This window comes from Brassica napus, chromosome C1, assembly GCF_020379485.1.
Source record: "Brassica napus cultivar Da-Ae chromosome C1, Da-Ae, whole genome shotgun sequence".
Taxonomy (NCBI): Eukaryota; Viridiplantae; Streptophyta; class Magnoliopsida; order Brassicales; family Brassicaceae; genus Brassica; species Brassica napus.
Window position 1 is genome coordinate 24,310,349 of NC_063444.1, and position 72,089 is coordinate 24,382,437.

Here is a 72,089-nt window from a genome sequence, read left to right on the forward strand (position 1 = left end):
TGAAGCAAATTTAATATATGACTCAATACTAGGACCTAAAGAAAGCAATAGGCTAAACAATGCTTGATTTATTCAGAAAATAAAATTAAAGAAAGACTCAAAACTTGCAAGACAAATCGAATTATAATAAATATGAAATGTGCTTACCTAACTTACGTCTTTGGATTGATTTGAAGGAAGTAGCCGTTGGAAGAGAGACAAGCTAAAGCATGGAGTGTTGTCGTTTGAGGCTTGACTCTTTAGCCTTGATGCACACCGTTTCACTTAAAGGGGAGAGATAGTAAATAAGGAAACCATCTCTTTATGTGGAATGATCGACCATAGGACAGCATCATCTCTAGGACCGTCTTGTATAACATACGGTATGTCTTCTTTAGCTTCTGATGCGGATATGGAGAGCTTGTCTAGGCGGTTGCTGAGATCATCTAGGTTGGAGTTGAGGCTGGCCTTGATAAACATTCTTTCAACAGCTTCACAGAAACCAGCAGCCATTCTCTTTGTTCCTGATCTTGTTCTCGGTGCTTGTCTAAGGACAGGAATGTTGATATCTGGTTCTATGGCCTCATCAGCACCTGCGAGGTTTTCACATATCTCCAATGAGAGCAAGAAGCTAGACATAACATAAGTCGGGAGAGCTAACAAAATAGATTTGACTAGCACTTACTTCCCTCCTTTTGATAGCCATCGACCCGTCCATCTGTTCACTATATTCATTAGTTTGTCTTTTAGGAATGCAAATAACTTGCATTTGGAGCCGCTGATATCTTCTGGAATTCCTAAATATGTCTCCATTCCTCCTTCGTTCTGAATCCCAAGTGTATCTTTAATTTGTTGTCTAACATCTCCACCAACCCTCTTACCAAAGAGTAAATTTCTCAAAATTAATACATTGGCCGGATGCTTGTCCATATTTTCTGACTACTTTAATCACTTTTTCACGTTCACGGGGCTCCGCCTTACGGAAAAGTTAATACATTGAGTTTAAATTTAAGATATGAGGTTGTAGTATGAAAAGACTAGAGTTTTATTTGTTTAGAGTTTAGGATTTAAAAACATGTTTAAGGCTTAATAGTCTGCATCACCTCTGCAACCGCTTCAACTGGTCAAATATTCATGTGAATAAGATGAGGAACTTATGACTCCTCAAAGGGCTGTGTGATATGCCCAAATTACCCGTAGAGAAATTCTCTCAAATAAGAGATTGACTGCAGTACTTTCGGATTGTCTACATAAGACTCGATAATTCACATAATAGACCTTAGATTCAGATTAATATAGATTAAAAAAAAAAACAGTAAATCAAGTAGTAAATTAAAGCAGTATAAATAATAGGAGTTGTAAAACAGATGGAAGAAGGGTGCTAGACTTGGGGTTTCATTCAGATTATCAGAACTATAGTCAATAGAAAATCAAAGGAGTTCCAAGAAGACTCTGAAAGAGTTCTTCTCTTCTATCCAACCCTAAAACTAAGAATAAAATAAAATATAGAAAACGTAACCATCAACATGACTTAGAATATATATATATATATATGGTTTTGAGTCGGGCATGGGTCTTCTTGTAAATAAGGAAAACTAGGGAGAAAATTTACAATTCTTGAAACTTCATTAAAATATGTCGTTTTGCTGATTTGTAGGAGTCTCGAACGCCACCAATGTTGTGTCAGTCGACACTAGTTGGTTCTCGACAGCTTCCTCTTGCGAGTCACATGAATAACTCTTCAGTAAAATGATCATAACTTTTGGTCAAGGATCCTGATTGACCTCAGCTCAGTGGCATTGGATATCTCACTAAAATGTCTATCTTGTGTCAGAATATGTGTTTAATGGCACCGTGGTAAGATATCCATTCATAGCTAAACTTTTGACGCATCTGCACAGCTCAGCATCCCAAATAGCTCTAGAATCTCCAAAGTTCTCCAAACCTGAAAGGACTCTAAAACAGACTACAAACACATATAATAGATTCTAAAACTGACTTATAACATGAACTAAAAGTGGTAAAAACCATGGTATATCATTGTGCCTCAAAACACTTAGGAGCCCAGATCTTATGTGTTTGCAACTGCTTGCGAAAAGATCCACCCTGATTATGATACTGAATCGGATCCAAAGGAACTCATTGAATAAGAAGGGTATGATCGTGCTGAAGAACAGGATCAGACAACTAATCAAGGACTGGAATAAAAAGTCTCTGAGAAGACTGTCGAGCAGATCCGATCAGACAGAGGAAAAGTGTTTGATCTCTCTGATGATGAACAGTCCGGTGAGAACACTGAATCCGGAAAGGCTGACTCTGATGAGGTTGAGGAGATAGAGCTCGAGAATGTAGAGCTTCTGGTCAACATAAAAAAGACGACCAAATGGAAGAAGAGGAAAACCAAACCTACTCTTCACAGGAATAACCCTAAGAAGAAGAAATCAGCAAGAAAGGTGATGACTCCATCAAGAGCATATACTCAGACTTCTGCTTCATCGGTTCTGGCAGAAGGATCGGTAGCAAAGTCTTCTCGTAAATCTGAAAACGCCAATCTCATGGTAGAACAAAGGTTTTCTATACTCATCTCGAGAGATCATTGATGAGCGTCTGGTAGATCTAGAGATAGAAGATACATGGGGGTATCTTGCCGTGGTCAAGAAGGGGCTTCTTGAGAAAACAGTGACAGGTCTTGTGGACTTCATTCTGGTGCTCATTAAGGAGTTCTGTGCAGGAATTCCAAACGAGATTTCTAATGCCTCCAAGGAAAAAGTGGAAGTGCTGGTTTGTCAATTCGCATTTGAATTTTCTCCATTGTGATCAACGCTTATCTAAAGCTTGATCCCTTGACTGAAGAAGAAATAGAGGCTTATGAAACGTTTGATGCACTCTCCAGCGATGAGCTTGCTGACTTTCTGACATGTGTATAAATAATAAAATTTGATTTAGGCATGGATGTTTGTAATCAAACTCAAAATCTAAATTAGGATCCGAATAAGAAAACTTGAATCTGATGCAAACCGTTTAAAAGAAAACTGAATGAAATCTAAGGGTTCATTACTTTCAATATTGGAAATTACATAATCTGAAGCGAATTCTAAATAATATCAACCAAATCTAAAGTTAACTAAACTTATTAACTCATTTTATTTAATTTTGGATAATTTAGATATCTTTGAGTATTTTTGGAGAGTATAGTAATTTTCATAACATGTTTTGGTAAATTCAGATACTTCCAATTACTTCCAGATACTTTATTTCGAATACTTTAGGTAGTTTGGATAATTTTATGGTATTTTCGAGTAATTTAAATATTTTTTGTTAATTTTAATAATTTCTGATTTTTTGTGTGATAGTTTTCTAATTCCAGAATGTGTTCTAGAAAATGTACCCATAAGAATAAGTGATTGCTTGATACCCACAGACTTTGTGGTACTGAAGTATGGGCAGGAACATAAAAACCCACTTATTCGAGGAAGACAATTTTTGGCCACAGATGGTGTCATTATTGATGTGAAGAGAGGATGCATCGGTTTGAATGTCGGTGATTTGGTGATGAATTTGACATGGACAAACTGGTCAAGAGAACCATGATCGACGGTCAAAAATTCTTTGTGGATCACTGCACCGAGTTTGTTGAGGAGATTTTCCAAGAGATGTATTCTACGGATCCTTTGGAGAGTGCTTTGACTGAATTTGAACCAGAAGCATGTATCCGGATGACAGGATTGCTTAGTACGTCAATATAATAGATGCAAGCAAGAAAGGGATGCATTTGGTCGCTAATGAAGAACTCGAAACGACAAAAAGGAATCTATTAGTACCCATCTGGTGTCACTAGACACCACCAATAGTTTGGAAAAAGCACCTAAGGTTGAGCTCGAAACAACTATCCGTAGGGTTGAAGTATGTGTTTCTCTGTGAGAACTCTTAACCTGTTGTTGTTAATGCTAACTTGAATAAAACAGAACTCACTTTACAACAAAATAAGCTGCACAAGTATCGCAAAGCTCTTTTCTATTCTCTTGATGACATTTCAGGTATGTCTCCGCATTTTTGCATGCATAGGATCCCCCTGGAGGATGAGTCGAAGTCCTCGATCGAGCAATAGAGGAGGCTGAACTCAAACTTGAAAGAAGTTGTCAAGAGGGAGATCATGAAGGTCTTGGAAGCTGGGATCATATATCCGATTTTAAACAGTAATTGGGTCATGTGATTCCTAAGAAAGGAGGAGTCACAGTGGTGAAGAATGAGAAGATCGAGTTGATTCCTACAAGGACAATGATAGGGTATAAGATGTGCATTGATTACATGAAGATGAATGATGCAACCAGGAAAAATCATTTTCCTTTACTTTTCATTGATCAGATATTAGAGAGGCTAGTGAATCCAAATTCTGAAGAAATTAAACTAAGGCCATCCTAAAATTTAGAAACATCTGAATGAAAATTATGAACATGGTACCCAAATTTTGAAAATTTGACACAGACCTGAACGCCCAGGTTCTGGGTTCCTGCCTCCGGCTTCCAGGTATATTTGTATATTAAAAAAAAAATCGAAGAGTTTTATAACGAGTCGTTTTTATTTGAATGGTCATGTAAACAAGTTGTATTTGAGTAGTATTTTTCCTCTCCACTACAGATGTTATTAGTACTCACAAATTCGGGATTGACTTGGTTCTGATACATATATTTCGGTCCTCGACCTGTTTTCGTGTTTTCTAAAGTTTTCGCTAAAATTTGTATAAACTACATTGAAATTCTAAAATAACATTTTCTGTAATAAAAATGTTAAAATAACATTTTTATGAAAAAAAGTAAAATAAATGTTTTTCGCTAGAGTTACTATATTATAATCTCTTATATATTAAAACAGAAGCATTTTTAATAAATGTGTTCACACACTAATTGACACGTGGCAGCCAGAATGCTGATGTGGCAACCTCACAATCTTTTAAAAAATAATGTGGTCACACACTAATTTTCTTAACTCCAGCACATACAATTTAACGTGTTTACACACTAATTTTTTTAATCAGCTCATTTTTAGTTCATGTAATCTTTGTATTTGTTAATTGAAGTTATCTTCGTGCAACTACTGAATAATATCATTGTTGAAAGAAACAAATTTCAAAATCATTAAGAATCGCATCAACTAAAATGTTGGAATGAGAATGTTTTTAGAAATTGAAAGTTCCGTACCTTGTTGAACTAGGCCATGGTTGAGGTTTCAGGAAGGCAAAAATTAATTGTGATTGGTTAGGAATTAAGGAAACTAAGGTGAAAAATACCACACACAAAGTCGGATCTTTAGTTTAGCCAAATATATCTTTTCATTATAGAGTTTTCATATCAGACCAAGAATTAGAAATATAATCAAATTTCTAGAAAAAATCAGAAATCAGAAAAAGCTTTAAAAGGAAGAAAATTCGCAAAATCGATTGAAAACAGAATTCATGTGCTGGGTGAAGAGATCATATTATTTTCCGATCCAAATTAAAATATATTGAAAATACCTAAATCACAAACATATATATACTTAAATATATTATTATTTTTAATTTTATATCTATTAGATATTCTAAAAATTATCAAAGTAGTCAATAGTAAATATATAAAAATGACAAAAACAAATTTAAAATACTTAAAATATCTATTTTTTCTCCATCCAAATATTTAAATTTCACTAATTCTTATGTAAATTTAAGTATTTAGTCTTATATTATTCAAGTTTTTATATTTTATATTATTATTATTTTGGATTTTGCGAACTTAAGTATATTTAGATTTTTGTTTAAAAATTTACATAATTAAAATGGGTACATGAACTCGAACCCGAACTGAACTCACAATGATTCTAACCAAATCAATACTAAATTCAAACCAAAATTTGTAAATATCTGAATCAAATTAAATTTCTAACTCTAAAAATCCGAAATCCCAATAGATAAATTGAATCCGATCAGATATTTGAATGTCCATCCATAGTAAAAGCTTTACGACAAATCCTTAATATAATGTAAAATAAATAATCTAATCAATTATTTTACTCTGCACACGGCGTGGATGATTACCTGGTCCATGTAAACGCGAGTGTGGAAGCTATTTACGTTCCGGTTATGCGTTCAATGGTGAAGAGTCATGATGGTGGAAAATAAAATAAATAAAAACACAACTTTTGATGATCATGACTCGAAATCGTGGGTATTGCATATTATTTTATCATTCTAATGTTAAATCTTTTTTAGTTTGTGATTAAATTGGTCGAAGTTCGAGTTACAGTAGAAACTGTACAAATTAATATTCAATAAATTAAAAAACACAGTACATTAATAAAACAAATTAGGTCTCAGATTGGGATGGTTCAAAATATAACATAAATCAATAAGATAATAAAATAATATTTTATAGAGAATCTAATGTAAATATATGGTCCCATTAAAATCATAAATTAATAATATATATTTATATATATATACATTTTATATAAGTACAAACAAACTATTGAATTATATTTTATATTCATAATAGAATCATATTTATATTTTCTTAATATTTCAATATATTTTGTTGATATTTAGTAAAATCATATCTAAAACCACATTTAAATTATATGAAACATATTTCAAAAATTCTGATTTCAAAAATTTAATTAATGTACATATGGTCAAACCAAATATTTTTTAATTTTATAAAAATTATATTTTAAAATAGAAAAATCTAAAAGGAAGCTTTTTGTAAATTAATAAATTAAAAAATACGATAGTAACAACATTATTAATTTATTGAATTTTTAGTGTACAACAATAATGGCTACGCACAAAAAATAAAAATAAATCATGGATGAATTTTACCATTTTATCTTGTGTAGTAAAAGTGAATTAAAATGTCATTATGTATGCATTACAGAAGCCTTAAATCTGCTATTTCTTCACTATAAAATGCAGTTAAAGACTATGTAGGATGTCAATAATTATTACACACTGGTGCAACCACAAAGTATACAATCTTCAAACAAAATTTTTTATTTAATAAATATATTATATAAATAAAACTAAACCAAATCTGTCATTAGTTTTCTTTTAATTTCTGAAGAACTGATTTACTGCTAGGTATTACCCGATCGTATGGATAGGCATTTCTTAACAAGAGTTCCAATATATATAATCATTATACAAAGTTCCTACCAAAAAAAAAAAAAAATCATTATACAAAGTTAAAGAAACATGAATCTTACGATTAGCAATATATCGGGGATCCAAATATTTTCGTAAACCCGAAATTAGTGGACAAGGAAAAAAATATTGGTACATTTCTCAACTTGTTGACTTCATGCTGGTCTAATTAGAAGCAACCACATGTCATTAAATGTTAAAGGAAATTTGGTCTATTTTTGTTTTGATATGGGTAAGCTTCTGGTGCCGATTCTTCAGGAAATCAAGATATGGGTAGTAAAAATCTTGAATTAGAAAAATATTGATATTCGGATACAATATAGATGATGCAATGGCGTTAATAGGGAACAAGCAATGAGTGAAACGCACTACCCGTTCGTTCAGCGCACTAATCCTAGAATTGATCATATCATCGCAAAAGTGGTATTTAAAGTCTCTCTCTCTCTCTCTTTTTTTTCTTTCTTTTTTTCTTTTTTTCTTTTTTTCTTTTTTTGTCAATATGATTCAGTATAAATAGTACCGAGTTTCATATACATGGTCCTATGTATACTCTAGTTTGGGCTATAATTTCATTTATTGCATTTGCAAGTGGTAAACAATTAAGCAGAGTGGCTGAATGTTGTTCTAGTGGAGTTGTAGGTATACAAAATGATATATGATTAGTGGAACATCACTTCTTTAATCAAACTATGTGGAAACATTCTCTTCATGCTAGGTTGTACTATAGTTCGGGGTTTGGGACGTTAGAAGGATATATAACTAGTCCTATACAACAAGGTAGACAATCTTCCTTTCACAAAGAAGATGAACGCAAATGAACGCAAAGTTACAGTTGTTACGTTGATCAAGACAACTTGTGCAAATTTAACAATAAGAGAACACATAGCAAACATTTAACTTTGGCTGATTGAGAAAAAAATGAACTTTGGCTGATTGAGATAATCTTTTAGCGAATCATGTATGACATTATATAATTTTGAGTAGGATAGGCGAACCTTCTTTTTTGGTAACTTTAATTTAATCTACTACTATACTTTTTCTAGTATTTGTTTTCTTGTCTAAGCTACTTTAAAACAAAAATCTTTGCGGGGTTGAAAAAAAAAACATAGAGGTATGATTATAACCCCCAAAAGCAATGCAACTGCAAACCATTCACACTACATGCAATTGATTGTTTTCTTTTGTTTTATTTTTTTAAAATTAAAAGCACACCGTCTAAATAAAAGACAAGATAAGAAACCTTTCGAACTTTTCACCGAAAAGCATAAGTAATAAACAGCACACTTAATTGACTTTTTTTACTCCGTAATCAACTAAATATTACTTTTTAATCAGTACAAAAAGTGAAAAAATATCCACTCATAGATTGCGGTTTTATAATTAATTATATACGTATATAATCAGCGGTAGTATAAACTTCTGTTTATGACAATTCATAGCATTTATTAGGAAATTGTTCTGCTTTTACGTTTAGTAATGAGTAAGGGTGTTCGATCCGGATATCGGTTCGGTTTCGGTTCGGTTTTTTCGGTTTTTCGGTATTTCAGTTAGTAAAATATAATTACCTTTCTAAATCCATATTTACTTCGATTCGGTTCGGTTTATATACCGTCGGTTTTCAGTTTATTCGGTTTTATACCAAAAAATATAATTCTTTATTTTGAGATCATATTATATGAATTGTAGAGTCTTGTTGTCAACACATTCATTTATTAAAAAATATTATAAGTTTAAATAAAAGAACAAATATAAAAAATGTTTCTATCATCTAATAAAATAATCAAATCTATAATTAAAATCAAAGCTCCAAATTTTGATAATAAAAATAAAACAGAAGCACGATGCACAAAAAATAAGTTATTATATTCTTTTATATTTAACGTTCATCAAAGTCATGTTTCTTCTATTAAACACGAAACTCTATTCGTTTATAGATAAAAAAAAATTGTGAAGAATTTCCATTAATTGTTATCATCAAATTTATAATCTTTATTTCAATTTAGTCAATGTTAAATTAAAGCAAAAAGATCAAAAGAATACTAAGAAAATAAGAATCATATTTGCGATGAATTGTTATTTAATTATAGTTCAAGTGATTTACAAATCAGAACTATTTTATTACTGTTAAAAATATGGTAATAGTTATTAGCAAAAAAATTAACATATGATTTTCATACGTTGTTATAAAATATATACATATTTACATGTTTCTATTTTTTGATCGGTTTTATTCGGTTTATTCGGTTTTATCGGTTATATATCGAACCATATCCAAATCCTACGGTTTTTTTAAAATCATATCCATTTGGTTTGTATGGTATATACCAAATCCAAACCATATTATCTATTTCGGTTTGGTTCGGTTCGGTACGGTTCGGTTTTGCCATATTGAACAGCCCTAGTAATGACTCAAGTATCAATAAGTCACTAGACTTTGATCCGGGTGCTCATGCAGATATATTTTTTAAAAATACGTTGTTATTTGTTTTTCATGTCTTTATTATATATCTTATGTCGTCGTATAATTATTCGTATTCTCTACATACCACCATATAAAAAATCATATAATTAATAATATTTTATACGTACCATCATATAAATAATTTTTTTTGTCAGCCATATAAATAATCATATATATTATATTTTTAAAATTTAATTTGAAATATAAAAATCATAATTCAAATTGGTGTTTTAAATTGAGCTTTCTATTGTATTTTTCTTATATATATTGAATTTGTTTTACAATGGTTATTGGAAAATATTTTAGCAAAAATCAACTTTTGAACAAATGTATACTTTTGAATCAATTTTTTATATAAATAAATTTTAAATTATTATTTTTATTTGAAATATGTATATAAAGTTTAAATTTTATTTTATGATTATTTTAGATAAAATATGTTTTTAGTTAATTAGATTAGGTCATTTTTGTATAGTTTAGAGAGTTTCTATAATATAATAGACTTCCAATTTTTGTAATAACATAAGCCTATTATTTTTTTCTTAATATATTACTGTGTCCAAACAACATTATACTTTTTTATAATGTTATCCATGTTTCCAAACAATACGAAAAAGTATTTCAATGTTAATGATATAAATGTGTTTAAGAATAGATATATACTTACTAAGAAGTCTTATATTATTAGCATTTCGTGATTGATCATAAACAGAAGTGTTTTAGATAGTTTATTTTCTATATTTTTTGAGTAATTCTTGGTTCAGCCTCGTAAAGTGAATCTATAGGTTCACCCCATAGATACTAGAGAAATTGCCAAAAATACTATTTTCAAAGTATCACTTTTCATATTTACACTAACTATTTTTACCATCATCTTTAATGAATGGTAAAAGACATTTATAACCTTTTGATTACTTTTAACAAAAAAAAAAACATATAGTTAACTAATCTAAACTTAAAACATCAACCCTAAACCACGAAACATCAATTATAAACCCTAAACCACGAAACATCAACTCTAAACCATAAACCCTAAAACATCAACTCTAAACTCTAAACGTAAACGCTAAACCTTAAATCTAAACTTAAAACATCAACTTTAAACCCTAAACCATCAACTCTAAACCCTAAACCATGAAATATCAACTCTAAACTCTAAACTCCGAAACATCAACTCTAAACGCTAAACACTAAACCTTCAAATCAAAACCCTAAAACATCAACTCTAAACCCTAAACCTTATATTTTTCTAAAATTCAAACCCTAAACCCTAAAACTCTAAACCTTCAAATCTAAACCCTAAAACATCAACTCTAAACCCTAAACGTAAACCCTAAACCCTAAATCTTCAAATCTAAACCCTAAAACATCAACTTTAGGGTTTTAGGGTTTAGAGTTGAAGGTTTAGGGCTTAGGGTTTAGAGTTGATGTTTTAGGGTTTATGGTTAAATTTTTTTAGGGTTTAGAATTTAATTTTTAGGGTTTAGTGTCGATAGTTTAAGGTTTAATGTTGATGGTTTAGGGTTTAGAGTTGAAGTTTAGGGTTTAGGGTTTAGAGTTGATGTTTTAGGGTTTAGAGCTGATGTTTCCGGGTTTAGGGTTTAGAGTTGATGTTTCAGGGTTTAGAGTTTATTTCAAAAAAATTAGGGTTTAGGATTGATGGTTTAGGGTTTAGGATTCGTATTTCCAAAAAAATAGGGTTTAGGATTGATGGTTTAGGGTTTAGGGTTTGAATTTTGAAATAGTATAATTCAGAAAAAAATTAAAAAAATTAAAAAAATTATTTTTTATTTTTTTATATTTTTATTTATTTAAATATTTATTTATTATATATATAAAGAAGAGTCTTTTGCCACTTAGTGAAGAATGTATTTTTGAAAATGTTACTTTAGTGGTGGTAAAAATGAAAAATGGTAGCATGAAAGTGGTAAACATGTAATTTCCCCTAGTTAATAACCAATAAAAAACTGTCGAGTGTCATATTTTATTTATCATAAAAATAAAAAGTAAAAACAATATTAATTGCTAACAAAAAAAATTGACATTATAAAATTTGGTAAACCTTAAATTTTATAACTCAAATTCTAAACACTAAACTTTAAATACTAGTGCTAATATTAAGCCTTATAGCTCCATATTCTAAACACTAAACCCTAAACCCTAAGATTAATACTATACTTAAGATTATCCCTAAACTCTAGGATTTAGATCTTAAACTCCAAATCCTAGGGTTTAAAGTTAACCCTACGATTTAAGGTTTAAAGTTTATGATTTAGTGTTTAGAGTTTGAACTATAGGATTTTGTGTTAATCTTAGAATTTAGTGTTTAGTGTTCAGAATGTAAATTCTAAGTTTTAGGGTTTAAAATCTTGCAATGTCAAAAAAATTTTTTTTGCGATTGATATTATTTTCTATTTTTTTTGTTTTCTTAAACAAAATATAAAATGTAGCAGATTTTAATAGGTTAATATAGAGGGGTTGAACCTATAGATTCACCAAGTAGGGTCAATTTAAGAATTACTATTTTTTTTAACAAAATTACACAAATCAATCGTCAGCTAAAAACTATTATTACCACATGTGGCCCAAAAAAATAAATTACCAACTAGTAATAATTGGATGAAAACCACTGTGACATGAGATCAAACACTCAATACCCATAGTCTCAGTCTACCTATAGTAAGCGGGATTAGTGTCCTAATTTCCGGAAGATAAAGTAGCATTAATATAACTTTTATATTAATTAATTTAAATGTCCATGAAACAATAGTATTCATTATTTGAATTCTTTACTCACTCCTCCGCACAATCTTTCATATTGTAAAGGGAGACAGAGACGCAGAGAGCATTTGCAGCCGACAGAAAGAACAATCTTGGTAGAAACACAAAAGCATATGTGCAGGTCTTTGCGATAACATTGGTTTGCTAAATTTTGTCTGATAAGAAACACCAAAACCAAAACCAAAAAGAAAGTTTGGATCTGTTTTGTAAAAGAAGAGATAAAATGGGTGTTGTTACTGTTCCCGAGTCAAAGCAAAGTGTTTCTGGCAAAAAAGCATTTCGCCCAAGTTCAAGCATCAGACACACTCCTCAATGGTACTAATCTCTTTTACTTTCTTTCTTTTAGACAAGAATGAGTTTAACGTTGTTGGCTTATGGGTCCTCAAAAAATTGTGTATGTGTTTCCAGGCCGGTCTCGGACGTTACGAGTGACTTGACCATAGAAGTCGGCTCTGCAAGCTTTTCACTTCATAAGGTAATGAAATTCGAACTAAACTAGTGAATGGGAAGACGAAAGGCAAACCATTGTCTCTGTTTTTGTTTTCAGTTTCCTCTCGTCTCTCGGAGTGGAAGAATCAGGAAGCTTCTTCTTGAATCAAAAGACACGAAGAACACTTACCACCTCAACCTACCCGGAGTTCCCGGCGGGTCAGAGGCCTTTGAGCTCGCAGCGAAATTCTGCTACGGCGTCGTTCTACAGTTCACGTCGGCAAACATCGCGTCCTTGCGATGCGTGGCTCATTACCTGGAAATGACGGAGGAGTTATCAGAGAAGAATCTGGAGGTGAGAACAGAGGCTTACCTGAAAGACTCGATCTTTAACGACATCTCCAACTCCATCACTGTTCTTCACTCCATCGAGAAGCTACTACCTGTAGCTGAAGAGATTAGTCTTGTCGGAAGGCTCGTGAACGCCATCGCTGTGAACGCTTGTAAAGAACAGCTCGTCTCTGGTTTGCTCAAGCTTGATCAGAAGTTTGAGAGGTTGGCCCCGGAGACGGAGAAACCTTCTGATTGGTGGGGAAGGTCTCTGCTCATCCTCAAGCTCGATTTCTTCCAGAGAGTTGTCTCCGCCATGAAGTCCAAAGGTCTGAATCATGAGATCATCAGCGATATACTGATGAGCTACGCTCGTAAGTCACTGCAGATCATCAGAGAACCGAGTCTCGTCAAAGGAAGTGTGGTTCTTGATTCGGATCCGCAGAAGAAACAAAGAATCGTCCTCGAAGTGATCGTTGGTCTCCTCCCGACACAAGCCAATAAGAACTCGATACCTGTCTCGTTCCTATCCATCTTGTTGAAGACAGCTATAGGATCCGGAACCTCTGTCTCCTGTCGATCGGATCTGGAGAGAAGGATAAGCCACCAGCTGGACCAAGCGATTCTCGAAGACATCTTGATTCCTGCGAACGTCGGCGGCGCCATGTACGACACTGACTCGGTGCAAAGAATCTTCTCCATGTTTCTGAATCTTGACGAGTGCGACTACGAAGATGACGACGATGGAGATGTGGTGGACGAGAGCGAGATGGCTATGTACGATTTCGAGGGGCCTGAGTCTCCGAAACAGAGCTCTATCTTCAAGGTCTCGAAGCTAATGGATAGTTATCTAGCTGAGGTGGCTCTCGACTCCAACCTCCCTCCTTTGAAGTTCATAGCTCTCGCTGAGCTTCTCCCGGACCATGCCCGCGTCGTCTGCGATAGTCTTTACCGAGCCATTGATATATTTCTTAAGGTAACTGAAAAGCTAAGAGTGCCTCCTTAAGGTGAGTTTTGGTTTGACTGTTTTTTTTTTGTTGGTTGAGTTAGGTTCATCCAAACATGAAAGATTCAGAGCGTTACCGTCTCTGCAAGACAATAAGCTGTCAGAAACTGTCTCAAGACGCAAGCAGCCATGCGGCACAGAACGAGAGACTTCCTATCCAGATAGCTGTTCAAGTCCTGTTCTACGAACAGACGCGGCTCAAGAGCACGATGACCAGTGGTGGTGGTGGTAGTAGTGCATGTGGTTCCAGTCAGAGCCAGTTCTTCTTGTTCCCGGGACAGTTTCCCAACCGTTCAGGAAGCGGGATGGCAAGCGGGGCGATTTCGCCCCGGGACAACTACGCATCGGTGAGAAGAGAGAACAGAGAGCTTAGGCTTGAGGTCGCGAGGATGAGGATGAGGCTGACTGATCTCGAGAAGGATCACGTTTCGATGAAGAGAGAATTCGTGAAGCCGAGCAGAAGAACTCGTTATGGACTGTTTAGGAAGCTCTCTAGAGGTCTGAACAAGTTGAACGCAATCATGTTGAAATTTAGAAGAAGCCAAAGTGTTGCCGGTAATGGTAAACATACCGAGGAGAAGACAAACTCGGAGAAACGCTTCATGTTTCAGAAGAGAAGGTGTCACTCTGTTTCTTGAATTTGTTGTTTCTGATGCTTTTGTTCTATTCCTAAAAGAAGAGAGAAGTGTGTGTGTGTGTGTGTGTGTGTGTGTGTAAATTTGTAATTTACATATAATATAGGGAGAGAGTTCATAATAGTTTTTGGACTTGTTGGGATAAAAATCTTCTGGATCATTTCTTTGAATGAAGTGAGTAGTAGTGACCGTAGGGATGGATCAAGGTTCATGACAAAAAGGAAAATATCACTAAACAGATTTTTCGTCTCTCTTGCTTTTTTTTTGGCACAAGGGAAAGAAAGTGTTGCATTTATCCAGAAAATAGAAGAGTGTTCTTGTATATTTCACAATTTAAATGAAACACTCAAATGGGTAAAATCCAAAAGGGTATATGGCACGTGGATGACTGCCTCATATTTGTTACATCTTGGAATCCTTCCCCAACTACTAGTTTACCAAAATTTCAGCAATCCCTACCTGTTCACTCTAAAGAACATACCAAATCAGTTATATTCTATTAAATGTATAGATTGGACTGCTTAAGGAAGATAGTATGAGAATATAGGATGCCAATTTGCTCTTTTTGATCAAAATGACTTATTTGAAGATTCATCTTCACAAATGAGCGGAAGTGGGAGACCAATCAAACCAACTAAAGAACTTCAAAACTGCTCTAAACTACAGTATGTCATCGTGGAAACCGGAGTCTACGAAGCCTAGGTGGACACGAAAAATTAATCTACATTTTATGAGATCCTCTCATACATCACTCTAGTCTCGTTATAACTTCGTTTATTGTTTAAAGTCTAGAAAACTTCTAGCTCCGATCACTCTCTACCATATCAACTAGTACGAGTTGGTGAGGTTCTCTGGTCCCTCACTCATCTCTTTTCTATCTTCAGCTTCTGCTCATTATGTAGCAAACTGTGTTTTTTCTTTGGAACATAACTGTAACATCCCCGTCCGTTTGTGGTTTATGGAAATGTTTAAAAGAATTGATTTGATTACCTATGTCACCAAAGTGCATTTATTATCTTTTCGTCACACATCCGTTTAGAACTCCATGGTTAAGCGTGCTTGAACTGGAGTAGTAGAATGATTGGTGACCTACCTGGCAGTCATTCGCAATATCATGTGAATGAGGCCAAAACAAATAGAAAAGTCATGTGGTGATTGCAGGGTCAGTAAACAAGCCTATCGAGCCTCTGAAAATTAATGCACCCCCCGTCGCATGGAATGGGGTCCATGAGCCGAGTGTGTGGGCGTGATAGGTCCATTAGCCATGAGCAGTCAAGGCGTTACAAGTGGTATCAGGGACGAACTCAGACGAGTGTGGGGACCGGTGGGAAGGTTCACACTAAAATGGGTAACGATCTTGGAGCGAACTAGGACGTTGTGTTCTTTGAAAGAGTGTATATTGTAACATTTCGGTTTGTGGTATATGGAAAGATAATTGATTTGACTACCTATGTCACCAAAGTGCACTTACCTTTTCGGTCACACATCCATTTAAAACTCCAGGGTTAAGTGTGCGTGAGCTTTAGTAGTAGAAGGATGAGTGACCTATCAAAAAGTCATTTGCGGTATCGTGTGAGTGACGCCAAAACACGGAGAAAAGTCATGCGGTGACTATAGGATCAGTAAACAATACTTTCGAGCCTCAGAAATATTAATGCACAAATGGGGCCCAGAGGCCGAGAGAGCTAGCATGGAAGGTCCATTAGCCGTGGGCGGTCGGGGCGTCACAACAACTTTGTCAACAAAGCTTAACTTTTGGGACTAAAAACGTAGAGAGGATTATACATCATATTTGATAAGCAAAATACAATACAATAGTAGAAGCAGATAAGTAAAATAGTTTAGTAGTGATTTTGAGATAAAGTTTGAATGCGTCGAGAGACAAAGTCAGACTGCTACTAGATTTAGACACATAAAGTAGGGATGTTGAAAAACAGTCCACACCTACAAAAAAAACTGAAGTAATCTCGATTGCCTCTTGCAGCCCTTTACAGACTGCTTCACAAGAAAATAAGTTGGTGTGTAAACTGAAACTAAATCTCGAGTATTGATCCGACACATCTTCTTATTTCAAAGAAAAAAAGTATGGTAATGGTAAACACTTCTTGATAGAGAATAATGATGAATGTGTAATCAAGTCAGGTGAACCCGCCGATAATTTCTTCATAAAAAATGAATATGACAATAAGCAAAAAAAATTAAAGACCCCGGTGAATCCACCAGAATTCTTAAATGGGCTAGCCAACCGTATCGAGCCCAAAATGGATTGGTATGAATCCATCTCCATGGATATGAGATTTGGTGGAAAAAAAACGGGCTGCTAGATATTATAAGTCTAATGGCCTGGGCCCAGTTACATGAGCAATGCGGCTCAGTCTTCATACGTTGTTCGGTGGGTCTAGACCGCCGGAAACGCTTTGGCGATGGTAACGAGCACATCCACGCAGAGAGCATGACCAGAAACTTGAACGACAAGGGGAGCAAAGGGTTTCAAAAGAATTCGGATCTAACAACAAAAAGATCTGAGATCTGGTGCCGGTTGACGAATCAGGAGAAAGCGGTAGGAATCTGGGTTCAAATCTCTTCAGAAACGGGGAGGAAATAATTTGGTTATGAAGAAGGAGATCCACTGGAAATTTAACGGCTTGGACACCTCCGGTTGAGTAGAGAGCCCAACGGAAACCAGAAGCAATTTCATGGGGCTCAAACCTGAGATGCAGATGTCATATGTGGCGACGGAGAACTTGGCGAGAAAGAAACGATTAACCAGAAGGAGAGGGTAAGAAAGATAACTTGTTGAAGGCGCTGTTTCATTTGTGTCCGCCGAATAGCACTTGAGTCTCCTTTAAAAGGGTGATTAACGTATAAAACAACTTTAAAATATATGAATACTACGGGCGGAAAGTTATAATAAAAGTGATTTTATAATAATTTATGAAGTAATTTAAAATTATGATAGATTAAAAAATATTATAAATGAAAAATAATGAAAGGTTTATGAGATCATTATAATTATTTTTTTTGTTTTGAATTATAATGACAGTAAATTTCACTATTCTCTGATAAATAAAATTATATTTTTAATATTTATTTTAATTCAAATGTTTTGTTTTATAATATTCTTAATTAAACTAACTTATTTAAAGTTTTTTTTTGCGAATATGACTCAAAACTTGAAGTCATTCCTAAAATAATTCATGCTTTTTCTTTTTTTTGTGATGTAATTGTATATTCCCTTTATATGTATGTTTTGTAAAATTTTGTTAAGAGAAGTATATAATATGTTTATGGGTTTTGAGAATTTTAGGATGTAGAAGGATTATTTGTGTTAAGATTAGTTATATTTGAGTTAAAATGTTTTAATGAGGGGGTTCATTGAATGATTTAATGTGATAGTCAATGAGGATGCATGAATCCAACCAACTTCCATAATGGTTCCAAAATTCAACCAAGGGTAGAGGAAGTGGAATCGAATAGCCAAATACGACGCTTTCCAACTGACTTTGATCGGAATTCAGCGTGGCCGGTGCAGCAAATCTTCATTGGCCGTAGGTTTGAACCGGTGTTGTTAAAACACAGCACATCTGTCTTTCGTTCGTCGACATTATTTTTGGAGGAAAAGCCGTATTATGTGGGATCCCCTCATGTGTTACCCTACAGCCCAGAAATCCAATTATGTTAAGCCCAAAAAATTGATCTGAAATATTTATTAACAAAAAGAGAAAAGTCCATTAATAATTGTGATTAAGCGAAACGGTGAGTATCATCCAATCCGGACACGTGTCGACCTGTCAGAAACTGACTTTATGACGTGGCACAACAGGAGAGAAGCGAACATATTTTTATATATATAGATAGATGCGAATAAAACAACTTTAAAATATATGAATATAAAGACAAGTATTTGAAAACATTTTCGGAAAAATGGAGTTGACATGAAAAGGATGTTGACCCACAAGAGTGTAGTACACGTGTTTCAGCTCAAAATCATTCCTCTGGAGTAAGGTTATGTACTAAAACTTAATTGCATCTGAATACGATTTTATTACCATGATAATAGCCTTTATGCTTATTCGGTCGATTTCAAACCCGATGCTCTTCTCTCTCTGAATTGCTAGCAATACATGGACAAAATCATTCTTATCTCCGCCACCATCTACATGATCTTTTACAACTCTCTCTAAGAATTCATCAAAATCATTTTTCGTCTTTTCTACTTCAGCATCCAAACCGCTGATCCAATCAAGCCATGCAAGCCATGGTACATAAGTTCCGATACTAAATGATCCCAATAGCTTCTCGAACCTCTCTATTAACTCCATAAAATCCGTGTCACCACCGTATTTCTTTCCAAAAGCAACTCTACATATTACATCGTTAGTTAAACTCGCCAATAGCTTGCTTAGATTAATCCGCGAAGAATTTGATTTCCTGATATTTTCCATCACTATTCTGATCTCTTCTTTTCGTACGTCTCGAAAGGACCGTACCATCTTGTTGCTTAGGAGATGAAGGACACACACACTCTTCATTTGTCTCCAATACTCTCCATAAGGAGCTAAGCCTACATCACGCCCGTCGTAGTGCAGCTTTCGGAATATTTTCGATCGTGGACGGCTCGCAAAAACGTGGTCGTGGGTCTTCAAAACATCTTGAGCCGCGTCCGCTGAAGAGACTTCAAGAACAGGGACACGGCCAAAGTGAAGGAGCATGCGAGGACCATAACGATGGCTGAGAGAGCATAGTGATCGGTGAGGGTAGCGGCCGAGCTGATGAAGGTTCCCGATAACCGGAAATGTCGGCGGTGACCTTGGTGTACTGATTTTCTTCCCTGTTGACTGTTTTTTCAAGAAGAGAATGGTAACACAAATTATTGACAGTAAAAGAAGTATCATCATCATCTTTTGCATCTCTTGATTATTCAGTCTTCAAGATTTTTTCTTGTGTTGTTGACACTTTGGAGAAAAATCTCTTTTCTCTCTTTTTTCTTGGCTTCCGTGTAAACCCTACCATTCAGTCACCCCCTGTACCGCCGCCGTCATGGCTGGAGACGCTCATCTCCCTTATCCAAATTCCCCCCCCCCCTCATTCCCTCATCTCCTCACCCTACCCCGTTTGTCTCAAAAACCCTTTCTTTCCTTCACTCTCCTTGGAATCTTCCCTCTGTTGCTTCTTCTTTCGGCCCTTCTGTGTTGGTAAACCAGCCTCAAGGTATTGTTGTTCCTACTTCTGCTCCATCAGAACAGTTATTGTCTGCTCCGCAAGTTGCTTCCCGACACGTTAGCTGCAGCTGGTCTTGCTACTAACTCTCCTTCATGTAATACTGAGGATGCTATTATACAGGATGTTTCTGCGCCTGTAACAAACCATACAGATCTTCATGCGTCTGCTATTCCATCAAATGATAATCCTTCTAGATCTGGTCCCTCAGGTCGTAAACTCCCCGCGAACTGGGCAAAGGAACTCCAGAAATCCACTGAAAAATCACTGCACAAAACTGCTAGTCCTAGCTTCACACCAGAAGGTATTCCTAGAATAAAAATTCCAGACTCTGTCTTCAAAAAAGGAGCTGACCTGCATCAAGATTTTGTGATTGGCGTTTTCCTTGGTAAAACTCCATCTTTTAGCCATATCCAGGGTGTGTTAAAACACATCTGGGGAAGAGGAATGAAGCTGGAAATCCACTTGAGACCAGAGTCAAGATCAATGTTAGTTAGAATTCCTAACTCAACAATTAGGAAAAAGATTGTTGACCAGGAATTCTGGCACATAGGCAACGTTCTGTTTTACGTCGCTCAGTGGTCTGCTACTGTCGCCTTGCATCCTCCTTCCTTCACCTCTATGCCACTATGGGCTCACTTTAGAGGAATTCCTTTTGACCTCTATACGCAGGAGGGTCTTGGAAGAGTTGGAGACCTGCTTGGTATCCCAATTGAAGTAGATGAGTTTACAAGAAGGATGGTAGATATAAGTGTTGCTCACATTAAATGCAGAATTGATTGCACCAAACCCTTACCTAGAGTTGGTGAAATTGAACGTGACAATGGCGAATTGGTTACCGTTACCATTGACTACCCATGGGTCCCACCCATTTGCTCCTGCTGTTCCGAAATTGGCCACCTTGAATCCCATTGCCCGGCTGGAAAATGGAGAACCAAGCAGCCTCCACCACCACCCTCAGACATGCCTCCACCTGTACCTCAGCCTGTTAATATTGCATCGAGTACTCCTTCCTCTGGTCATATTGAGCTGCAAAACTCTTCTGATGTTCTGGAATCAGTAAACAATGTCTCTGTCCCAACTCCTCTGGATCAAGCCTCGACTAATCTTGTTCCTGCTGATACAGTTCTTGGCGATCAAAATCAAAGTATATCTCTAACTAGTCTCAAATATGTAGCCCCAAATCCAAATCAGGAAGATGCTATCATGATTTTGGAGCCTGATGGAACCATCTCCACCCCTCCTGTTTCTCCCCATTTTACCTCTAATAACCTCCCAGTCTCCCCCTCTCCATCTCCTGAAGGGTTCTCCATCCCATTTGACTATTCTCCCTTTGATAACCAGCCTCCTCCACCCAGTAAAATTACTCACCTGCTTGCTTTCCCTGCTGTTCACCACCCCAGACCAGTAAAATTCTTTTCCTCTAAAAAATCAAACCTTCCCATAACCTCATCAGACTCTAAATTTCCTCTTTCCCTTAACCCTTTTGCCTGCCTAAGCCTTGAACCGCCTTCAGACTCCTCTTTTCCTCCCCCCTTATCTTCTTGTCCTCCCACTCTCCCCTCAGAGGGATCTCTCCAACCTGCAGGAGAGATTCCAACCCATTAATCATTTTTAATGATAGAAAACCTATTTTTTTGGAATGTTAGAGGTATCAATGAAACTGACAAGCATAGTAAATTTCGGAGGTGGATAGATAACCACCATATTAGTATAGGCGCCCTTTTAGAAACCCACCTTAAAGAACCCTCTTTGGCTCTGGTCTTGAACTCTCTTTGTCCCACTTGGGGCTCCTTTTCTAACCATCTCTCTGACCCTGATGGTCGTATCATTTTCATTTGGAAACCCTTTCTTAATGTCACTATTCTCCACCAATCCCGCCAATCAATGACCTGTCGAGTTGAGCCCCCAGCTGCTGAACCCTTCTATCTTACAGCCATCTATGCAGGAAATACCTCTGACGAGAGAACCGAACTGTGGATCGAACTCTTGAACATGCACAGCTCACTGTCTCTTAATTCTCTCCCTTGGCTTGTTGGAGGTGATTTCAACGAGATCACTCACCCAGCAGAGCACTCTGTTCCAGCTGTCTCATCCTTCACCTCTCACATGATTGAATTCAACTCTTGTCTAAGTCAGCTTGAAATCAGGGATTTACGTTACCATGGTCCCAGGTTCACTTGGTCAAATAAGAGACCTGAAGACCCAATAGCAAAAAAGCTGGACCGCGCCTTGATTAACGAGCAATGGCTTGATCTCTTTCCTCGCAGCCTTGCTAAATTCCTAGCCCCAGAAATCTCTGACCATACTCCCTGCTGCATTGACCTTGACTGTCCTCTTCCCCTAGCCGGCTCAAAACCCTTTAAATTTTTCAACTACCTAACCTCCCACCCTGATTTCCTAACCCTTGTGGCTGAGTCATGGACTTGCACTGAAGCTGAGATTCACTCTCTGGCCCTGTTGAGTGCCAAACAAAAAGAGCTTAAGAGAGAGCTAAAGAGATTAAACAGAGATAATTTTTCAGATATTCAAAAAAGAGTGAACGAAACTAACGGTTTGTTTAACAATGCGCAGGTTTTGTCGCTCCAACAGCCCACGCCATCAAATTTCGCAGCAGAAAAAGACCTTCTTGAAAAGCTGAACATGTTGAAAAGAGTGGAAGAAGAATATTACAAGCAGTTATCTCGAATAAACTGGCTCAAATGTGGGGATCTTAATACTAGCTACTTTCATAAAGTAGCAAAGGCTAGAAATGCTTACAACTCAATTACCATTCTTATTGGCTTGAATGGGTTTGAAGCATCATCTCCCGAAGACATTGGCAATCTCGCAGTATCCCACTTTCAGGAGACTCTAGGACCCACAACACACACAACATCTCCAGCTCTGATCTCGCAGGTGGCTGCTCTGGTGCGCACAGACCGGTTCTCTTGCTCCCCTGAGCAGGCAATCATTCTCTCCAGAATACCATCACCTGAGGACATTACAAAGACCATGTTTAGACTCAACCAGAACAAAAGTCCAGGTCCAGATGGATACACTTCAGGTTTTTATAAAGCAGCTTGGGGAATAATTGGTGAGGAAGTTGTTAGCGCAATAACCTCTTTTTTCTACTCATCAAATCTGCCTAAGGCAACCAACTCTACTATTCTTACCCTACTCCCTAAATTCCCTGGTGCTTCTATTATCAAAGACTACAGACCAATTTCTTGTTGTAACACGCTCTATAAGGTCATTTCTAAGCTCCTAGTTTCCAGACTTAAACCTCTCCTCCCTAATATCATTCTTCCCAATCAAACTGCATTCATTAAAGGGAGACTCCTCATCGAAAAATGCCTTCTTGCAGCAGAGATTGTCTCTGGTTATCACAGGCAAAATGGTCGGAAAAAACTTACCTTGAAGATTGATATTGCCAAGGCCTTTGACTCTGTCAGGTGGGACTTCCTAACTGCCTGTCTTGAAGCGCTAAACCTTCCTGCTGATTACATCACATGGCTAGCTTCTTGTTACTCAACTCCAACTTACTCAGTTGGCATCAATGGGAGGCTCCATGGCTACTTCAATGGCACAAGAGGACTCAGGCAGGGTGACCCCCTTTCACCATACCTGTTTGGCATAGTAATGAACACACTCTCTCAGAAACTGAATGAAGCTACACAGACGGGACGGTTCGGGTTTCACCCTAATTGTCAAGAATCAGGGCTCACACACCTCTGCTTTGCTGACGATATCCTTATTTTCACTGACGGCTCATCCTCGTCTGTCCAAGGAGTTCTCCAAGTTCTAGAAGAGTTCAAAGCCTTCTCAGGTCTGTCAATCAGCGTGGAGAAGTCCTGTTTTTTCCCTAGCGGGTTGACTGAATCAGAAACTTCCACCATAGTCTCTTCCTCTGGAATTCCGCTCGGCTCCCTCCCTGTCCGGTACCTAGGCCTACCTCTCAACTCAAAGAAGCTGTCTCTTGCTAACTCCGAGCCGCTCCTGCAGCAGATCAGAACAAAAATTAGTGCATGGACAACAAAATACTTGTCGTTTGCTGGCAGACAAGTGCTCATCTCAACAGTCATAGCAGGTATTACTAATTTTTGGTGTGGAGCTTTTGTGTTACCTAAAGAATGTATCAGCGCCATAGACAAAATGTGCAACGCTTTCCTCTGGAAAGGCACATTGGAGGGTAAGTATGTGGCTAGAGTGGCATGGGAAAAGGTTACTCAACCGAAACAGAGTGGGGGACTTGGGCTCAGAAACCTCGGGCTCTGGAACCAAACTTGTACCATCAAGCTTCTCTGGCTCCTGCTATTTAAAACAGAATCAATATGGGTTGCTTGGATACATCAAAATGTCATTAAAGATGATAGTATCTGGCAAATGAAGCCAAAGCAGCAGCATACCTGGATCTTCAAGCAAATCTTAGCTCAAAGGCAGACATCAATTCAATGGGTTCAAATAGATCTAGGGAATGGTGTTGATGTCAACTTCTGGTTTGATCCTTGGACAAAGTTTGGTCGACTAATCAAGTTCTTAGGGCCGATGGGACCTCGCCTTACTGGAATTCCTCTCACAACCGCAGTGGCAGAGCTCTGGAGGGATGGCGCTTGGGCTTTACGGTCTGCGCGATCTCATCAAATGGAGGAATTGCTTATATATCTCACAACAATCTCCTTATCTGATTCATCTAGCTTTCCACAATGGCTAATCAATGGCAAGATTCAAACTTCCTTCAAAAGCACCCTCATTTATCATTCGCTAGTGGAGTCACCAACAGTACCTTGGTACCCACTCATCTGGATCAAGAGAGGTATACCTAAACACAAATCACTAGCTTGGCTAATGCTTCTCAACAGGTGCCCTACTAGAGACCGCCTCCTATCTTGGGGTCTCAATACAGATCCGTTAAGCCTCCTCTGTAACCAAGACAATGAATCGAGAGATCACATCTACTTCAACTGCTCATACACCAGTGCTGTCTGGAACCATTTCTCCTCGCGGTTCGCCATCAACTCAGCAACGAACACGTGGGATGACATCACTAACTCTCTACAATCTCAATCCATCTCCAGTAAACACAAATATCTCTCGATCCTCACTTGGCAGGCGACGGTGTACGATCTGTGGTGGGAAGGGAACGATCGGCTTCACCGAGGGAATCATCGATCAACTGACCTGATCATTGCCAAAATCTCTGCAACGATCAAGAACAAAATCTCTGCACTGCGGCCTCAGAACAATTCCCTTGCTAGCGAACTGATGCAATATTGGTTCCTTCTCTTCCCGTAACTATCTCTCTTTTCGTTGCTGCGTCTGGTTTCTTTGTGACTAGGGTTCCGTCACTTTCGTTTCCTTGCTCTTTATAGAGTCGCCAGCTGGGCTCTTTTTCTTCTAAGGCCTCATGAAAATGTTGGGTTTTTCTTATGTATTGGGTCCTTTGTTATTTCCTGTGGGCTAAGGTTTCTACTTGGGTTTCTTAAAAGGGCTAGTTATTAAAGTGGGTATTGTAATCACTTTTACTACAATCGTTTATTTTAATGCACAAAAGTAGTCAAAAAAAAAAAAAAGATTTTTTCTTGTGAACTTGTGTTTTTCTTTTGGACTTGGGTACCGTATATACAAGCCTAGTTTATCTATGGTACGTGTTGTCTGTCCACTTGAATTGTTTAATCATCAAAACTAAAAACAATTGGTTATATGTTGCCAACAGTTAAAAATGGTATCTGATTATTAAATGTTTGCTCTTACAAACACGTAAGTGATGGAGAATATCCACGTAGAATTTACCAAATTACCAATCGACAAATCATCATATTAGTTTTTACTTTTAAAATATGATATTTCCAAAAAATATTTCAAAACTGAAAAAAATAACTTAAAAATATACCCAATCTTGAAAAAAATTATAATAAAATCAGCTGACATTAAAGTTAAAATTACTTTGTAAAGAATACAATAATTTCAGAAAAATTAAAGTTATACATTATTTAGAATGTTCAGATAAATTTTAAAACATCAATTAAATATTTCATCAACATCTTAATGTAATACTGATAGAATATAAAAAAAAATCCAGATAAAAATAATTCTTTCAAAAAAATTAAATTCTATATCAAATATAAACTAACCAAAAGGAAAAAAAATCACTTAAAATAACTTAATATTACTCCATAAAATTTATAAGCCATTGAACATCTCTACATCAAAGACTAATCAAAATATAGCAAATCATTGTCTTAATTTCTGCCTGTCTATTTTTTAAAATAAATATTAAAAAAACTAAAAATTAAAGTTAAAGTTATACATTATTTAGAATGTTCAGATAAATTTTAAAATCAATTAAATATTTCAATCAACGTCTTAATGTTTTACTGATAGAATATCAAAAATTCCAGATAAAAATAATTATTTCAAATAAATTAAAATCTATATCAAATAATGTAAAATAACAAAAGGAAAAATATAACTAAAAACTAACTTAATATTACTCTATAAAATTTAGAGAAATTGCCAAAAATACAATTTTCATAGTACCACTTTTCATGTTTACATTAACTACTTTTACCCCCTTCTTTAGTGAAGGGTAAAAGATATTTATAATCTTTTGATTAACTTTGACAAAAAAAAACATATGGTTAACTAATCTAAACTTAAAACATCAACTCTAAACCCTAGATCATCAACTCTAAACCCTAAACCATGAAACATTAACTCTAAACCCAAAATCCCGAAACATCAACTCTAAACCCTAAACCTTCAAATCTAAACTCTAAACCCTAAACCTTCAAATCTAAACCCTAAAACATCAACTCTAAACCCTTAACGTAAACTCTAAACTCTAAATCGTCGACTCTAAACTCTAAACCATAAAACATCAACTCTAAACCCTAAACCCCGAAACATCAACTCTAAACCCTAAACCCTAAACCTTCCAATCTAAACCCTAAAACATCAACTCTAAACCCTAAACCCTAAACCCTATATTTTTCTGAAATTCGAACCCTAAACCCTAAAACCCTAAATCTTCAAATCTAAACCTTAAAACATCAACTCTCAACCCTAAACATAAACCCTAAACCCTAAAACCCTAAAACAATAGCTCTAGGGTTTTAGGGTTTAGGGTTTAGGGTTTAGGATTTAGGGTTTAGGGTTTAGGGTTTAGGATCTAGGGTCTAGGGTTTGGGGTTTAGAGTTGAAGGTTTAGGATTTAAAGTTGATGTTTTAGGGTTTAGGGTTAATTTTTCAGGGTTTAGGGTTTAGAGTTTACTTTTTAGGGTTTAGAGTTTAGTGTTGATAGTTTAGGGTTTAGTGTTGATGGTTTAGGGTTTAGAGTTGAAGTTTAGGGTTAATTTTTTAGGGTTTAGGGTTTAGAGTTTACTTTTTAGGGTTTAGGGTTTAGTGTTGATAGTTTAGGGTTTAGTGTCGATGGTTTAGGGTTTAGAGTTGAAGTTTAGGGTTTAGAGTTGATGTTTTAGGGTTTAGGGTTTAGAGTTGATGTTTCGGGATTTAGGGTTTAGAGTTGATGTTTCAAGGTTTAGGGTTCGTATTTCAAAAGAAAATAGGGTTTAGGATTGATGGTTTAGGGTTTAGGGTTCGTATTTAAAAAAAAAAGGATTTAGGATTGATGGTTTAGGGTTTAGAGTTGAGTTTTAGGATTTAGAGTTTGAATTTCGAAAATAGTATAATTCGAAAAAAAAAATTAAAAAAAATATTTTTATTTTTTTAGATTTTTGTATATTTAAATATTTATTTATTATATATATAAAGAAGAAAGGCATAAAAGTCTTTTGCCACTTAACGAAGAAGGTAGTTTTGAAGATGTGCCTTTAGTGAAGGTAAAAATGAAAAGTGGTAGCATAAAAGTGGTAAACATGTAATTTTCCCTAAACTTTATAAGACATTGATCATCTCTACATGAAAGTTAAAATCACTAATCAAAATAGAGCAAATCATTATCTTAATTTCTGTCTGTCTATCTTTTCTAAAATAAATATTAAAAAAACTAAAAATCAGTATCAAATATGTTAAACTAACAAATAGGAAAATAACTAAATATAAATATATTAAAATAATTAAAAAATTAACTGAAAAATTTAAAAATATTTTGTAAAGAATACAAGAATTACAGGAAAAAAAATAAGATTACTTGAATTTAAAAGACATGAGATTTTCAGTATAAAAGTTATATATTATTGAGAATGTTTACCTATTTTAAAACACCAATAAAAATATGAAATATCCCAATATTAATTAATTCTTAGTAAAATATCAAAATTTCTAAAAAGATTTCAAAATATGAAAATTTATATCAGTTTATGTAAGCTTAGAAATTATAACAACCCTCAAAATATGTCGAATCAACCTCTTAATTTAATATATATAGAAAGAATATTTATTTTAAAATAAATGAAAATTTGTATTCAATAATATAAAATAACAAATGAATATATCATTAAATAATTTGATATTACCATATAAAAGTTGAGGCTATAAAATGTAAGGAATGTTTACAAAGAATTTAAAACAACTAAATGATACATAAAGCAACCAATTACTCCTGAATACTTAGAGTTGTGATTATGCTTGTCATGTATTAGGCATAAGCTTCACACTCGCAGCCATGGGAGTACTCATTGGAGAACATTTCTCACAATTGAACTTCTTAAGAACTTTCTCAATGTAATGAGATTGTGTCAAAAATAGTTCTTTGTTTTCACGTTTGATTCTAATTCCAAGAATCACATTCGATTCCCCTATGTTTTTCATTGCAAATTTGATGACAAAAATGCTTTTTAAAGCTCTACTTGTCTAAGGTCAGCACTAAATATCAACATGTCATTAACATACAAGCGAATGACTAATCTGTTACCAAATTCATCAATATTTCAATATAAACATTTATCTGATTGGTTTAACTTGAAAGCAATTGATAAGACAACCTCATCAAGCTTTTGATGTCACTGCGTAGGTGCTTGCTTTAGCCCATACAATGACTTGATCATCTTACACATCAGGCATAATAAAACCTACAGGTTGCTTCATATTCAACTCCTCTTTCAAAATACCATTTAAGAACGCTGTCTTAACATCCATTTGGTGAATCACAAAGTTATCAATTGCCGCTAAAACAATTAATAATCTTATAGAAGAGATCCTAGCAACTAGAACATATTTATCAAAATGATCAATACGTTGCCTTTGTTTAAAGCCTTAAATAATCAATCAAGCTTTAAACTTGTCGATATGTGACATGTTTGGAGACACAAAAGTTTAATCTCCTTTATTAGTTACACTTGAACTTGGAACCAAAGCCTTTGACACATGTATATATAAAAAATGAGTTTCATCAAATATTGCATCTCTTGATTCAATTACAGTGTGAACTGCTATTGAATCATTATGTTCTATTCATAAAACCTATAAGCCTTGGAATGCTATGCAGATCCAATAACAATGCAATCAATACCTCTGTCTCTCAAAATTTTAATCTTGGGTTGGGGTAGTCTTAAAACAGCCCTACATCCTCAAACTCGAAAATAATTTAAGTTTGGCTTTCTCTTATACCACAGTTCATAAGGGGTAAGTTTTTTTCCTAACAAAGATATTGTTGTCTAATTATATTTGTTAACATTTTGTTCCAATGTAACAATGTATAAGTCCTAGCATTACATATTTTTTTCAATGATTTAAATGGTTGCCTAATTATCTTTGTTAACATGCAAGTACTACAATTTTCTAAATATATATCAAAAGTATGAATCAACTCTTCTTTAGACATATTAACTTACGATTATAATGTACATGATCTAATCTAGCTTGCCATAGTGAAATATCATTTTTACTAGAACTTGCCATATAAAAATTGACAACTTTATTAATATTAAGTATAAACATTCCATTGTAGAAATATCTAAATCCAACAAATACACCATATTTCGATATGATATACTTCGGATTCATATACTTTCTTAAAACCACATTTATTTAAAACACAACCAGATACTAAGTTTTTTTTTCTAATTTTGGGTACATGAAGTACATCCTTGAGATCAAGATTTTTTCAGAACTAAATTCTAACAGCACTTTGCCACGACCTACGATAGGGGCAGTTGACTCGTTTCCCATATGAAGTACGGATGCATCTTGAACTTGCTCATATATAGTGAACCATTCACGATCCCTGCAAAAATGTGTTGTTGCACCCGAGTCAATCCACCATGCCACTTTATCATCCTACACATAAAAGGCCTCATACATCTTTGATACATGATTCACATTAGAATATGATTGAAAATTAGAGTTTTGACCTTAAGCTTGCTCCTTAGACCCTTTTCCCAAATGATTTTGTATTGTTTTACTCTTATCCTTTCATGCTCGGCAATCACGGCTTAAGTACCAGCCTCATTATTTTTGGGTTTTCCTTACTCTTGCGCCCTTAGAGATTCTTCTATGCGCAAATGGTTGTCAAGTTGTACAAGAGACACCTCTTCCTTTTTTGTGTGTTTATCATGTGTTTAAAGTCTCTCCATGAAGGTGATAACTTATCGATGATACTCGATACTCAGATGGATTTGTCCATCTTCATGGTGTGTTGCGCAAATTGACGTAGTATGCAAAAGAATTCATTGTATTTCTCCATAACTGGCCTAGAATCAGACATCTTGCAATGATTAAAATTACTAACAAGGAACTTCTTACTAGAAGCATCCTCAGCCATGTACTTTGATTATAATGCATCCCACAACTGTTTTGCGTATTCGAGATTATGATAAACATCAAAGAGAGGATCTGATATACCATTGGGAATATGGCCACGGCATATGTAATCGTTGTTTTCCCATTAAAGTTGCCTCCTTGTCTCATCCAAATACTCGTTCTCAGCATCCTTCAACACATTAGGCATGTGCAAGCTTAGAACATACACTACATTCAGATTTGTGAGGAGAAAATGCATCTTCTTTTGCAATCTTCGAAAGTCAACTCCCTCAAACTTATCTAACTTTCCAAACTTTGATGTCATCTCTCGCACAAACACACCAGTCATAATTCACAAGAAAATACACTTTAAGATTGTTTGTTAAGTTGGGTTGTAAATCAAAAAGTTGTGAAATATATATTTGGATAATAATTTAATCGCCACGCTTTCTTTAAAGAGTGTTTCGACCCTATTCCAAGCCTTGGGTTACACGAAATTCCTTTGTGGGATAAGACAATCAAAATCTCACTCTTGTTCTAGGCTAAGATACAAGAGAAACAAATAGAGCTTTAGTGTTTATATGTGTTTCTTCAACATCGTTGATGATCTTTGAACAATGAATCTCTCTCTCTCTCTCACACACACACACTAACTATTAGTTTATTATTTTTCTATATCCATTTGCCAGTGTCTACATCTCCTTATATAGAGAGTGAAGAGTTGCAACTAATAATTGCAATGGTTAAACCAAAAGTTGCAAAAGGTTAACGAAGAGTTACAATGGTTAATCACCAAAGATTGCAATCATCAATATGGTTATTACCAAAGGTTGTAATCATCAATAGTTGCAAGCTTTCATTTATATAGTTGCAATTGTTCATACAACAAACAATTGCAATGGTTCATATAAACAATTGCAATGGTTCATATAAAAATTTGCACCCATTTACTTAAATATATAATAGTTATCCCATGTTCTTTATCTTTTTCGTGTTCACCCATTCCCATCTTTCATAATGATGGGAGAAAAAAGAAAATTTCTATTGATTTTCATCGGAACGTTTCAATGTAAGGGCATCATCAACGATAAGTCTCTCACATAGTCTCTTAACATATTTATATTAATTTTTAGTGAAAATTTAGTTGAGTAATTAAAATTTAAAGTAAAAAGATAAATCATGCAATAAATGAAAGACATATGGCAGAGGATTTATTAGAGACAAAGAGAGAGTACCTAAAAAAGGGACGATTCTCATTATTTTCCTTCCCCCTCTCCTACTATTCTTTTTAATACTAATGTAGCTAGAGACTCATGTCAAAAAGTAACTGCTGCTAGTGCTCTAAGCTTTGGTCTTTAGATTGGCTTTGTTTCTGGATCCCGGTCTTATTTTTAGGTTAAAGCTCCGACTAGTTTTGGGTTTAAGTTCCGCATTGTTTGAACTTTTTTATTTGTTGTTTGCTTGATTCTTTTTCATTAGTTGTGTAAATTCGTCTCTCTTCTATGGATTATCATTTGAGTGTAGTTTCTCCAAGTTCAAAGATTCAAAATGTTTCAGACTGATTTTAGTGGAGTACAAAAAAATGGATCTTCTCATCGTGTTATAATAGTCATCCGACAAGTCCTTTTGTAACACACGAATCTGGGCTTCCGAGCCTCTTATGATCTGCGGCCTTACACTAATGCAATTCGACTATTTGTTCATTTTTAAGCCCAATATTTTCTAAGTCATTTTCCATCAATTGAGGTTTAGTTCAAAAGCTCAATACATGTATAAAGAGAAGGTAAATCTGTTAAATCATAAAATGATATTCAATACATATGTTAAGTTGCACTATAGGCTATCATAACTTCATTCCTAATTCGATCTACCCACACACCACACAACTTCATGTTGATTAAGTCTTCACGGACCCTTGGCTTTGCCATGATCAGCCTCAGATCCTGAAACCATAAACCATTCACTCAATCATAATCTGATATCCTAACGGTTGATTCTAACAATGCATGGTTTGGTTCCTCTAACTAATCATAAACCTCTACTAAATCATTCAGACAACAATAGGCCAAACCCAAACCATGTCTAAGCCTAACCCCTAACCAATACTACTTGAACCACATATCCGGATCGCCCATGATCTAACCCGACCACACGGTTGGGATCTAGGATCGATTGGCCATCCTATAAGTCCGGCCCATTGGAACATGGACACTCTTACCTGATCAGGCCCAAGGACTGGATCCATGTAACCTAGTCAGGTCATAACCCATTCTGTTTGCCTGGCAACCGATCGGACCTTGCAACGCTATACCGCGGTCAGAAAACCACCCACGCATCCAACCGATGGCCAAGGATCGTGTGTGGCTGAACCGGCTTAGGCCTTGCTTTAACACCAACAAACCCACTTGTGCCTGTTTGCATATTGACAGAAAGAGAAGAAGGACAATTAATTGAAATAAGAACAGAGGAGGGCGGATGTACCCCTAACCGATCAGACCGCGGACCCGACCAAACAGGCCGATTTTCTAGTCCGATGGATCGCCGGTCACATCCTGTACCTTGGAACCACGATCAGGCGTCCCCACTTGTTTCTCCTTGCTTGTGCCTTTCATTCTTAACCTGTTTCTCTCTCCCACATGATCACCCTCGCCAGAGAAGTAAATACCACCACAATCGGCCTCTCTTTGGCCGATCTCTCTCTCTCTCTCTTTCTCTCTCTCTCTCTCTCTCTCTCTCTCTCTCTCTCGATATTTCTCTCTGGTTTTACTCTGAAACTGATGCCTAAAATCGACTCCAGGACCCCCAATATATAGAAGAAGGGTTTGCCAAATGCCTTGGGCGAATGGGCACAACATGTTGGGCGAATAGGTACGACTTGGTGGGCAAATGGATGCAACCTGAACCACTCCCACCCCATCGCCTATAACCGCCTGTAACCACCCCTTGTTGGGTGATAGTCAGGCCTAACCGGTTACCCAAGTCCCCAAGGTCTGACCCAAGGCCCCACCAGCCCATAGCCAACCTAGACCGACCAACCAGCCTGACCATGGCCCGGACCCGGACCAACCGCCCAAGACCTAAAGACTCGTCCAGCTGAGTGAGCTGACTCCCAACTAACCCAGCTGAGTGAGCTAGTATTCCAGCTAGTTGAGCTGGCTTAACTTGGACCGAGTAAGACTGAGCTTAACCGAACTTTGCCTAGCTGGTCGAGCTTCTTGTCTGCATCGCCTAGTTACCGTATAACTCGTCCAACTCCCTTATCTTTATTTTCATTTGTGTTTGGTTAAGTCTCAGCCTCCTCATGCACTTAACCTTTTATTTTGGCCATGGAACACTTGCCTTTTAGTCACATGACTGGCTAGTACGTTTCCTTCAACCATGACACCTCCCGATGATCCTATCTAGGATCGGGGATGTTACAAATTTTGTCTCAGTTAAATGTGGTTCAATTATGCAATGAATCAGATTCAAATCTATTCATGACCTAAGGAGAAGAATTGATGTAGCTATTTGGTGGATTTGATTAAGAAGTTTCAAGCTTTCTTTGACAGCGATGAGGTCTCTGGGAAGAAATATTGATAGATGCGATAGTGAAATATGTGGAGGAGATTTCGTCTTTCCTATAAGTGCCAAATGAAGATGTGAAGGATCTAGAAAAACACGTGAAAATTATTGATGTTAACTTCTTCTTGTTTAAGTGTAATCTGGCCTCTACTAAGCTTGTTGTAACCATCTTGGGGTTTATTTTTGTGCCCTTAATCAATAACAATATGAGTAATTTTACTCTATATTCATAAAAGACTGAAAAATGAAAAATATAGCTATTTAACAGTGACATCCAATAAATGAGACAACTATAGATCCTTCAAGTCATGTGGATGTGAGGATGACAAAGAAGCTAATACATATGTAATACACTATGCTCTTTTATTAAATAAATAGTATAGATAATCTGAATCAAATTCAACAACAGGAGTAGAGGAAGAAGAAAGAATAGGAATTCATATCAACAATGCAATGTTAAGAGTACGAAGAGGAGGTATAGTATAGATTTTTGAAAAATTCATGTCCGTTTAATTTTTTAAAATATATCATATGCAAAAAATGTGTATGTTTTTTAATATATTTTTCAGTTAATCATATTTATATTGAAAGCATAGATTAAATAAAATATGACGGAGAAGAAAAAAATAAGCAAAAGAAGAAAGAGAAAGATGAAGATGAAGATGAAATGAATCAATGGATAGGATTTGTAATATTACATAATATATAAAAGAATATTATAACCATGGTTTTGATATGTGTATATATTAAATTATAATTTTTAACGGTTATGCAATGCAAATACTAGTGATTTAAAATCAATTATTAATTATTTGTAATCTATCAAATTTTATAATTTTAAGATAAATTTAAGTTGATGGATTCTAAAATCTCTGCAGTATGCATTGGATTTTAAATTCAATCATTTATTCATGAGATTCCATAAACGATAACTTGAAATCAATCCAAAACATAAAAATAATTAAAATCCTTAAAATTTGAATAACACTAGATTTAAAAAACCGGATTTAAATCATTCATTGAATAATTCTAGATTTTAAAATATAATTTATAATCATCATTCGAAAACAGAGAATTTTGTTTAGATTTATACTCTATTAAAATACATCATTGAATAACACCACCTAAACAATATTAATGGGGTCCATAAAATTTGGTTTTTAAGATTATTAGTTAAATGTTTACTATTTTATTACGCAACAATTTTTCTTTTGAGATCCAATATCACAAGTTCTGTCCTTTTATTAATGTATAGAGTTCTTTTTTTTTTTGAACATTCATATGTGTATAGAGTTAGGAACATAGCGAGCGTAAATAAAAAACGTTCTTACAAATATCATAATTATTTGTTTGATAAATTTATCCTCTTATGTTTCTCATTCCTATAGTCTCCATCCTGCAATTTCCACATATAAAAGATGTCAGCTTTTCTATGCACACATGACACAACATAATAAAATACATGCATATTTGTATGGTTATTAAATGGAACTATTTAAGTTGGTATGTATATTTACTTGTTGATGAGTAATGATTGCGTAAAAACACAAAAAAAAACATTCATGACTGTTATACATGTAGCATATATGTTGAATTTTCAAAACTAGGAGATAGAAAAATCTGTTAAAAACAATAATAACTGTTTCTCTTTAAATCGCTTAAAAACAGTCATAATAGTTTAACAATAAATAATTCTGAACAATTAGTCAAAGAAATAAAACAATTTTAAACAGGAACTGACCAACACACAACAAAAAGGTAATCAAATTCAATAGAATAAGGGAAGAGGCCATTACTGTGATGATTGAGATGAAAGAGGTGGATGGCATTTGAGCTCACATTTGTCTTCGCATGCTACTGGATGTTGAAAGAAAAATCCGCACAAGAACAAACATTTGTCCATGCATGAATTTCCTTCTACTTTTCTTTCCATGGTCACAATTATTATTAATACCATCATCATCAATAAAATGCATTTCTTCATATTCATATTTCTTAAACTTTTTCTTTTGTGCATATATGATTAAGAAAAATGTATGAATATATATACACATAAGAAAAAATATGGTCTTAATTATGTTCAAAAAGATATGGTCTTTATTACTTTTATTGCTTTGACCGATTTTCGTACATAACGACTTTTTGCATATGCATTATGTAACTAGTTTACCTAAATTTGGTAACATATATGCATTTAATAACAAAAGGAGATCTAAATATGAGAACTTAGCATTAATGATTTGGACCAGGGAGTTGAGAATTTGAATACATAATAAATTCAATGAAATATGAGAATTGAGTAGTTTTGCAAAATTACTGTTCTAAACTTTAAAGTCATTTGAAGTTACATTTTAACATTAAGAGATTATTTAAATAATATTTTATCCTTTAAAATATTTTAATTATTTTAATTATATATATATATATATATATATTATTTTATCAAACATATAATAACTTAACAATTAATTCCATGTATTATTTATATTTTCTTTTTTCAGTAATTTATTTGGTGATCAAGTAAAAAGAATTGAATAGTCTATTTAAAATTCATATAATACCATAGGAGGTGATATTTTGAAAAGCTATATAAATGATTAAATCAATAAACTTGAATTTTATATCATTTTTATAAATTCTAAATATGATATGAAAATTTGATATACTTTTCAGTCCCTCCAATAAGCCAATTTTATCCATATTTCCTTTTTATTAAAAGATGAGCATTCCTACAAACTAACCTTATCCTCATGTGTTATTAACCAAAATGTCATTTTTTACGTGTCATCACAAGAGCTTTTCTCACACTTTTAACTAAAAGCCCTATTTGCACTAGCATAATTACATGTATTGCCATTGTTATAGACAAACCTTAGTAGACATTTGTAATCGTTAGATGCATCAACAATGCTTTATCATGGTTATGTTTCTAAAACATGTTTACAATGTCTACATAAGCCGCACATATATAAACTAAATTATATAGTTATATAAATATATACAAAATAATTATAGTATATAGTTGATATGGTCGTACTGTTTGTCAAAAAATAATTATATTATGTATATAACTATATACAAAATAATTATATTATATAGTTGATATGGTTCACTGTCTACAAAAAAATAGTTATACAAATAATTATATTCTTTTTAATACCTAAAGATTGAAAATTATATTATGTAGATCTTCCTACTGTCTACAAAATATGTGTTCTTGTGAATGTGGATAATGTGTCGTGTCTTTGTTTTACTACTTTTACATAGTGTCAACTTAATTATGGAACGTATATGAATCACATATCAATATATATTAATATCTAGAGTTTCATAATTTAATAATAACATACTCCTTTTTCGTTTTATTTGATACGTGACTCACTAAGTTGGGAGTTATATGTCGTATAAAGAACATGTCATTTGGGACTATAAGATTTATATTGTAAACGAAATCTTGACTGATTGTACAATACGTTCAAAAAGGAAGTCCATTTTAAGTTACATGCAATCCCTTAAATTAAGCACCAAGACTTTTTGATTAAGAAATCATCATAAATGTTGACATAAAAATAATTAGTCAATTTAATCAATGTGATCCGCTTAAGTTTATGGTCAAATATATTGGTCAATATTGTTTCCTATTTTTTGATACATTGCATATAGTGCTTTCCAAAATTTTGATTTGGAAGCGAACAAGTAGGGATTTTTAGGATTTAATTGCGTCAATGGTTTAATATATACGAACTAATTTAATTTTAAAGGTTAGAATTAGTTTGGTTTACTATATATGAACGAAAACCAGTTGGATTTTTTTCTAAAGCGATGTTTTATGTTACCTTTATTATTTCGTATTCTTTAATCGAACATCCAAAAAATATTACGAACCCAATAAAAAATTATAGTTTTACACCCTTGTGTTAAATTACCTAACTGGAAAACCAAAATAGTCATGACTTATGAAAGACAAAAAAAAAGACTCACTGAATTTGTGGAACTCAGTTTGTTCGTCAAGGGCTTTATCATGAGTAATATTTTGTATAAAACGTTAAATTACATGAGGCCCATATGCAATAATAGTCCATATTTTCATTTTCTGACGCAAATGACCCAGTTCCTTTGGAAACTATTATTATTTTTCAGATTACTTTTTTTCAACCACAGTTCTTAAGAACTCGGAGAAACAGTTTAAAATTGTGCAAAACTATAAGAGCACCATTAGTGATGAGGTACTCTTAAGGGTACCTAGCAAAATTAAATATTATTATGTTTATAAATATATCATTATCTATATAAATTAAAAAAAAAAATTAAAACACTTATAGTGACATGTTGACAAAAGACTCTCTGCATATTTGTTGGAGTACCTCAAAGAGCATACGTTTCTTTCCATTTCACTTTCTCTCTCTTCACTATTCAATTTATTTCATTTTTATATTTATTAGAATTTGCTTTAGAAACCATCAATGCGAGTGCTGTAACATAACAATTTATTAAGAATCCTATTGCTGTTAATTTAATTATTTTTGTTTAAATCGGATAGCCCAGTTTATCGGATAGCCCAAATTCTTTGTTTTTCATTGATATGTATATCAAACGTTGTGGCATTGTGGTATATAACATGTATTATTTTTCACTATGACTTTTTAACTTTTTAATACCTACTAACTAAAATTTATAATCACTTTTAGTTTATTCACCCCGCGCACGGCGCATGTCAACACCTAGTTGTTATAAGTAAGACTAGAAGGAAATGAATTAGTGTGTCTAATTCCATTGATAATGAACCATATACATATGTATATAATAGCTTAGAGACAAAGTCTAACAAGGAGAATAAATAAAGCTTGGAGAACAAGCATATCTATGACTTTCCATATAAGACATCACCACAATATTCATAACACTTTCCTTTAATAACCATTATGCACGTAAGATGTTGCCTCATTAAAACCACACCAGAAAAACTCAACAGAGAAAAACAAAGTTAAGGAAAAAAGAGTGCAGCACGCAGTGACTTCCCCTCATGTGTATATACAGTTCTAACAGTAGAACCTCTATAAATTAATATTCGATCAATTAATAATCTCTATAAATTAATAAATTTTGCCGGTCCCAACTTAGGCCGGTTCAAAATTTGATGAAAATCGATAAAATAATAAGATAATAATTTTTAAAAAAATCTATGTAAATATATGGTCCCATTAAAATTATAAACTGATAATTTAAATGTATACATATTTTATATTTTATATAAGTAGGAACCTATTATTATATTGTTTGTTTTATATTCACATTAGAATTATCTTTATATATTTTAGCACTTGTATATTTTTGATGAGATTTAGTAATATTATATCTAAAATTAAATTTAAGTTCTATGCAATATATAATATATACACCAAATAATATAATAAAAGTTATATAAATGTCAAATTTTAAAAATTAACAATTAATTTGTATACACTAAATTTAAATATTTTTCTTATCTTAGAATAAATATATCTTAAAATAAAAAATCTAAATAAGGAAATTTTTGTAAATTAATATCTCTATAAATTAATAAAATTTCAAAGTCCAAACATTATTAATTTATAGAGGTTCTACTGTAAGTCGAGATCTTTGAAATAACGTAATCCGATAAAGTGAATTGGCTTCTTGAAAGTAGTAGTGGGTAGTGTCTTGGTGAATAAATCAGCCACATTTTCACTTGACTGAATTTGTAGGACGCGAACATCGCCATTCTCCTGCAGTGCATAGCCTTTCTATGATCTGATAATTTTCTTCCTTTCTCTTGATTGCGAAGACTTTAGATCAGTGATAGACTTTCAACTTTGAAATTATAATAATCCTCTTAGGTGTCTATCATTTGTGTGTTCTTTGTTGCTTCGTTAAAAATTTGTTACAAAAAAACTCAATGGAACAAAAACCATGATGATGAAAAAGAGTATAACCACACACTATCATATTTCGTCCCCCGGAATCAATATCTTCACAATATGCATTCCAATCAAATAAATCTCTTTTAAAGATGAGTACAGCAGGATATCACTACAAGAAAACATGCATTTCTCGACTACATAATCAGTAGCAAATCAGTCAAAAACTTACGTTTTGCGACTGATGCACGTAGTCGCAAATCATCGTGTCGCAAAAATAAATAGTCGTAAATCAGTCGTAATTAATTGAAATATGAGTACCACCAAAAATTACCAGCCAACCGACTCCTTTAAAACCAGAGACAGCAATTGTGCTCATTAACACCACTCAACAACCTCGTACCGGAGGTTTGCGATGTTATTCATGCGTTGAAGCTGGTCACCGCCAGTCTGCTTGTCCCCAAGGAATTGTCGTGGTGAAGAAAGACCAGATGATCAAGACCACATCTATGGTGAAGAGCCAGCTGGCGATGAAAAAGAGATTTATCCCGATATGGGTCATCTCCTCGTTGTACGCTGCTCGTGTCTTACACCAAATGCTGCAACTCAATTTACACAACGTAACAAGCTTTTTCAATCTCGATACACGATTAACAGAAAATTCGGCTCTTTCGTGATCGATTCAGGTAGCTGCGAGAACATCATCGCTGCAGATGCTGTTAGTAAATTCCAACTAAAGGATGAGCCACACCGACCCCTTATAAACTCGCATGGCTCCAACAAAATCATGACCTCTTCGTAACCCGACGTGCATTAGTATTCTTCTCTTTCGGCCAATCATGGATAATTATTGAGAGCATTCACCACTTCAAGAACAAGATACTGTATGGGGTTTCCTCTTTTTGTCAATTAATATCCCATTAACTCGTGTAGGAAAATAAAATATGATAGCGTATAATTCATTTGCCATGCGTACCTATATATACTTCCATTTCTATGAAGTCAAGGAAGTGAAAATAGTTTGAATTCAAGTTGAATATATTAGCCATCTTTCTGAGGTGTTGACGGTCCTACGCCGTGATAAGTTCTTTGCGGAACTGAAAGAGTGCGAGTTTGGTTCCTCCACAGTGCATTTTCTCAGGTATATAATATCCTCTCAGGGCCTGGCGGTCGACCTCAGAAAGATATTTGCAATCCAGTCGTGGCCAATCCCTACTATAATTACTCAAGTGAGACGTTTTCATGGTTTGGCCTCGTTTTATAGACGATTTGTCCCTCAATTCAGTAGTATAATGGCGCCTATATCTGGTTGCATTCGGGACAGTCAGTTCGTATGAACTTTAGAGGCAGAACAAGCATTCACAATCATCAAAGATAAATTGTGCACGGCCCCGGTTCTCGCCCTTCCCGACTTCACACTGCTTTTCGAATTACATTGTTATGCATCTAAACCTGGTATTGGAGCGGTACTTAGTCAAAAGGGACAGGCAATAGCTTTCTATAGCGAAAAATTGGCTGGTGCACGTTCCCGTTATATCACTATGACATGGAATTCTATGCAATCGTGCAGGCAATAAAGCATTGGAGGCATTATTTTTTCTAAAAGAGGTTGTTCTTTATACTGATCATGATGCACTTAAACCTTTAAGCAGCCAAGGGAAAGTTTCATCTCGACATGCTTCATGGATTTCTTACCTTCAACAGTTCACGTTTCGTGATTAAACATACATCTAAAGCATCTAATCGAGTTGCAGACGCTCCTAGTCACACTTCCGTACCGGTTTTGGGTTCTTCTCGGATCTTTATCTAAGTGACCCATATTTTTGGAATATTTACCAAGAGGTGCTCCAAGGTATTGCATCGTCCAGCTAAGATATACACGATGGTTTTCGTTTTCTTGGCAACCGACTCTGCATTTCAGAATGTAGTTTGTGTTTACACTTGCAGTAACAGTTGCATCGCTAAGGTCACGATGGAAGAGATTGCACACTCCAACTCGTGTCCTCTTCTTACTTTTGGCCTTCTCTCCACCGGGATGTCGAGCGGTTTGTAGAACAATGTATCACATGTCAACAATCTAAAGGACACATAACAAACACATGATTATATATGCCCTTGCCAATATCGACGCAAACTTGGACACATATTAGCTTGGACTTTGTCGTCGGTCTTCCTCGCACTAAAAAGGGGTTTGATTCGATCTTCTTTGTTGTTGATCGATTTTCAAAAATGGTGCACTTCATCCCTTGCAAAAAACCACTGATGCCATCCAAGTGGCTTCTTTGTTCTTTCGGGAGATTTATAAGCTTCACGGGTTGCCCTTGTCTATTATCTCTGATCGTGATTCTTGCTTTCTTGGTCACTTTTGGCGATCAACGTGGAAACTTTTGTGAACGACGCTTGATATGAGTTCCGCCTATCACCCTCAATCTGATGGGCAAACGGAGGTTGTCAATCGTTCTTTCGACAATCTATTACGGTGCCTTGTTGGTGACACAATCAAAAGTTGAGATTTGAAATTGCCTCAAGCGGAGTCTTCCCATAATCATGCTGGCAGCCGGAGTACATAGTTCTGTCCATTTCAGATCATCTACGCTATCATTCCGCGTGGTCTTGTGGCACTCTCTGATCTCCCATATCGCACATGGTCTCATGTTGATGCAGCGGCTGTCGTTGAGACCATTTCACAGGTCCATTCGTCCACACTCTCTAATTTGGAAGCAACTGCAACAAAGTACAAAGATGCAGCAGAAAAGCATCGCAAGTGTTTAGTTTTTGACATTGGTGACCTTGTATGGGTTTATCTCTCGCGGGATAGACTTTCAGCACATGCCTGTAACAAGTTGAAATAAAAAAGTTCGGCCAAGAGGAAGTCTTAGAGCGTACTAACGACAATTACTATCGTCCCCGCCTTCCCACTGGAATCAATACTTCAGATGTCTTCAATTTCAAGTACTTGTCACGTTATGTTTCTGACGCCAACACTTCTGATTCGCGGGCGGATCTTTTTCACCCGAGGAGTTCTGATGCAGCAGAATCTATGTCAATGGTGCCAACATAACTTCAAATTCCAATATCTGTCCTTTATCTTTTATGTTTTGGTTTTCGTTCCTTTTCTCGTTTAGTTTCTAAATTCCTTTTACTAATAGGAATTGTCTACTAGAAAGGTCTATATAAATATGGCTGAGGCTCTTATGTTTTCTACACTTTAATAATAAGTATAGAGATTTTTCTTATATCTTTGTCTGATTCGATTAAATTCATCTAACAAGAAGTTGCTCTCAAAAAAGTTATCGCAAGAAACTCTTTGATCGATCCAAGAACAGGTCTCTAAGAACCCGAACGTTCCTTGATCGATCATTCATCCTATCGTACGCTGCGCCACAACGCAACAAGACTTTGTTGGTAGCGGCTCTTCAACATAGAGAGAAAGAGACTATGAACCGTAACACAAAGAGAACCAGACCACATAAAGAACCCTAAATCGCCCCAGGCACATAAACACAGATGGAAAGACTCAGGACAAGTCAAACCAGAGATAAGAACAATCCTAATCAAGGACTAATACAGAACAATCATTTTTCCCAAAACCCAAAACCCAAAACCCTAAACCCTATACCTTAAACCCAAAACCTTAATCCCATACTGACTGACCCAAATCGAAACCATAAGCTAAAAAGCCCCAAATCAAAACCCTAATCCTACATTGACCCAAATCGAGACTCTAACACTGAAACGATAGAAGAAGAAGAACAACAACAACTAGCTGGGGATATTTAACTCGGGTGGTCGTGGACAATGACGATTCTGGTCGTCAGGTGGAAGCCATGAGGATTCTGGTCGGCGGAGAGTCGGAGGAGACCTGTTGGTGTCAAGAGAGAAAGATAGGAGAGTTCGAGAGAGAGAGTTTTGATTTTTTTCAAGAGTCGAGAGAGAAAGTGTTTTGTGAATTAATGATAAATTTGGGCCAAAATTTAATTGTAGCCAAACCCCCAAAATATTATTGTAGCCAAATCTTATGGAGGGAAATATAATTGGAACCAAATATTATCCTTTTGTAATCCCTAAAACTATAAATCTCATATTTATGGTAATACGGTATGGAATATAAGGTTTGTGTTTAAGAATGGGATTAATTTTTTATTAAGATTTCATGAGAATCTCCACAGTAAAGTAATGAAAATTGAATCCTCTCACTGAAGATGACGCATGTGAGCCGAAAGAAGCTTAAATTTAAGAAAAATCTCTAAGATGGAAATCCGATTACATAAAAGATTTCTTCTGATTACCATATACCTCAGTGCCTCATTTGTTTTGTGAATTATTTGTCTGTGTATAGTTGTGACATGTAGCTCTTGATGTGCTGCATATCTGTGATTATAGAAAATGACCAAAAACACAGCTCCTTGATCTCCTCATGCCAAATATGTTCTTGTCAATCTGCATCATGTGTGAAATTTTATATTCGTATGAGTGTATAAACTTTTCAGTATATAGTAATCACATAAACATGATAGGTTCTAGTTATTCTCAATCTCACATGATCAAGCGTTGTTTGAATTGGTTACTGAGTTCCTTGAGCTATATTTTTTCCTGATTATAGCAAGTTAGAAACCGACAGAAAAAGCATAACTGATGAAGAACTTAGACTTGATAGGCATATTGTAATTCTTCTTAAACTGAAGCAAAAATGCAGGAAAAGTAACATAACAACTTGGGTCTGTGTGAAGCTCTCCATTTTGTCGAGAATTTGAGCAATGTTAATTTTTTTATTCTCAACTGTATTGAAGCTTATTCCATCTCTATATTATCATTTTCCTGTTTGTACTATCAAAGTGCATGTCAAAACTAAAGATATAATCCACTACAGATCATTAAAAGGTGAAAGCCAAAAAAATATCAAAACCGGTAAGAAACATATATATGGTTTCATGCATTTCGGAAGTCCTCCATTTCTTCTTCCTTCTTCCATTTCATGTGCTTATCTAAACATACAGTAGGTAGAACAGTTCTCATTAAAATATAAGCAAAAATACAAAACCTTAAGAAACCGAAAAAAGAAGAAATTTATAATGCTGAGAAAAATTCATTCTAGGTTTATTGTCCTCGCTTTGTCTTTTTTGGTTCTTCCTAAAATAAATTGTCAAAAGTCCAACTACGGTGAATAATTGGTTACAAAGATAAAATGGAGGATACTTAAATTGGATTTAGTGGGAGGTTTGGATGCCATAATGACAGGTTCATGAGGAAGTTTCAATGTGTTTCAGAAACGCTACAATATCATTAGAAAGGAGGTGGAGCGAAGTAGGGTTAGCAATGCGACGGAGACGGTGGAATCGTAGAAAAAAATACCTAGCCAAACAAGAGCCAGCCTGATGATATCTACAAAGGCCAAATAAAAACAGAAGCTCATCCATAAATTTCTTTCACGGAGAGAACACAATTAGAAGTTGGAGCTTTGCCTGCCACGTGTCATCATATGGAGCATGGTATGCTGAGGTGGCTTAAGAAGGACATACACAAGTCTACTTTATTGTAATAGATAGATTAGTTAATATGTTTGATCTACCTTTCTCATTAAATATTTTACATGTTTGGTATGATAACCTGTAAAATGTTGAAATTGTTATAAAAGAGTTATAATTTTATTGTATCGGAAAAGTTAAATAATGATGAAATTTTATACCAGGAGGAGGAAGATAATACTGATATAAGATAAATATACTAGAGAGAGATTATAAATAGGAGGAAGAGAAGGTAAGGCGCATGTTTACAATTGACCGAATAGATCATATACATAGAGGTAAAAAGTTAAAGTTATTGTGCGCAAATAGATGGTGGTCTCCACACAAATTTCTTTCACACAATACTGTCAAGTATAGGTGCGTGAATTGTTGAAATCACTTTCTTAACGTTTAGAACACTTCCCCTTGGAGACCAGTATTAATATCTTCTCTTGCTTAGCATCTTTGTTGCCTTGTTAAAAATCTTTCTAGGAAAATCCAATGGGAAAGCCCATAGTTAGGTAAACAGAGTACAACCCGCAAGCTTTCCCTCGAACATGTCATCTCATAGATCCTTTTGGTGACGCATTCCAATGTTATGGACATGTTTTTGAATATTGAGGTAGAAAATGATTTTGTAAAGAGGTAAACTGTATTATCACATGATCTGACATTTATTACTTCGATCTCTTTATTCTTCTCAAGCTCTTGAGTGTATGAGAAGAATTTCGGATGTAATTTTTTTTGTTTTATCACTTTTGAGATATCCTTTCTTCGTTTGAGCAACACATGCCACATTATCTTCATATAAGATTTTGTTGGTTATGTATTTTCGCCAAGCCCGATATTTGGACAGATGTTTCGACTTATTGATCTTAGCCATAAACATTCTCTACTTGCTTCATGGAGTGCGATAATCTCAGCATGATTTGAAGAGGCGGCCACGAGCATTTGTTTCTGAGAACTCCAAGATATTTTAGTGCCTCTGATTGTGAAAACATATCATATTTGCGATCAGGCTTTGTGTTGATGTGAAAGATATAATGCATCTGCAAAATCAACCATTTGACCTTTTGAATTCTTAGGATAAAAAACTTAAATACTATGGTTCCTTGGAGGTAACGAAAACATGTTTAATTTCATTCCAATTTCTTCATGTGGGAGATGAGCTGAATCTTGTCAAAATATTAACAGCGAATGATATATAAGGCCGTGTACAACTTGCAAGGTACATCAGCACTCCGATTGCACTTAGATACGGTATTTCAGGACCAAGTATCTCTTCATTTTCCTCAGATGGTCGAAATAGATCACTTTCAATATTAAGTTATTTAACGACCATCGGAGTGCTAAGAGGAGTTGATTTATCCATGTTAAAGCGGTTCAACACTCTTTTAGTATATGTAGATTGATTCACAAATATAGCATTTTGAGAATGGTTACTTTGTAGACCAAGACCATACTTTGTATGTCCTAGATCTTTCATCTCAAATTCTCCTTTGAGATAGTCTGATGCTTTTTGTATTTCTTTTTGAGTTTTGATAATCTTAAGATCATCAACATATACCACGATTATCACAAATAAGGATGTTATTTTATTGATGAAAACAAATAGTCATATAAGATCATTCACATGTCCTTCTTTTCTTAAATTCTCTCTAAGATGATTATACCACATACATCCAGATTACTTTAGTCCATATAATCTTTGGAATTTTATTGCACATAACTATTTAGGTTTGGAACTTAATGCTTCTGGCATTTTAAATCCATCAGGGACTTTCATGTAGATATCAGTATCTAATGATCCATGTAAGTAGGTTGTAACGACATTCAAGAGACGAATCTTAAGATTATTATCAGCTGCTAGACTTATCAGGAATCTAAATGTGAGTGCATCCATAACAGGAGACTACATTTCCTCAAAATCAATTCCAGCTCTTTGAGAAAACCATGGGCCACAAGACGAGCTTTGTACCTCCTAATATCGTTTTCCTCATTTTACTTTCGACCAAAAACCCATTTGTATCCAACTGTTCTAACATCTGCAGGTGTGAGTACAATGGATATGAACACTTCTGTTTATTAAGCAAATTAAGTTTTGTTTGTATTGCATCTTTCCACTTTTTCCAGGTCATGTCTCTTTTCACATTCATAAACAGATTTTGGTTTAAGATCTCCGAGTTCCTCATTCATCTCACTTGACACAATATAATATATGAGAAATCATCATCAATATCATCATTTTCATTTATTTTCCATATCTTTATTATGGATGTAGTTGATAGAAATCTCATGGTTTCTTGATGATGCATGATGCTCTATTTTTTATATATTTTCATCATTTGCTAATTCCAAAATACTTTGTGCTATTTTGGGTGTGTCATGTATCTCAACATCCTTTTGTTTTCTAGGATTTTTATTTTAGAACCAACACGTCTACCACGCTTCAGGCGTGTTTTAAACTCACGTGTGTCATCTGATTTTCCTTGCTCGTTTGATATTTTGATATAAATAGGAGCATTTGCAGCTGAAATATGAGATTTAATTACCGTTTTGGTATCCGCAAATGCATGAAGTAGCTGATTAGTTATAATCTGTAAATGCATAATTTGTCTAATTTCTAGTTCTGACGTTTTAGGAGGATTAAGATGTAACAACGATATACATTTGATATCATTTCCTATATTTTTGTTTTCTTCCCTTAGAACTGGGAATATTTTCTCATTAGAATCAAAAACCGGCAAAATGTGCTGTGAAGATGTCACCAGTTTATGGTTCTACATATCGTTTAATTGATGGAAAATCACTACCAACATATATTTCCAAACTTCTCTGTGGTCTTATTTTTGTTCGTTGTGGTGGTGCTACAGGAACACATACCGCACAACCAAAGATTCTTAGATGGGAAATGTTTGGTTCTTTACCAAACACTAATTGTAGTGGGGATTACTTATGGTATGCATGCAAAATTGCATGTCGCCATTAGGTTGGAAGTTTTGATCTCATGATCAGTGGTCTTGCAATCAATTGCAAACGTTTAATTAAAATATTCGGCCAAACCATTTTGAGTATGAACACGAGCCACAAAATGTTCAACTTCAATTCTCGTCACTATACAATAATCATTGATTGCTCGGGGATTATAGAGCATTGTTTTTAGAATTTTTTTTTCCATTTGGCAACGTAATGCATCACCTGATATTGTATTGACAATAATTCTTGTTTGTTTTATATCAGAGAAATATATATTTTGTTTAAGGATAGTGTAAGTTGTTCCACTATCTGGTATTCATATTTCTCGAATTAGTTTGTTGGATTATGTTCCATTAGCATTGTGATCAAGTTCTAAAATTGTCATAAACATTAATAAAGAGAAACATGAAATTCATTCATATAATAATGATTATGATATACCATGGATTTGACCCATTTTTACCCATGGTATATAAGTATTTTACTATCTATATACTATATATTCTATCATATTAGGTATGTTTTCAGGTCCAGAAGTATCTTGGAGTAAAATGATGATTGTGGAGCATTTAGGAGCTTAAAAGAGATTTCATCCGAGCTGACCATAAGAGGTCGATACGAAGAAGAAACAATCGATCGATGCACATCCAGTGACGTCGATCGATACAGAAGAGAAGCCTCGACGATTGAAGATTATTATCGATGGATGTACATTCTCTACCATTGATCGATGTCGAGACGCGGAAGCATGACTTGGTTTCAGCCGACTTTAAACCCAAGACTTCACCAAATTACAAGATTACCCCTGACGAGTTTTTAACCTAATAGTTATATACTTGCCTAAGTGTTAGGAGGCAAGAGAGCTTTTGGCCACCTTTGTATTCTTATTTCAGCAGAGAGTTTTAGGAGAGAAGATCATAGAGAGATTTGTGATTGGAACTCCATTGATTCATCTATTCTATTCTATGCAGTTTTCATTTATATTTTTTGTCATGAATTGCTTAGCTATGTCTGAGTAGTTTACCTGTTAGATTCAGGGTTCAAATAGGTTAGAGGGATTATCCCCAACTATATATTTCTGGAGCAAGGTTTTGAGGAGAAAAGATGGAACAATTACACTCTTCAACCTGTGGACTAAGGACAAGGAAGCTGTTAAGAAGTGGAGGAATGCAGATCGCATACGCCTTATCTATTTGGCGATCATTCTTTGTGTGGTATTAGCGAGAGATGAGAAGGCTAATATCCCCCTCAAATACATCGCGGTGGTCATGGATCTTGACAGAGTTCGAAAGTATCCTTGGGGAGTTGCTGCTTATGACCTTCTCTGCAAGTCAATAGCCAAAAATCGTGACCAACTGAAGGAAAAGACTACTAGTTATGTCTTGGATGGATTCTCATATGCCTTGCAGATTTGGGCAATGGAAGCGGTACCAAAGATTGGGAAGCTTTGTGGAAAAAAGCTGGACAAGGGTTTCAAGAACGGTCCTAGATGCATAAACTGGATGGGAGCTGCAAAGGTGTCATATGAGGAGATCATTCGGTTGGAGGAACTTATTACACCCAAGGTAATTATCTCTATTTAAGATGACTCCATCCAGTTTGAAATGAGTATTTAGGATCTAACTTTATTTACCTTTCTTGTGTAGGATGACATCTACCCATACATCTCATGGACAGGAAATTATCATGTTGTGAAAGCTCAGACGTTTCACAGAGATGATGATGTGGAGGATGATAGAATCAAGGTTCTGATGGAGTTGATAAAGAATGGGCATGATTTTAGTGAGCATATTTGGGAAACTGAAGAAAATGAAGTGGTTTCTTTATCTCTTGATGACGAATCAGCTGTGAATGATGAAGCAAGCGTGAATGTTGAAGCAGCCGAGAGTGATGATGACTTTCAGACTCCGAAAGGATCAAAGAACGTTGGTTCTAGATCAAAGAGGGGTAAGAAGAGGCTTCCAGATCGTGGTATGGAGAAGAGGAAGCATAAGGTTCTCGCAAGTGGCCAAAAGCAAGCTCCTTTTAATGAAGACATGAAGGCTTTTGTGACACAGTTGTTTGAGCACAACTTCTCTGGAATGGAACAAAGGCTACAGAAACAGATGGCTGAGACATTTGAGGAGATGCGGGCAGAGCTTAAAGATTCACGTAAGGAAGCAAGCGTTGAAGTTGAGCTTGGAGAGCCTTCACCGACAAAGCCATCGACGAGCCAGGCACCGTTGAGGAGGTCCACACGCGGGGTAAAGAAACACTAGTCTTCACCACTCTCTTGAATGTTATTTTGTCTTGTTTATTAGATGGTTTGTGTGTCTGTTTGTTTTATTGGCATCTAAGTTATCGGCCTGAATTTTGTTGTACATTATAAGGTCTCGGTTTGTAAGTGTGCTTGGTGTGTAAGTGTCCTTGGTTTGTAAGTGTCTTGTTTGAATTTATGTAATGGTTGTGAACTTTTATGTAAAATATTTATGTAATGATAATGTATTTTGGTGTCTCAAATATTTCTTATTTATCGTGAAACAGGATGGATCCGAGACTACATTCGATGTGAATTATAGTGAAGCAGATGATATGGGTCGCGGGATAGGTACGCAAGAGGTTGAAGGGCTTTCTCAGACGTCGTATGTGCCAGGCTTTGATCCTTCTCAGACCAAAAAGAAGAAGACTGGTGGACTCCAATGACTTTGGTCTGAGGTTCAATGGATAATCCAGTAAAGAAAGAAAAGATTGAGATAAATACAGCTCCACCGCCGTCACAGTGGGAGAAATGGTGTAAATGAAAAGGTCAAGGACTTCAGCTTAGCGATTCACCATTGCCCCAAGATGCTTCTCCGCAGGCGTCACTTTATTATATCTCTGAAGAGTCATGGAAAGGATTCACGGAATGGGCATTAAATCCAATACCTTTAACAATTGGTCCTACATGCTTTAATTTATTTGTAGGTACAAGAGTAGTAAGTGCTGGAAAATGGCTTGGGAACGAGGTAATGAATATTCTACTAACCTTTAGTGAATTTATCTTCCTAACACTTTTTCTATGCTACATTACTTAACTTTCATTGTGAATTTTCAAGAGATGGATGCGGTTATGTTTATATAGCGTGTGAACACTACTTTGACTCGTTGGGCCCCTCGCCGTGTTGTTTTCATGAGTGCTATGTTCTGCCTCCAAGTCGACGCTGCATACAAGAAGTTTTTACCAAACAAAAAGCCTATCAATTGCCTGATTTACTTCTTGGGTATGGCAGAGGAGAGCTTCCATCTCATGGACAGACTGATCTAGTTTAGGGTGTTGATGTTGATCGACTCTACTTTCCTCTGTTTGTAAATGGTAATCATTCACTCCTCTGCACATCCTAGTTTACATTTCTTCATTTACAAAATTAAGTGGACTCCAACGCAGGTAATCACTGGAATTGTGTCTGTGTAAAAATCATTGAAAGAAAAGTGGAAGTCTTTGATTGCGGTCAGGGAAAGAACAGACAATACGTTGAGAAGTTTGCTGCTATCATTCCTAGGATAGTGAAGGCCGTTGGACCACCAGAAAGACAGAAGCAGCTACTCCTCTCATCATATTCTATCGTGGATGTGTCTATGAAGTTGAGATTGAAAAAAACTTGTTGTGATTGCGGTGCATACGCTCTCAAGCACTTGGAATGCTCGCTGCTTGGTCTCGATGTCAGTTTAGTGGATGATGAAATCATCATGGGTTGCAGACAGAAGATTGGAGTGGAATTATGGGAGGCTGCACATGACCCCATCTTCGCTGAGGTTATGACACGGTATGTGCCGTCACCATGGGAGAGGTCTGAGGTCTTTGACCTCGAGGATGAATGATTAATTGTGTGCTTAGTAGTTTGGTTTGTTAGAATTATAAAACAACTCTGGCTTTGGTATTTGATTTGAATTAAGAAACGACTCTAGATTTGATTTTGTATGAATTATGAAACAATTTTTGCTTTGGGTTTGATTTTCTACAAAGAATTGTGTGCTACAAGATCATAAAACCTGAGGACCCAATCCTATTGAAAATACAATAATGATTCTCAATCAAACCCTAAACAAACCCTAAATCCGTAATTCATAGTCAAACCCTAAACCCTAAACAAACCCTAAAACCATAACCGTAGACATACCCTAACCAAACCCTTAACTATAACCAAAGTACAAATTAATCCAACGCCCCAAACACACATGACATCTATTTATTCATTATTTATGTACATTGGTCACTAGCTATGTACGTCCGTCCACTATGTCTGCAAGATGTTTTAACACTAATTTAGAGGGTTCAAAGACAAAGTTCTTGTGGTCTAATCGATAAATTTAGTGATTTTTTTCTTCTCTGCCTTAGCTAGAGTACGCGTTATGGGAGTCTGAAACGACGTAGTTTTGGTTATTTTTTTTACCTAATCCCATTTTCTTCCTCATTCTTCCTCGACAGAGAGATTTGCAGCGGCGAAAATTTGGAGATCGACTCCCTCATGTCTTCAGTAAATTCTTCATCCACTTCAAGAGATCGCCTCGCCAAACAACGGAGAATTTCCACAAAATGCGATTGCGATGAGGCAGTGTCTTGTTTCACTTCAAAAATAATTAAAAATCCGGGAAGATTATTTCATTGTTGTCCTTTGGGATCTCAGAAGGTTAGTCGTTTAATCATATAACTGTCTCTTTGTTGTCCGATGAGAGTAGAATTGGTCAATCTAACTGTGTATTGGATGTTACTGATGAAGGACAAAACCCACTTGTTCAAATGGACTGACAAGTCAGTTGTTGAGGAAATTGAAGACTTCCAGGACCTGTTTGACGTGTTGCTCGTTGACAATTCCGAGTTTCAGAAATCAGTGAGAGCTGGTGAGGCCATGATGAAACGCCATGAGAGTAGAATTGAAGAAATGGAAGATGCAATCGCACATTGCGAAGAGAAGACCTCAGAATGCATTAGGGAACTAAGGAGAATAAAAGCTTTGTTTGTGTGTTGTTTGGTGATGGTCTTCATGTACCATACCTATGCATGATGTTCAACAAAGGCAGTAAGTTCACGCCCAATTACTTCTATGTGCTTCCTCAATTTGTTGTTCTTTTTTTTCAAAGAAGTTAAGACCATGTTTCTTGTTATTTCTTGGTGATCATCATCTACTGAAACTAATTATTTTGCAAATACTTTGGTTGTTACTATCATAAATCGATTTGTCTCAAGAGTTTAGCAACTACCAAATTGTCAAATAGGTTCTTAAACAGAAGATCAAATTGTTTCAAGAGCAATAAGAAAAAAAAAACAGAGACAGATGAACACACATAACAAACTAGATGGGTAAATCGCATGTTCCTCTCTTGTGTCCTTCGGTTCCACAATGGCTACACTTATGCTTTTTATTCTTTCTTGATCCTTGAGAAGATTTTATCTTGTCTTCTACTGATTCATACCTTCTCTTTATTGGTCGACCAGCACTCTTTCTTGTCTTTGGTGGTAAAACCTTTGCAAGTTTAACCTCAGCTGGGACATTCCATTAATACTCTAGAACTGCTATTGGATTAATGCATTCTGCATAGGCGGTTCTCCACGCTGCAGTGCTGTATAAGGCGTCAGTAAATCTGTGCACTTCCATACCTGTCGATCTAAAAAAAAATGTGATCAATATGAAGTATATATGCTGAAAATTCCGAAAATAAATAGGTCTCAAGTATGCATGTGTTTATACTTCCATACCTCGTGAATAAATTGCAGGAATGGCGTGTCGGCAAGGAATTTTTCCTATATCATACTTCCCACATGTGCATGTTCTTCTTTCCAAATCAACATGACAATCATATATGTCTCCTTTTACAACCGATCTGAAGTTGTCAACCTTGTAAACCTGGAATCCTTTTGCCTTCACAATTCTCCTATCAATCTTTCTCTCCACCTTAGCGGTTAAAGGATCTAGATGCTTTGAGCTTAACAAGCGACGCTCATAGAACCATCGAGTCAACAGTTCTCTTATACTATCAAGCAAAGGAATAACCGGATATTCTCTAGGTATTCTAAGAACTGAATTTATCGACTCTGCAGGGTTCGTGGTCCTAATGTCATACCTGGAGGCAGGGAAGAGAGAACGAGCCCATTTGCGTACATCAGCCTCCCGTAGATATCTTCCAAGCTCAGGACTCATATCAAAAATTTCGGTGATACGTTCTTGAAATTTAGTGTACCTATATGCCCGTGGAGCCTTTTCCACCAAGGCAGTCAACCCTTTTGTCTTGAAAAATGCAACCACATTGGTCAATAAGTGATGAATGCAAATTCCATGTGCTGATCGAGGGTAGACAGTCCCAATAGCTTTAGAAATAGACGCATTTCTATCTGAGACAAAAGCTAGGTCTTGACAATCAGCAATAACCACTTTCAACTGTCTGAAGAACCACTCCCATGAATCGTCATTCTCTGAATCAACAACCCCAAATGCAATCGGATACAAATTAGAGTTACCATCTACAGCAGTAGCAACAAGAAGTGTCCCTTTGTATTTATTTTTCAGAAAAGTTCCATCAACGACAATCACCCTTCGCATTGCATTGTAGAATCCTCTAACTGATTGCCCAAATGAAATAAATAGATACATGAATCTTCCCTTCTCATTAGTTTCATAGTGAGTATGCGTACTAGGATTAGCTTCTTTAATCATATGCAAATATGCTGTTATTTTAGCATAACTACGATATGGTATACCTCTAGCAGCTGCAATAGCAAACTCACGAGCTTCCCAAGTGTGCCAATAAGTAATCTCACAACTATGCTCCAATCTCATAAATTGAATGATGTCATTTGCTTTTGGGCCATCGTTAGCATCATCAAATCGATGTTGTATCAGAGTCCCAATTGTTCTTGCCGATGCTGTTTTTCCGAATTTCCTTTTCTTTGAAAGAGCACATGAATGTCTTCCCTCACATTGGTTGATCATGAAATATGTAGACCCATCTATACCTTCTGCACGCACAGTCCAGTTGCACAATGCATCCTTACATCGAATATACCACCATTTTCTCGTGGATTTGAGAACAGTGTAATCGAAATTATTCTTCATCGCCAAATTTCCATTGTTGCCTTCAGAACCCCTTTACTTGTGAAAATTTGATCCTTCTTCACGAAGTCTCCTCTCCAAGCTCGACCATCCTTATCACTGTCTCCATTGTTTTGACAAAGTTCAATGTTTTCACTCCTTAAAGCACCGCAACCATCCGCAGCGACATGATCCATTCTTCTAACACAAGACTCCTTTGACGGCTTCACAAACTCTGTTCGATTTATCTCAGGAACTTCTTCATCCTCAACATTACTTGAATCCCAAGGCTCCTTATTCAAATCGATATTGACTCATTCCTTTTGATTTACACCAGAAACAGAGAACATCACACACAAGGTAGTAGACGATTCCCTCTTTGCATAGCCCACAAAATTAGATGCTTGCCGATCATTGGTGATAATAATTGGAGGATTCCCTCTTTGATTCAACAAAGAATAACTTAACTCGGCATTAATGGCATTATGGTCCACCCCATAATCCTCACACACCATGATCTTGAGCTTCTTCAACGTAGTAGTAGTTGCTAATGTTACCATTTGACCACGCCTTTCTTTGTCTACCACGAAACTCAAGTCATCACTGCAACTACACATCCATTCACCAGATTTAACATAGATTAGAACCATGTTGTATTGATAGAGAAAAGAGAGACGATTATGTCGATGAAGAAGAGAGAAACACAAAGAACGACGACAAAAGATCGTGGGAGAAGGAGAAAAACGTGGGAGAAAATTTTCCAGAAGATATTTAGGGAAGATTTAGTTTAGATTTAGGAAACATCTTTAACCGAATATGGAAGTTTCCATATTTTTCGGATTTCCCGTAGAATATATAACCTAGGTAAGTCAGAACACAGTAGAGTAGATGTGAAACATATTCTCCCCTAATCGCCACATAAGGTAAAAGACAGAACATATCATGGCACAAAATATAGATAAGGTATATCACTGCTTTGCGGCTATATGTCGTTATCAAGCTGAAGGTATACTGAAGACATCTTTCTTGATTATAACGTAACGTAACCTAGCCTTGGTTAGAATATATAAGAAAAGATAGGTTACGTTGTATACCGAAGATATATCTATGTATAAAACTTAGTATCCGATTTCTAGACTAAGTTGATGACCAGAATAAGTATTGTAACTGTAGCTAGAAGATGAAATAAAATATGATTCCACTTTAAAAAAAAAATTTAAACATATATATTGCCATACTTATGTTTCCAATAGTTTTCATATTTTTTAATATTTTTAAAATTCAGTTTACTATTTTTTACATAAAAGAAGGGTAAAATATGTCCAGAATTGCCCAAAATATCAGAAATCCTATTGTGGCAAATAAAAGTTCAAAGTGTCTCATTTATCCAATTTTCCCTTATCTTTTTTATCACCAGATGAGGTTTAGCATTTGTGACAATTTGACGTAGTTTTCGCCAGTTATTTTGAGAGCCGGGAACTGAAGTTTCTCAATATTTGTGATTTGAATTTCTAAGGAAAAAAAAAATAAATCCCATATATATTAAAAGAGAAGCATTGACATTTAATGTTTTAACACTACATTGGACACATGTCAACCTCACATCGACTTCAATTTGATATACTGACGTATCGGCCTCACAATAATTTACAATTAATGCGTTCACATACTAATTTTTTTTTAATTATACCACAGACTATTTAATGTGTTCACACTTTTTTTTAATCAGCTCATTTTTATTTCTTGCATTTTTAACTTTTTTATTAGTGAAATGAAGTTCTCTCCGTACAACTATTGAATAATATCATTTTGAAAGAAAGAAATTAAAAATGATTAAGATTCACATCAACTAAAATGCTGAAATGAGAATGTTTTTAGAAACTGAAAATTCTATATCTTGCTGAACTTAGCCATGGTTGAGGCTTCGGTATACGAAGGCAATAAATAATTGTGATTGGTTATGAATTAAGGAAATTGAGGTAAAAAATACCACACACAAAGTCTGATCTTTTGTTAAGTCAAAATTGTTTTTCTTTACGGAGTTTTCATATAAAACCAAAAATTAGAAACATAATCTGATTGGAAGAAAAAACTAGAAATCATAAAAGTTTTAAAAGAAAATAAAATTTGTGAAATCGATTGAAAAACATAATTCAGGTGCTGAGTGTTGGGGTAAAAAACGGACACGACGAAGTGAACATCCAAACATCCGTAAAAATCAGCATGAGCGCTTTTACGAAAAGTAATCTTCGTAAAGAAATCTTTACGAAGAATTTGCGGTGAAATCTTGCACCAATCTTGGTTGATTTATCGAAACTGAACACCCGTGGTCCAAGAACACGTCCATAAAACGTCAGAAAAGGATCCAAACAAGGTCGCCACGTAGTGACCGACCCGCGAACGAGCCGGTCGCTACGTAGCGACCAACCACGCCACTCGGTCGGTCGCTACGTAGAGGCCGACCCGCGAACGAGTCGGTCGCTACGTAGCGACCGACCCACGAACGAGTCGGTCGCTACGTAGCGACCGCAGACCTTTCGTTCGGTTTTTACGTAGCGACCGATCCAGAGCGGATCAGGCCGCTACGTAGCGACCGAACTGTCTCGGACATCGATCAACGGGTACGACCCAAATCCATGCATTTTCGTCTGTTCCTCAATGCTAGCTCCCATGTACCGCAGACATATCATTTCTCACATCATTCCGATCAAAGTTACCGTTGAAACTTTACGATAAAAACCGCGAGAATTTGTTTTTGTCGAAAAGAAAATCGTAACAAACATTTCATGTCGAAAGACGGCCCAAAGAGGTCTAAAACGCGACTACAAGCCCACTTACGATTCTTTAAGAATGAGCTCGTAGATATTATGGCGGTTTATGTTTTTATTTTATAAAACATAGTAATAATAAAAGATAAGTTTCCGCAGAAAAAATGTTAAGTTTTCGCGGGAAAACGTGAAGATCAGAAAAAATGGAATATCTCCATTTTATACTAAAGATGGCTTAAAGGCAAGGAAAGGGAAAGTAGTATATAAAGAGTCCTAGGCGAGAGGCACAAAGAGAGAATGATGAGGACCCCAAGTCAGTAGCTGGACCACCAACTCATGAGATCAACCATACAAGCTACATTGGAGCCAGCAGCGACATAGGTGCACTCAAAGAAGGATATCTTTGCAACCATGAGGAATTTAACCGTGAAACCAGTTGCTATAGATTCTAAACTCAACCAGAGCTTGCAGCGAATTGGTTTCATACCAAAAGGAGTAATGGTTTAGGAGATATGCAAGTTACAAGTCAGACTATCTACACTGCATCCGAATTGGTTCTAATTAAGGAAAGTAATTCTTTGCTTAAGGAGTGTGCAACTCAAACTCACGTGTGGAAACCAGGAGATCATTCATTACATCTAAGAGCACTGGGAGAGTTTCTACCATGCACCAGCAGCCACATGATCAAGATGAATCCCTTATTTGTCAACTTACCTTACATAGATGCATTCAAACTTGGAGTTATTGAAGACCAACGGCTCTTTCCCCTTCTGTTCAGGCACGAATTAGAGACTATCCAGACATCAAAGGAGATCCCAAGGATGCATTTCTTTCTGCCCAAACTCACAAGATACAAGGAGAGAAGACAACTTCCATACATGGACAGATTCTGCACCGACTAAGTCCAACGGCTAGTTTTTCACTTTTTATTTCTTTCCAAGTTATTCTTTTAGGCATTTGTGTTCTTTTCTATTTAAACTGAGCTAAGTCTCATTTGTAAATCACCCTTGCACGAAATTAATTAAGTATTATTCAGTTTACAAAGTTTGTCTTTGTTTTATTCAATTAGTCTTTAGGTAGATTCCTTTAGATTTCTTGTTCGTTTGGTTGTCTCCTTAGTTTGTGGATTCATTCTAGGATACAAGTGTAGGTCTCTGTCTTTGTGTGGATTCACATAGGCGCAGGCTTCTGGTCTTATCAAAGGGATACTTCCGCAACCCTTTGTGGCGACAATCGACCCATTCAAGTTTGACAACTCTTGTTGCCTTGTGATCTAGCCTTTGTCAGCTTAGGCTTGTATCAGAGAACTTTTTCAGAGCAAACTTAGCACTTAGAGCAATTTTAGGCAATTTTCCGTTTTTGTTATTCGAGCTGCGACTCAATTAGGTCTTGCAGTCTTAGGGTTTTAGAACTAGGAATCTCGCCGACAGCTCTCGTAGCCCAGGCTCTTACCTTGTTCCAACGCTCAAACGCGGATTCAGAATAAGATCTATTTTGCTCTGTTTTTGATTTCTTATTTTTCTCATCTTTATTTCGTGTTTTGATTGCTTGACGTATGGTTTAGCAGATATCCGCCACCTCTGGGAAATTAGGGTTTTCTTAACTTTCCTTATTTAAATGGAAATCGACAGTGCGAATTTCGGTTCCCACAGTTTGGCGCTAGAAGGAGGGGGGGGGGGGGGGGGTACGGATCAATCTAACTCTCAGCCACAAGACGATACAAATAACTTGCAAACTCCTCTCAATGGAGGAAGCAACGACAATCAAAACACTCCAGAAGCGGCCATTTCTGCGGCCAACGCAACAGCTAACGCCGCGACGCTCGAGGAGTTCAAAAAGATGTTCTCTGCCTACGAAAAGAGGTCGGAAGAACATGACAAACTCGTGGGTACCTTCACGAAAAATTTCGAAACCTAAACGGTAAGAACCCGTGCAAGTCTGCGGAAGAAAACTCGACTTCACAACTCCACTCGAGAGGCCTGGAACGTCCTTCGGGTCAAAACCCCAGCGAAACATTCCCTGCTGAGAAACAGAACTCTGAAAACCCTCTACCCCCCGCAAGGGACACAGAGGTCGATGAAGTCGAGCATGTCAACTTGGATACTAGCAATGTTTCCAACGATACGGAAGAGGACGCTGACATACATCTAAGAAGAACTAGAAGCCGATCGGCTCGGGAAGACTTTCCATTTGATAAACCTATGACGGAAGAAGAGGAAAACCTCTACTGGGTCGAACATGGAGAGTTAGCCGAAAAACAAACTGAGATTACTCGCAGGAAACGCCGACAGGCTCAGAAAGCTGCTGGCGAAAAATCGGACATACACGACCTTCGCGATTACATAACTAAAACTGCAGCAGAAGTAAGGGCCGTGAAATCCCAGATCCATCATGTTGCCAGCGCTGCCCCAGAGATCGATAGATTACTTGAGGGAGCTCGGACAACACCTTTCACTGCTCGCATCTCTGATACCAAGGTATCTGACCCATGGAAAATCAAAGTACCAATATACAATGGTACGACTGATCCTAAAGCGCATCTTCAAGCCTTCCATATCACAATAGGAAGGGCCAGACTAAAGGAGAGTGAAAAAGACGCCGGCTACTGCCGTCTGTTCATCAAAAATCTGGAAGGAGCGGCGCTCGAATGGTTCGCACGCCTTAAGCGAAACTCTATCGGAAGTTTCCGCCAGCTCGCGTAGAAATTTCTCAAACAGTATTCTATGTTCATAGATAGAGAAACATCCGATGTCGATCTCTGGAGTCTATCCCAGAGGGAGGACGAACCTCTCTGCGAATTAATAAGCCGATTCATGCTTGTTATGTCAAGGGTTAGCAGAATAAGCGACAAGGTGGCCATAGACGCACTCAGAAAAACGTTCTGGTACAAGTCGAAATTCAAAAAATGTATAACCCTCGACAAACCACGAACAATCCAAGACACCCTTCACAAGGCAACAAACTACATCATAATCGAAGAACAAACGAAAGTTATTTCGCAAAAACATAAGTCGACAAAGACGTCCTCGAAAGATGCAGACCAAAAGCCTTAAAAGAAAAACTCTCGTAATGACAAGGACGTCCATCACGAGGGAGAAGAACTCCAAGTGGCACATAACTACGCAGTAGTTCGGAACAAGGCAGAACCTCGGGCAATACATGGACTCGCAATCCAGGATACGACGAAAACACCTTCTGCGAGTTCCACCAGCCCCGAGGACACTCGACGACTAACTGTAAAGTCTTGGGAGCGAGACTGGCCGCAAAGTTACTAGCCGGAGAGCTCTCCGAAATAACCAGCGTTAAAGATCTCATCCTTGAGTCCGATCGTCCTCCAAGGACTGACAAAAACCCACCCGCAGAAAATTCCCCTCGCTGAAATCAAGCAGGGGATAAACGCGGAAGAAGATCGGACGACAAAGGAAATGATAACAATTGTCGCAGAGTGAACATGATCATCGGATGATCATAGTACTGCAATGACACGGTCTCGGCCATCAAAGCCTACCAGCAAAAGGCAGAGTCAAGTGCGAATTGGCCTACGTGGTCCCCTCCCCGAGATAATCAAAGAGACTCGATAACTTCCACGGAAGAGGAAGCCGGCAGAATCGATCAACCTCACTGCGATCCACTCGTCATAGATCTCGTCATACGAGATCTGGAGGTCGCAAGAGTCCTCATTGACACAGGGAGCACGGTTAATTTTATCTTCCGTGACACTCTCAAAAGGATGAACATCGAATTCAGGGAAGTTATCCCAACACACAAACCATTGACGGGTTTTTCAGGCGAAACGTCAATCACTCTCAGATCAATCTGGCTACCAGTCATGGCCAAGGAAGTCACGAAGATCGTCGACTTCGCGGTGGTCGATCATCCTGCCATCTATGATGTGATCATGGGAACCCCATGGCTTAACGCCATAAAAGCCGTTCCGTCTACATATCACATGGGCATCAAATTCCTGACCCAGAGCGGGGTCGCAGCCATCTGGGGTTGTCAGAAACAGTCGCGACTTTGCTTTCTCGCAGAGCATAAGTTAAGACAAATTACGACTACTGCAATGGTAAAACACTTCAAAGAAGGACGACTCGACATCGCCTGCTGAAGCAAACGCTTCGGATATCGAAACTCAGCTTGATTCCGAAGTCAACGCTGTCACTCAACCGGAAAAGAAAAACCCGGACACAGACATCGACCCTTCAACAGTGACCACGATTAAGGCGGCAACACACCACCAACCGCCGAGTAAAAACACTCGCGGCACAAAATAGAACTACGAGATGGCTTGATCCTCGAAAGGGGTACATAGGCAGCTCGTCGAAAGACGAGTTCAGCTATCCCCCTCTCTAAAAAGGGGGGGGGGGAGTGGGTACGTATACTCGTATACTCCATACGCATTTTATGAACTCTTACGCTTCAGCTACGCAAAAAATCTGTACAAACATTAAAATCTTGTGAACGGCCGTATCTGGTCCAAATCGCAAACGTTCGCAAACCTTTCACACTAAAAACGTATGTATTGCCTTCGAAATAACAGCGAGACGTCGCCAAAGTTAAAATCGAGACTATACAAACAACTGTCCAAACGCGACCGTAAAATTTCAACGAATATTTACATCCCGCTCATCGATTGGCCCCGACGAACACATCAGCCGTCCTAAACGAACGCACACTGATCATTCTTCTCAAAAAAGAAATGATCCTCAAACATCCGACACAAGGATAAAAGCGCGCTATATAAAAAATCCAAAATTTTGGTCAAGCATTTCTAGTTGGCTTAAAAATTGTCTCTGGAGAGATGCTCGATTCATACCATACAAGTCGTATAAGCCGATAACCTATCGTGGACTTTACATCAGTACGAATCAGGTTGAAATCACAACAGGAAAATCAATAGCCGGCTAGTCACCGCATAAACCTTAAAACCGAAAGTAAACCTAGGTCTTGCCCTAAACCCAACACACTGGTCTCTAACATCTCAAGACATGATATCTAAAAAATGATACAAGATCTTAAAACATGTTTCTCCGTCCATATCTTCACGTTCATGAAACTTCGTAAAAATAAATAAATATTTTTTACGAAAATTCACATCTCGAGCAAATCAACATGATTGAATGTCTCGCTAGAACTAAATATGAGACGACAACTCATATTTCTTTCATACATATTCAGAACAAAAGTAGTTCGATAAATATTCATCATATATAAAACCGCAAAGCGGTAGAGATTCGAAGCCACCAACGGCCAGTCCCGATAAAAACAAAGCGGCCAAACAGGCCCACACAAAGTCTCAACATAAAGGCCACACTCGGCCATAAAACACAAGATAGGGGGAAACCTCTTCCCGTCAAATACTAAACTTCGATCCTCACAGGTCAAAGTTAAAATCCCCAGACATGGAAACTCCGAATGCATCCACTGGGACAGTCCACTTCCTCATCATCACCAGCAACCTCGGTTGTTACCTCCTCCGTATCGGGGGAAACCGGGATGGGATCCCTGAATCCCTGAATCCTCACGTTGATCGGGGAAATAAGCGCCTCAGCATGGGCATGATCCTTCATGCCACCTTCCATGGTTTTCATCTCATCCTTGAAAACAAAGTCGTCTGTCTGCGTCTTTCAGAGGGTACCAACTGAACCGTGACACTCGCGAAAATCGCCCACCAAGGAATAAGCTTCCTTAAGGCTTCCATACTTGGTCTTGAACTGAGAAGCACAGTTTCTCATCACCTCGACAATCTCTCTCCTACCTCTCCTTTCCGCTCGACGGACGGCCTTGTTATGATCCTTGGCGAGCTTCGAATCTCACTCTAAAATTTCGTTTTGCATACGTGCGAGGTCCTTTTCCGCTTTCTCTGCCTTGAAGCGATAAACCATGGCCTCCCTGTGGCTCGCTTCAAGGGCTGAGCCAAGCATGTTCAGACCCTGCAAAAATGACTAACGTGTTTAAAAAAAAAAAAGAAGCACATTATTTTATCCGCAAAGTTCCTAAAAAAGAAAGAAACTAACCCCGTTGATTATGCGAGATCCTTCCGCGACTACCTTGGACCTTCCCAATTCGTCCACAGACGAAGGAGGATCAAAACTCGAGGGTAAACCAGCAAAGAACTCGTCAAAATCTGGAATAGGTACCTCGCTCGAACTACTACCGTCCCCGTAAGCAAGGTCCGGGTCCCATCCAGGAAGAATAGAGTCATCTACAAAAAACTCTATATCACCAAGATCAATGCCTTTACCCTTGGAGGATCTCATGTTCGTCTCCTCCGCGGGAACGTCGCAAGGAGCAGGATCATCGGACTCGAAATCACTATCCGCTTCTACGCCCACTCTAATATCGGGATTCACGAGTCTCAACCCCTTGCGGACTCTCCTCGGTGTAAAAAAGGTCCAGAAAAAAGGACTATTCCTGAGGAGATCCCTCATTTCGATCACGTCTTCGGGGAATGGGAAAAGCGGGTTGATGAAGGAACTGTTATTCGGCTTGCTCCGGAACAATGGGATGCAATTCTCTTCGACGGATGCAGCGTTCACACGGACAAAGAAAAAGAACTTCGTCCACGAGTTAGAGTTGGAAATAAGCCCCTTAATAACCGTCATATATTTCCGAGGGACCAACCAGTAGAGGTGCGGTTTCGAAACAAGTTGCAGCCTGAAGATCGCTTCAAAGTGGTCAATAGTAAGGGATAGACCATGCTCATAGCTCAGGATCACGACACCAATGAGATGCTGAAAACTGGTGGGATTCAGCTGGCTTATCGATACCTCGAAACGGTCCAACACACGGACTATGATTTCAGGGATCGGAAACCACAGACGACAGCACACCAAGAATGACTCGTAGCAGGTAAAATAACCCTCCGGGGGATTATCAGCACTTTCCCCTCGACAGGGAATTCGAAACTCTACAGCGTCTGAAATCCGGCAGAACGCCCGAACGGCCTTAAGGAATTCGCCGGTGCTTCTGCTCGGCGCGCCTTTTTCGACCGAACGCTGGTTCATGACAGGAAATGACTTCTCTTTAGGGGGAGTAATCGAACCATATCTCACTATCCAGTACGCCTCACCATCGGCATGATCTATCGAGTGAGGCACGAGCTCGGCCTTCGGGACAAGAATATTGTCATCGTGAACGTTTTCCGACGAAGAACCGCGGGAGGTACCTCTTTTCGAAGCCTTCTTTCTGCTAGACATCTTTTAAACTTCAAAAAAAAAAAATAGTAGAAGAGGGAGAGGGAAATTTTTTTTCAATAAACTTCTTATGAAAATAAGTGAGTGAAAATTATGAGGAAAGTTACCTCCCTTCTTATAGGCATTAAAAGTTACTATTTATCTGCGGATTCTTGGATGTAAACTCTGTCCAATACGCCTATCTTGCCTAATTTGCCAAACCGCGCGCTAGAATCTCAACGTAATCCACGATTCTAACGGGCTGGGGGGCTAACTGTTGGGGTCACGCGACGGTTAATAATCCAAATTCCGTAAAAAAAGGACATGAAGTTTTTATCCAAACATCCGTAAAAATAAGCATGAGCCCTTTTACGAAAAGTAATCTACGTAAATAAATCTTTACGAAGAATTTGCGGTATAATCTTGCACCAATCTCGGTTGATTCTGTGAAAATGAACACCCATGGTCCAAGAACACGTTCATAAAACGTCAGAAAAGGATCCAAACAAGGTCGCCACGTAGCGACCGGTCCGTGAACGAGCCGGTCGCTACGTAAGGACCGAACCGTGAACGAGTCGGTCGCTACGTAACGACCGACCAAGCCATTCGGTCGGTCGCTACGTAGCGACCGACCAAGCCATTCGGTCAGTTCGGTCACTACGTAGCGACCGACCAAACCTTTCGTTCGGTTGCTACGTAGCGACCGATCCAGCGTGGATCAGGCCGCTACGTAACGACCGAACTGTCTCAGACATCGATCAACGTGTACGACCCAAATCCATGCATTTTTGTCTGTTCCTTGATACCACTCAAATAGCCCCGAAGGAGTGAATTATACTCTCTCAAATAAGATGTCGGGTTGTAGTACTTAGGGATCGAATTCACAGGGAGCTAGGGAACATAAGAAATCTAATATGATTTGTTAAGCAGGATGTTTTAATGGTTTAAATGTAAATTGTGGTTCTTATCAAGCAAGTGTTTGCTCAATTGATTGGTTGAGGTTTTGGTGCTTAAAAGGAAATAGCTAGACTTAGGGTTTTTATTCAGGAAACTTGGGATTATAATCCTACAGATGCCTAATGAGTTGCATGCATGATAATGTAAAGCTCAACCACTTAGTCAACAAGTCTATCAGCTTTTGCATGTTTCGACTTGTCTATTAACTAGATATAATGATCTCAACTATCGTATGTCGATCAATTAGAAAGTGTCGATCGATGATCTTATAGGGATATCGATCGATTCACCTTTCGCTCCGTTGATCGATTATTCAATAATGATATCGATCGACGCGCTTCTAGTTAAGCTTTTTGAGCAGGTTGAATGATAGCTTACTAAGCTCACTAGATCAGCTCTCGCATTACTCATAGCAAGAAACTTAGATCACTTAGATTGTTTTCAAGATGAGAATGAAGCTCTCGCTTTTATCTATCAATTCTAGGGCAAGTTCAAGGTAGCTAATCTAGAGACAGGCATTAATGAACAATCCTAATGACAATTACCACAACTCAGCAATCTATAGTTGGGGCTAATCCCTCCTAACCTATTTAAACCCTAAAATCTAACAATGGAACTACTCAGACATGGCTAAGCAATTTATAACAGCAGTTAGGTAAGAAAACTTCATTAGAATAGTAAATAGATATTAATGGAGTTCCAATCACAAATTATAACTTTGGATCTTCTCTCCAATCTATCAAAATCCCAGAAAACCTTGCTATGAAAATTGTTGGGGTCAAAAACGGACACGACGAAGTTAACATCCAAATATCCGTAAAAATCGTCATGAACGCATTTACGAAAAGTAATCTTCGTAAAGAAATCTCCGCGAAGAACTTTGCGGTGAAATCTTGCACTTGTCTCGGTTGATTCATCGAAACTAAACACCCATAGCCCAAGAACACGTTCATAGAACGTCAGAAATGGATCCAAACAAGGCCGCTACGTAGCGACCGACCCGCGAACGAGTCGGTCGCTACGTAGTGACCGACCAAGCCACTCGGTCGGTCGCTACGTAGAGACCGACCAAGCCTCTCGTTTGGTCGCTACGTAGCTACCTATCCAGCGCGGATCTGGTCGTTACGTAGCGACCGAACTGTCTCGAACTTTGATCAACGGGTACGACCCAAATCCGTGCATTCTCGTCTGTTCCTTAATGCTAGCTCCTATGCACCGTAGCCATATCATTTCTCACTCCCATCGATCGGAGTTATCACTTAAACTTTACGATAAAAATCGCGGAAAGTTTATTTTTATCGATAAAAATAGTAATAAACGTTTTGAGTCGGAAGACGGCCCAAATAAGTCTAAAACGTGATTAGAAACCCACTTACGATTTTTGAGGAAAAGCCCATAGATTCTATGGCGGTTGATACTCAGTCCGCAAGAAAAGATATATGTCAAATTTCCGCAGATAAATGTTAAGTTTCCGCAGATAATCATGAAGATCGAGAAAAATGGAATATCTCCATTTTCTAGTTATGACGGCTTAAGGGTAGAAGAAGAAAGCTGAAACCGACCTTGGATGGAGTATATAAGGAGTCCTAGGCGAGAGGCATAAGAAGAGAACTTTTTCAGAGCAAACTGAGCACTTAGAGCATTTAGGCAACTTTCCGTTTTTGTTATTTTGAACTGCGACTCAACTAGGTTTTGCATTCTTAGGTTGTTAGAACTAGGAATCTCGCCGATAGCTCTCGTAGCCGAGGCTTCTACCTTGTTGTAACGCTCATACGCGAATTCGGAATAAGACTTCTTTTGCTCTTTTTTACGATTTCTTATTTTTTTCGTCTTTATTTCGTGTTCTGATTGCTTGGCGTGTGGTTTTGCAGATATCCGGGATCTCTGGGAAATAAGGGTTTTCCTAACTTTCCTAATTTAAACGGAAATCGACAGTACAAATTTCGGTTCCCACAAAAATAATAAAACAAGAAAAGCACATTTTGCCTCTAACATGGTGGCAAAGCTTATATAATTAGGTTAAAACTCGTCAGGGGTAATCTTGTAAATTGGTGAAGACTTGGGCTTCAAGTCGGCTGTGACCAAACGGGCTTTCTGCGCGCTTCGCTGTCGATCGATGTCAAGATATGAACATCGATCGATTATTTCTCTTCATTATCGACCGATGGTCGAGCTCGATGGTCATCTCGGGTGCTTGCTCCAAATATCTCCAAAATGCTCCAAAATCATCACTTATCTCCAAATCACTCCTGATTCTATAAATATTCTAAATAGACTCTATAATATAATAATTAGTAGTTAAAACACTTATAAACCATGGAAAAAAGTGGGTCAAATCCATGGTCTATCAACTCCCCCAGACTTACTCTTTTGCTTGTCCTCAAGCAAAATAAACAGACAGTCTCTCTGAAAGAGGTTTGAAAACAGCAGGGACTCACATGATTTAAAACTTAGAATCATAACCTCTACAATATTGCAATCCACACCTAAAAAGTCCTGATCACAAAAGCACATTATACCATATCCTAGCTTAGCAACCAAATTCATCTAGCCAACAACTTAGTAAATCTTGTCTGACAATCCCCTCTACCAACCTCATTTCTTAGCATAAATAAAAGTGTAGGCTTTACCTTGGGGATATCGATCACATGATGCAAGGACTTTCAAACAAGTATCTGGACCTGCAGGTAAACATTAGTTCATATCCTCTCTCTCTACAAATTTTCTCTCTTAGTCAAAATCTGCTTATATTAGCAAGATCATTGACCAAGATTGGACATGCTTCCATGAATCAAGCCTTAATGGTGGTTTCCACCAAGTCTTGTTCACTTCTTTTTGACCTATATCCTAGGATTATTTGTGAAGCAAGTCTTCTGTTCTAATCCTTTACCTATAGAATTCTTATGAAGCAAGCCTTAATGGTTGTAGCCACCAACTCCTGTTCAAATTCCTTCCCAATAAATCTCTAATAGATATATATAATAGAATTTTTTTATTGTTATTATCTCTAATTCGAAAATAGAGAGGGAAATGGTGATTAATCTATCTACACAAGGCTTTACCTTCCAAACTTGTTTGAAGAATCTGATCCCATGCATACCAAGCTCCAAGACAAGCAGTTGTGTCAAGTTTAGTGTTGGAGGTCAGCTTTGGTTCCTTCAAATAATCTCAGTAAGTGTGAATAGTTGACAGGTTGATCCACTTTAGTATCTTTAGTACTATCTGCAATCAGTAAGTCTAGAATGGTGCTAAAAAGTGGTTAGATAACAAACAAAAATCTATAAGTTCATTATCCTCTTTTGACTCAATAAAACTTTTTGAAAAACGTTTTAATAAGACTCATAAATAAATTATTATCAGTAAACATCCTCCCAGACTTAAACTACACTGTCCCAGTGTAAATTCAGTCGGAGTTATGGTGATAACTAAATCATAAGGACTCAATGTAACAAGTTAGAACGATATACCAGACCGGAATGGATGTCGACCGATGTAAGGATGTTGATATCGGTCGAGGTAGGTTAGGCAATGTCGATCGATGTCGACAGCTTCTCGTCGGTCGATACTCACGGCAATCGTCTACTCGGATCTCTTTTTGATTTTTATGACCTGCAATAATTAAAAACCAACATAAATAGTATATCAATAAAAACTAAATAAATAGTACCTAATAGTGGGTTGCCTCCCACTCAGCGCTCTGTTATAGTCATTTAGCTTGACTTTTGGAGGTGATTGGGCTAGTAGTGTTGAAAGCTGGAACTTGTTAAAAAACAAGTGTCCATCTCTTCTCCGCGCTGGTTGAACCATGTACCAGTGAAGTCTCTCATTGCTTCATCCCCTCTGCGCCATTTTTCCTTTATTGTTGCAGTTGTGTTTTCTATTCTCTGCAATCTATCTTCAAGACTATCAAGGTTGAACCGATGTCTTGTAAGTGTGACGTAAGTGTCAGCTGAGATATTCTCTCCAAGGTGCTGTGTGTCAGACATGTCTGATGTCACCTTTGGTACTAGCCGGACTCGGTTTGTAGCGTCGTCGACCGATGTATGTAGTCAAATGTCGGTCGATATGTTGTTGCGTCTGTCGATCGATGCGGATGCTTCTGGTCGACGGGCAATGTAACTCTGAATCTCCACCAATTCCCCTTGCATAGCTTCAATCTTGGAAGTCAAAGCACTGATGCTAAGATCCATTGGGAAATAGATGTCATCACATCTCCCATCAAGCATTTCTTCTGTAGTGTCCAGAGCTCTATAGATCTCTTCAACCAACTGATCTATCTCTTCCCTGGTGTGAAAGTTTTGTGAAGACTTCATCGGATGTGGTGTGGTGGACTGTTGTCGACCGACGCTGGTAAGCGTTGGTCGATCGATGTTGGTAAGCGACTATCGATCGATGCATGTTGTCTTCTGTCGATCGATTTATGGCGAGAACAGTCGGTCGCTTGCTGAATTCTGGCTATGTCTTGCCTCATCTCTTCCATGCATGTAGTTAACCAACCGATGCTATCATTCAGTGGATGGTAGACACCATCAAGCTTTATCTGGAAATCAACTTCTTACTTCTCTTGGGCTCCACAGACTCCATAGAACATCTCATTGATCTCGTCCTTGGTGTAGATCTCTGGTACCAGCTTTGTCCGTGTGAATAAGTTCGCATGTTCAGGAAGACATATGTAGCTTGGCTCATCTCTCGAAGCTCTTTCAAGAAGTCTTCTGATGTCTCTGTTGTGAACACGAATGGTGTATCCCTATAGATCTCTGGCGTATCCATGTTCATCTCTGTAGACGCCAACTCATTTTTCTCCTCCCAGTAGAATTTCCTGGTACCGTGGGAATCAAAGGCCCTTCTGCTGAATTCGGGATGTTTGTCGACTGATGTTGGGACGTCAACGTCGATCGATGGTCGAGTGGGATGGCAAGACCTTAGTTTGAAGCTTTTGTCTATGCCACCAGCTGCGTCATAGAACTCTTTTGCATCCTTTTGTTGGTATTCTGGAATGTTGCGTTGATGTATGAACAAATTTTCTGCTCCATTGGCTGTCTGAAGGATGTCTGCAGTATCTTTTTGAGATACATTCAGTATATGTCTGTCTATTGCTCTGGCGTGGCCATCTTGGTCCCTGAAAATACCAAAGTCGTCTGGAGTTAGATACTCGTTATCAAATTTATGTATTTCGCTTACAGTGGTTTTTGGTTTAGAGCGGATGTCGATCGATGTTGTATGAGCAAGGTCGATCGATGGACGTCGTGCTCTGTCGATCGATGGACGTCGTGCTCTGTCGATCGGATGGCTGTAACGTGTTCTAACAGGTAAACTCCTCTCAAAATCAATGTTCTTGGTGCTGTTTCTAGATGCTAGGTTTTCAATGACCTTCACTGCCTCTTCTTGATTCCTGGTGTTGAAGTTCCCATTGCTGGAAGCATCAAGAGCCATCTGGTACTGCACCGCGATGCCTCTGTAAAAAGTACTGAGCAGTTGTACTTCATTGAATCCATGGTGTGGACAGTCTCTCTGATAAGACTTGAATCTGATCC

The 72,089-nt window shown here is 36.9% G+C and overlaps 3 protein-coding genes and 1 long non-coding RNA gene across 4 annotated transcripts; 1 reads left to right on the forward strand and 3 right to left on the reverse strand.

Moving 5' to 3' along the window:
- The first annotated feature begins 12,449 nt into the window (after window positions 1–12,449).
- Window positions 12,450–14,962, forward strand: LOC125580771 (BTB/POZ domain-containing protein SETH6-like). The gene is made up of 4 exons (XM_048745869.1): window positions 12,450–12,707; window positions 12,801–12,867; window positions 12,940–14,127; window positions 14,202–14,962. Exons 1-4 carry the CDS (start codon window positions 12,616–12,618, stop codon window positions 14,793–14,795), a joined length of 1,941 nt encoding a protein of 646 aa, XP_048601826.1. The 5' UTR covers window positions 12,450–12,615; the 3' UTR covers window positions 14,796–14,962.
- On the reverse strand, window positions 12,653–13,121 carry LOC125580772. The gene is made up of 2 exons (XR_007318533.1): window positions 12,916–13,121; window positions 12,653–12,844 (listed from the first exon to the last, which is right to left on the reverse strand). It is a non-coding gene; the product is annotated as an uncharacterized LOC125580772 (long non-coding RNA).
- A 1,855-nt stretch (window positions 14,963–16,817) lies between the features above and the next one.
- LOC106373555 (cytochrome P450 71A24-like) lies at window positions 16,818–19,858 on the reverse strand. Its single transcript, XM_048745870.1, has one exon. It carries the CDS (start codon window positions 19,700–19,702, stop codon window positions 18,806–18,808), a length of 897 nt encoding a protein of 298 aa, XP_048601827.1. The 5' UTR covers window positions 19,703–19,858; the 3' UTR covers window positions 16,818–18,805.
- Window positions 19,859–54,311: 34,453 nt separating this feature from the next.
- LOC106373557 lies at window positions 54,312–55,679 on the reverse strand. Its single transcript, XM_013813716.2, has one exon. It carries the CDS (start codon window positions 55,677–55,679, stop codon window positions 54,312–54,314), a length of 1,368 nt encoding a protein of 455 aa, XP_013669170.2.
- Window positions 55,680–72,089: the final 16,410 nt, after the last annotated feature.

Bases quoted from the DNA above. Each gene is read 5' to 3' on its own strand.
- LOC106373557 (XM_013813716.2), bottom strand. From the start codon at position 55,679: ATGAAGAATAATTTCGATTACACTGTTCTCAAATCCACGAGAAAATGG.
- LOC106373555 (XM_048745870.1), bottom strand. From the start codon at position 19,702: ATGCAAAAGATGATGATGATACTTCTTTTACTGTCAATAATTTGTGTT.
- LOC125580771 (XM_048745869.1), top strand. From the start codon at position 12,616: ATGGGTGTTGTTACTGTTCCCGAGTCAAAGCAAAGTGTTTCTGGCAAA. The intron at 12,708-12,800 runs GTACTAATCTCT...ATGTGTTTCCAG, and splicing joins ATCAGACACACTCCTCAATG to GCCGGTCTCGGACGTTACGA. The intron at 14,128-14,201 runs GTAACTGAAAAG...TGGTTGAGTTAG, and splicing joins CCATTGATATATTTCTTAAG to GTTCATCCAAACATGAAAGA.